Source organism: Triticum urartu, chromosome 3A, assembly GCF_056163025.1.
Source record: "Triticum urartu cultivar PI428250 chromosome 3A, HENAU_Tu73, whole genome shotgun sequence".
Taxonomy (NCBI): Eukaryota; Viridiplantae; Streptophyta; class Magnoliopsida; order Poales; family Poaceae; genus Triticum; species Triticum urartu.
Window position 1 is genome coordinate 16346766 of NC_141875.1, and position 72089 is coordinate 16418854.

Below are 72089 nucleotides of genomic sequence, written 5' to 3' on the forward strand. Positions count from 1 at the left end.
GCCTACTCTCAGTAACCTTTCAGGACAGACAAACAAGGGATACCACGCATGCACGCATTGTTTGGATGATACCGACAGTATATATTTGGCTAATTGTAAGAAGAATGTGTACCTGGGACATCGTTGATTTCTTCCGAGCAGGCATGCCGTAAAAAAGAAAGGCAAGCATTTCAAAGGGGAGGCCGATCACCGGACGAAGCCTCGCCACCGTACTGGTGCTGATGTACATGATATGGTCAAGGATTTAAAGGTAGTCTTTGGAAAGGGTCCTGGCAGACAACCTGTTCCGAATGACGTTGACGGACGCGCACCTATGTGGAAGAAGAAATCTATATTTTGGGACATGTCCTATTGGAAATACCTAGAGGTCCGCTCCGCAATCGACGTGATGCACGTGACGAAGAATCTTTACGTGACCCTGCTTGGCTTCTTGGGCGTGTATGGGAAGACAAAAGATACACCTGAGGCACGGGAGGACCAGCAACATACGCACGGAAAAGACGGCATACATCAGAGTCATGCCAGCTACGCTCTTACCAAAGAAGAGAAGGAAATATTTTTTGAACGCCTGCTCAGTATTAAGGTACCGTCTGGCTTCTCGTTGAATATAAAGGGAATAATAAACATGGTAGAGAAAAAGTTTCAGAACCTAAAGTCTCATGACTGCCACGTGATTATGACACAACTGCTTCCGGTTGCATTGAGGGGCTTCTATCGGAAAACGTTCGATTAGCCATTGTGAAGCTATGTGCATTCCTCAATGCAATCTCTCAGAAGTTAATCGATCCAGAAATCATACCAAGGTTAGAGAATGATTTGGTGCAATGTCTTGTCAGTTTTGAGTTGGTGTTCCCACCATCCTTCTTCAACATCATGACGCACATCCTAGTTCACCTATGCGAAGAGATTAAGATTTTGGGTCATGTATTTCTACACAATATGTTCCCCTTTGAGAGGTTCATGGGAGTCTTAAAAAATTTGTTCATAACCGTGCTAGGACAGAAGGAAGCATCTCTAAGGGCCATGAAAATGAGGAGGTCATTGAGTTTTGTATTGACTTTATTTCTGACCTTAAGCCGATTGGTGTTCCTGAATCGCGGCATAAGGGCAGACTGGATGGAAAAGGCACACTAAGAGGGGATCAAATAATATGTATGGACAGACATTCTCTCACTGAAGCACACTACACAGTTCTACAGAATTCCGCCTTGGTGGCTCCGTATATGGACGAACACAAGAATTTTCTACGCTCCAAACACCCGGAGCGGTCTGATGACTGGATTACACGTGAACAAACCAGGAGTTTCACCGGCTGGTTGCAAACACAAACCATGCATGACGCCTCTATTGAAGATGACCTGTACTCGCTGTCCCAGTTACCATCTTTGAATATAATGACTTTCAAAGGGTACGAGATAAAATGGTAATACATTTTACACGATCGCCCAAGATAAGAAGAGCACCAACCAAAACAGTGGTGTCCGCTTTGATGCAGCAATCAAGACGGGAAAGGAAACATATTATGGTTATATACAGGACATATGGGAACTTGACTATGGACGTGGTTTGAAGGTCCCTTTGTTTCGGTGCAAATGGGTCAATATGACACGAGGCGTGGTAACGGAAGAGCCGCAGTATGAAATGACAATAGTGGATCTCAACAATCTTGCGTATGCAGACGAACCATTCGTCCTAGCCAATGATGTGGCACAGGTTTTCTATGTGAAGGACATGTCTACCAAGCCGAGAAAAAGAAAAGATAAGGAAGCGAATGCATCATACGATGAGCCAAAGCGGCACATAGTTCTTTCTGGGAAGAGAAACATCGTGGGAGTGGATGACAAGACAGACATGTCAGGAGATTATGAAAAGTTTGATGAAATTGCTCCATTCACAATAAATATTGACCCGAGCATCCCGTTAAATAATGAAGATTTTCCATGGTTACGGCGTAAAGGGACACACGCGAAGAAAAAGTTTCACACCCAAAGATCTGGGATGTGATAGGCTTCACTATCATCACTTTCTTCTGTGTTTCATACCCAGGAGGGAATCTCTGTAATAGTTAGGGTAGTTATGTGTTTTGGCATTTGAAACGCAAAGAAATTTTATGTGCAAACAATTTTTTCATGCATTTACTGATTTTTTCAGATAAATTGAAAAACACTTCAAATGAACTCTGAAAAGGTTGAAAGTTGACACGGTATCATAATTTCACCCACATAGCATGTGCAAAAAAGTAGAGAGGGTTACGGCAAAAACTGGATGCACTTCGTGTACAAAATGGACAATCTCTTTCGAACTATCAGGGTTTTGGACGAAAACTCATTTGTTACGAAGGCATTTCATTTTTTAAATAACCTAAGCATTACCAAATTGAATATAATGATAAAACACACTAATATTAAACATAATAAAAAAGAATCACTGAAAAATGTATTCACAACGAAACTCTAAATACAGCAAAAAATAACTAAAAATAAATAAAACAAAATTAATAATGCATAAACGAATAAAAAAGAAAAAAAAGCCCGCCTACTAGGCCACAGCGGCCTGCATACAACTAGAAACCCAACCTGTTGTTGGGCCAGGATGCAGGCCCGCAAGCCCAATAGGCCCCACATGACAGAGTAGCAGAGATAGGCCCAGAAGGCCTGTATTTGAGAGGAGCTCAGTGCAGTGCCCGCGCCGGGACTTATAAACTGGTCCTGGCGCTCTAGCGCGGTGGGACTAAACATATGTGCCCCTCGCCTGCCAGCGCACCCCCAATTAGTACCGAGTCGTGGCACCAACCAGTACTGAAGGGGGGGTCTTTAGTACCAATTGGAGCCACCACCCGGTACTAAATGCCTGCCCTTCCCGCCGCTTGGCCTGGCCAAAACAGATCTTTAGTACTCGTTAGTGGCTCCAACCGGTACTAAAGGTCCATCCTATATAAGAAAACACTTCGAAATTTTGCAGTTTCATCTCCCACTTCCTCTCTGCTTCATCATCGCCGCCCCGTCCCACGCCGTCGCCGCCGCCGTCGCGCCGTCCCAGTCGACTCTGCGCCACCCCGTCCTCGTCGCGCCGCCCCCGTCGCGCCGTCCGCGTCGTCGGCCCGTCCCCGTCCCCGCACCAGCCCGCGTCGCCGTCGCCTCGACCTCGCCCGCGTTGTGAGCCTCTGTCCCCCCTCTCCTCCCTCCAATCTAAGCCGTCGCGCGCGCCGCCGGCGCCGTCGATCGCCTTGGCTCGCCGTCGCGGGCGTCCCCGCACCGTCGCCATGCACACACACAACACATACAGAATTTTTGATCTGTTTTTAGTTATTAGTTATATATATGTATATAGAAATGTTAGTTTTTAGTTTTCTGTATTAATGTTAGAAATGTTAGTTTTTAGTTATTAGTTATATATAGAAATGTTAGTTTTTAGTTATTAGTTTTCTGTATTAATGTTAGAAATGTTAGTTATATATAGAAATGTTAGTTTTTTCTGTATTAATGTTATAGAAATGTTAGAAATGTTAAAGAATTTTTTTATAGAAATATTAGAAATGTTAGTTTTAGATATGGTCAATGTTTTTTTAGTTTATTATATTTTTAGTTATAAAATTTAGAATTTGCATATATGAAATCACAATCCATCATTTAAAAATGTTACTTTACTTTTGCGGCATATAGTATTTGTTGTCGACGATGCCCAGCCCGCATCCTCGCCGTCGACCCGTTCGCGACGACGTCCTGCTTCAGAGGACCCATGTCCGGGACTGGGCTCCGCCGGGCTGGCACTGGGAGGTGCTACCTTCAGGGGCGCGACGCTTGGTGAGGAACCCGGCCCCGGGACCCGTCGTCAACCCTGATCTCCTTTGGTGGCGTTCGCGTGGGCCACTTTTGGTGCGGAGGGAGCCGGCCCCGCCGGAGGTGGTACGTCGCCGTGTCAGGGAGGAGGACGAGCACGTCCATCGCTACATGGCTACCATGGACGTCAGGTTCTCCAATACCTGGCAGGTTCTTTGGGGAGATCACCCGAGCTATGATCCAGTGATGGTTCCTTCACTTTGGTTGTCCACCGCCCGCGCCTCAGGAACCGCGAGTAGCCTAGATTACTCTCTAGTATTCGATCTTTATTAGCTAGCTAGCTAGCTATTGATGTATTTGATATATAATATTCGAGATTATATATATTATTCGAGAAGATGTATTCGATATTATATCTATTATTCGAGATGATGTATTCGAGATTATATTCGATGATGCTTATTATGTACTATGATTGATTCAATTTTTCCTTATTAATTGATTGCATCCATGCATTGTAATTTGAATACTAAATTGTTTTATATTTATTTTGGATTAGTTAAATAAAAGCTATGGCGGACAATACCGGCAGAGAAGGAGAACAGGCCTTGTTCAATATCATACGCCATCCTCGCGGGCCAGATGATGATCAGAATGAAGAAGATTATGACGGCTCCGAATATCTAAACAGCATCGGGGAGGGTGATATGATATTAGATCGCGACGACCGAATTGATGAAGTCATGAACTATGATTATGAACATGATGAAGAAAATGTTGATCTTGAAACAACAAAGACCGGCGAGGTATATTTATATAAGCAGGCATCTGGTGATCATCACATGTTTTAAATGACTTGAAGATATCTTAACGAATCGATCTTTCTTCTTTCAGCCATCCGGATCGAGCAAATCTTCAGGCAGCAGGACAGTACGAGGCCCGAACAAAAAGTTGAAGGAGGGCGCAAAGTACAATATCGAGGCCGTCAAACCTAATGTCGAACCATTAGCGCCTAAGAAGATTGCGGACAAGTTCATTCGTCAGTGCGGAGTTCTTGTGAAGGACCAACTTCCGATCTCCCTTCAAGAATGGAGAGAGCCAGCAAAGCCACATCCAGATCTTACTTTTGTCGATGATAGACAAAAAGTTCTGCTTTGGGAAACTCTCATGGAACATTTCACCCTACCAGATCATTTCACAGATGAAGATGTGGAGAAAGTCAAGGACGCTGCTCTTAGAAAGATGGTGGTTGCATTCAACAACCACAAGAAACGTGTATGGGACAAGTACTTCAAGGGAGGAAGGAAGACTCCAGTATTCAAGGGAACACTAGAGAAGCAAAGTGCTCATTGGGACGATTTCGTGAAATTCAAGGAATCGGAATTATCTAAGGAACGGTCGAGAATAAACAAGGCCAATGCCGCAAAAAAGGATAAGTTCCATAAGCTGGGGCCAGGTGGCTACGCGGTGGCAATGCCTAAGTGGGATAAGTCTGAGAAAGAGATGGATGATGCAGGTGTCACTCCAGTTACATTGAGCTGGGCCCCCAGGTGCAGGACTTGGTTCTATGCTCATGGGGGGCGTTGGACCCGAAGACATGCTTAGTTTCGAAGAAGGCATGTCTGAACGGAGCCGAAGATACGATACTTGTTGCAATAGAAGAGGCTCGATCGGAGGTGTTCGAGCCCAACAGAGAGAACGATGAGCTTACGCATGCCCTGGGAAATCCTGAACACCCAGGAAGAACACGAGCCAAGGGCGTTATTCCGTGGTATGAGGGTTTTCGGACTGGAACACCAACTACAGAAGCCGTGCGAGAAAGAAGATTGCGGAGGAGAAGAAGAGGAAGATGGAGGAGGGAGCAGAGGAAGCAGGACTATGAACGCCTTCAAGGCCTAGAATCAGCGCACGCGGACTTGGCAGTCAAATTCCAGCGGCAGCAGGAGCAGATCGACTCACTTAGCCAGCAAAGGGGGTCTCAGCAGCGGCAACAGCTAGCGGATGATCCAGCATTGGATAGCACCGTCCCATCCATGCCGAGAAGCAGCGTGGGTTCCGCCCCGGGCGACGCAATGCTGGATAGATACCCTGTGGATGACATCATGGAGAACACTAACTGCGAGCTACATGATAACCCACAACTATAGGGGATCGCAACAGCTTTCGAGGGCAGAGTATTCAACCCAAATTTATTGATTCGACACAAGGGGAGCCAAAGAATATTCTCAAGTATTAGCAGTTGAGTTGTCAATTCAACCACACCTGGAAACTTAGAATTTGCAGCAAAGTGTTTAGTAGCAAAGTAATATGTGTTGGGGAACGTAGCATAAATTCAAAATTTTCCTACGTGTCACCAAGATCTATCTATGGAGTCATCTAGCAACGAGGGAGGAGTGGATCTACATACCCTTGTATATCGCGCGCGGAAGCGTTCAAGAGAACGGGGTTGATGGAGTCGTACTCGTCGTGATCCAAATCACCGATGATCCTAGCGCCGAACGGACGGCACCTCCGCGTTCAACACACGTACGGAGCAGCGATGTCTCCTCCTTCTTGATCCAGCAAGGGGGAGGAGAGGTTGATGGAGATCCAGCAGCACGACGGCGTGGTGGCGGAAGTAGCGGGATTCCAACAGGGCTTCGCCAAGCGCTGCGGGAGGAGGGAGATGTGTCATGGGAGGGAGAGGGAGGCGCCAGGGCTTAGGTATGGTTGCCCTCCCTTCTCCCCACTATATATAGGGCCAAGGGAGAGGGGGGGGCGCAGCCTTGGCCCTTCCTCCAAGGAAGGGTGCGGCCAGGGAGGAGTCCATCCTCCCCAAGGCACCTCGGAGGTGCCTTCCCCTTTTAGGACTCTTCCTTTCCTTATCTCTCTTGGCGCATGGGCCTCTTGGGGCTGGTGCCCTTGGCCCATACAGGCCAAGGCGCACCCCCTACAGCCCATGTGGCCCCCCGGGGCAGGTGGCCCCACCCGGTGGACCCCCGGGACCCTTCCGGTGGTCCCAGTACAATACCGGTGACCCCGAAACTTGTCCCGATAGCCGAAATAGCACTTCATATATATAATTCTTTACCTCCGGACCATTCTGGAACTCCTCGTGACGTCCGGGATCTCATCCGGGACTCCGAACAACTTTTGGGTTACCGCATACTAATATCTCTATAACCCTAGCGTCACCGAACCTTAAGTGTGTAGACCCTACGGGTTCGGGAGACATGCAGACATGACCGAGATGACTCTCCGGTCAATAACCAACAGCGGGATCTGGATACCCATGTTGGCTCCCACATGTTCCACGATGATCTCATCGGATGAACCACGATGTCAAGGACTTAATCAATCCCGTATACAATTCCCTTTGTCTAGCGGTACGATACTTGCCCGAGATTCGATCGTCGGTATCCTGATACCTTGTTCAATCTCGTTACCGGCAAGTCTCTTTACTCATTCCGTAACACATCATCCCGTGATCAACTCCTTGATCACATTGTGCACATTATGATGATGTCCTACCGAGTGGGCCCAGAGATACCTCTCCGTTTACACGGAGTGACAAATCCCAGTCTCGATTCGTGCCAACCCAACAGACACTTTCGGAGATACCTGTAATGTACCTTTATAGCCACCCAGTTACGTTGTGACGTTTGGCACACCCAAAGCATTCCTACGGTATCCGGGAGTTGCACAATCTCATGGTCTAAGGAAATGATACTTGACATTAGAAAAGCTTTAGCATACGAACTACATGATCTTGTGCTAGGCTTAGGATTGGGTCTTGTCCATCACATCATTCTCCTAATGATGTGATCCCATTATCAATGACATCCAATGTCCATGGTCAGGAAACCGTAACCATCTATTGATCAACGAGCTAGTCAACTAGAGGCTTACTAGGGACATGGTGTTGTCTATGTATCCACACATGTATCTGAGTTTCCTATCAATACAATTCTAGCATGGATAATAAACGATTATCACGAACAAGGAAATATAATAATAATCAATTTATTATTGCCTCTAGGGCATATTTCCAACAGTCTCCCACTTGCACTAGAGTCAATAATCCAGTTCACATCGATATGTGATTAACACTCAAGGTCACATCCCCATGTGACTAACATCCAAAGAGTTTACTAGAGTCAATAATCTAGTTCACATTACCATGTGATTAACACTCGATGAGTTCTGGGTTTGATCATGTTATGCTTGTGAGAGATGTTATAGTCAACGGGTCTGAATCTTTCAGATCCGTATGTACTTCGCAAATTTCTTATGTCATCTTGTAGATGCAACTACTATGCTACATTTGGAGCTATTCCAAATAACTGTTCTACTATACGAATCCAGTTTACTACTCAGAATAATCTGGATTAGTGTCAAAGTTTGCATCGGCGTAACCCTTTACGACGAACTCTTTTACCACCTCCATAATCGAGAAAATTCCTTAGTCCACTAGTTACTAAGGATAACTTTGACCGCTGTCTTGTGATCCATTCTTGGATCACTCTTGTACCCCTTGACTGACTCATGGCAAGGCACACTTCAGGTGCGGTACACAGCATAGCATACTTTAGAGCCTACGACTAAAGCATAGGGGACGACCTTCGTCCTTTCTCTCTCTTCTGCCGTGGTCGAGCTTTAAGTCTTAACTTCATACCTTACAACTCAGGCAAGAACTCCTTCTTTGGCTGATCCATCTTGAACACCTTCAAGATCATGTCAAGGTATGTGCTCATTTGAAAGTACCATTAAGCGTTTTGATCTATCCTTATAGATCTTGATGCTCAATGTTCAAGTAGCTTAATCCAGGCTTTCCATTGAAAAACACTTTTCAAATAACTCTGCATGCTTTCCAGAAATTCTACATCATTTCCGATCAACAATATGTCAACAACATATACTCATCAGAAATTCTATAGTGCTCCCACTCACTTCTTTGGAAATACAAGTTTCTCATAAACTTTGTATAAACCCAAAAAATCTTTGATCATCATCAAAGCATACATTCCAACTCCGAGATGCTCACTCCAGTCCTTAGAAGGATTGCAGGAGCTTTGCATACTTATTAGCATCTTTTAGGATTGACAAAACCTTCCAGTTGTATCACATACAACCTTTCTTCAAGAAAATCGTCGAGGAAACAATGTTTTGACATCCTATCTGCAAGATTTCATAAATAATGCAGTAATCGCTAACATAATTCCAACAGACTCTTAGCATTGCTACGAGTGAGAAAGTCTCATCGCAGTCAACTCCTTGAACTTGTCGGAAAACATCTTAACGACAAGTCGAGCTTTCTTAATGGTGATACTTACCATCATTGTCCGTCTTCCTTTTAAAATCCATATGTACCTAACAGCCTTACGACCATCAAGTAGTTCTTCCAAAGTCTACACTTTGTTTTCATACATGGATCCTCTCTCGGATTATATGGCCTCGAGCCATTTTGGAATCCAGGCCCACCACCGCTTCTCCATAACTCATAGGTTCATTGTTGTCTAGCAACATGACTTCCAAGACAAGATCACGTACCACTCTGAAGTAGTATGCATCCTTGTCATCCCACGAGGTTTGGTAGTGACTTGATCTGAAGTTTCATGATCACTATCATAAGCTTCCACTTCAATTGTTGTAGGTGCCACAGGAACAACTTCCTGTGCCCTGCCACACACTAGTTGAAGAGATGGTTTAATAACCTCATCAAGTCTCCACCATCCTCCCACTCAATTCTTTCGAGAGAAACTTTTCCTCGAGAAAGGACCCGATTCTAGAAACAATCCCTTATTGCTTTCAAATCTGAGACAGGAGGTATACCCAACTGTTTTGGGTATTCTATGAAGATGCATTTATCCGCTTTGGGTTTGAGCTTATCAGCCTAAAACTTTTTCACATAAGCGTCGCAGCCCCAAACTTTTAAGAAACGACAGCTTAGGTTTCTCTAAACCATAGTTCATACGGTGTCGTCTCAACGGAATTACGTGGTGCCCTATTTAAAGTGAATGTGGTTGTCTCTAATGCCTAACCCATAAACTATTGTGGTAATTCGATAAGAGACATCATGGTATGCATCATATCCAATAGGGTGTAGTTATGATGTTCGGACACACCATCACGCTACCGTGTTCCAGGCTGTATTAGTTGTGAAACAATTTCCACAATGTCTTAATTATGTGCCAAACTCGTAATTCAGATATTCATCTCTATGATCATATCATAGATCTTTTATCCTCTTGTCACGACGATCTTTCAACTTCACCCTGAAATTACTTGAACCTTTCAATAATTCAGACTCGTGATTCATCAAGTAAATATACTCAACATCTACTCAAATCATCTGTGAAGTAAGAACATAACGATATCCACTACACGCCTCAGCACTCATTGGACTGCACACATCAAAATGTATTACTTCCAACAAGTTGCTTTCTAGTTTCATTTTACTGAAAATGAGGCTTTCAGTCATCTTGCCCATGTGGTATGATTTGCATGTCTCAAGTGATTCAAAATCAAGTGATTCAAAATGGTCCATTTGCATGGAGTTTCTTCATGCATATACACCAATAGACATGGTTCGCATGTCTCAAACTTTTCAATACCGGTGGTCCCAGTACAATACCGGTGGTCCCAGTACAATACCGGTGATCCCGAAACTTGTCCCGATAGCCGAAATAGCACTTCCTATATATAATTCCTTACCTCCGGACCATTCCGGAACTCCTCGTGACGTCCGGGATCTCATCCGGGCTCCGAACAACTTTCGGGTTACCGCATACTAATATCTCTATAACCCTAGCGTCACCGAACCTTAAGTGTGTAGACCCTACGGGTTTGGGAGACATGCAGACATGATCGAGATGACTCTCCGGTCAATAACCAACAGCGGGATCTGGATACCCATGTTGGCTCCCACATGTTCCATGATGATCTCATCGGATGAACCACGATGTCAAGGACTTAATCAATCCCGTATACAATTCCCTTTGTCTAGCGGTACGATACTTGCCCGAGATTCGATCGTCGGTATCCTGATACCTTGTTCAATCTCGTTACCGGCAAGTCTCTTTACTCATTCCGTAACACATCATCCCGTGATCAACTCCTTGATCACATTGTGCACATTATGATGATGTCCTACCGAGTGGGCCCAGAGATACCTCTCCGTTTACACGGAGTGACAAATCCCAGTCTCGATTCGTGCCAACCCAACAGACACTTTCGGAGATACCTGTAATGTACCTTTATAGCCACCCAGTTACGTTGTGACGTTTGGCACACCCAAAGCATTCCTACGGTATCCGGGAGTTGCACAATCTCATGGTCTAAGGAAATGATACTTGACATTAGAAAAGCTTTAGCATACGAACTACATGATCTTGTGCTAGGCTTAGGATTGGGTCTTGTCCATCACATCATTATCCTAATAATGTGATCCCGTTATCGATGACATCCAATGTCCATGGTCAGGAAACCGTAACCATCTATTGATCAACGAGCTAGTCAACTAGAGGCTTACTAGGGACATGGTGTTGTCTATGTATCCACACATGTATCTGAGTTTCCTATCAATACAATTCTAGCATGGATAATAAACGATTATCACGAACAAGGAAATATAATAATAATCAATTTATTATTGCCTCTAGGGCATATTTCCAACAATATGATAGTGGTGGTAATGGTAACAAAAGAGTAATGAAAGCAAAGTAATATTTTTGGTATTTTGTAGTGATTGTAACAATAGCAACGGGAAAGTAAATAAGAGTAAACCAGTATATGGAAAGCTCGTAGGCATCAGATCAGTGATGGATAATAATTTTGGATGCGGTTCATCATGTAACAGTCATGACATAGGGTGACACATAACTAGCTCCAATTCATCAATGTAATGTAGGCATGTATTTCGAATATAGTCATACGTGCTTATGGAAAAGAACTTGCATGACATCTTTTGTCCTACCCTCCCGTGGCAGCGGGGTCCTAATGGAAACTAAGGGATATTAAGGCCTCCTTTTAATAGAGAACCGGAACAAAGCATTAGCACATAATGAATACATGAACTCCTCAAACTATGGTCATCACCGGGAGTGGTCCCGATTATTGTCACTTCAGGGTTACCGGATCATAACACATAATAGGTGACTATAGACTTGCAAGATAGGATCAAGAACTCACATATATTCATGAAAACATAATAGGTTCAGATCTGAAATCATGGCACTCGGGCCCTAGTGACAAGCATTAAGCATAGCAAAGTCATAGCAACATCAATCTCAGAACATAGTGGATACTAGGGATCAAACCCTAACAAAACTAACTCGATTACATGATAAATCTCATCCAACCCATCACCGGCCAGCAAGCCTATGATGGAATTACTCACGCACGGCGGTGAGCATCATGAAATTGGTGATGGAGGATGGTTGATGATGACGACGGCGACGAATCCCCTTCTTCGGAGCCCCGAACGGACTCTAGATCAGCCCTCCCGAGAGGTTTTAGGGCTTGGCGGCGGCTCCGTATCGTAAAACATGATGATTTCTTCTCCTCTATTTTTTTCTCCCTGAAAGCAAATATATAGAGTTGGAGTTGGAGTCGGAAGGTCTCCAGGGGGCCCACGAGGTAGGGGGGCACGCCCTAGGGGGCGCGCCCCCCACCCTCGTGGACAGCGCCTTACCCCCCTGGTCCTCATCTTTGGCGAGGATTTTTTATTATTTATTGTAAGATATTTCGTGGAGTTTTAGGTCATTCCGAGAACTTTTGTTTTCTGGACATAAAATAACATCATGGCAATTCTGCTGAAAACAGCGTCAGTCCGGGTTAGTTCCATTCAAATCATACAGGTTAGAGTCCAAAAGAAGGGCAAAAGTGTTTGGAAAAGTAGATACGATGGAGACGTATCAACTCCCCCAAGCTTAAACCCCTTGCTTGTCCTCAAGCAATTCAGTTGACAAACTGAAAGAAATAAAGAAAAACTTTTACAAACTCTGTTTGCTCTTGTTGTTGTAAATATGTCAAGCCAGCATTCAAGTTTTCAGCAAAGATTATAACTAACCACATTTGCAATAATTCTCAGGTCTCATGATTACCCATATCAATAGCATAATCAACTGGCAAGCCATAATAATAAATCTCGGATGACAACACTTTCTCAAAACAATCATAATATGATATAACAAGATGGTATCTCGCTAGCCCTTTCTGAGACCGCAAAACATAAATGCAGAGCACCTTTAAAGATCAAGGACTAACTAGACATTGTAATTCATGGTAAAAGAGATCCAATCATAGTCACACCCAATATAAATTAACAGTGATGAATGCAAATGACAGCTGCGCTCTCCAGCTAGTGCTTTTAATAAGAGGGTGATGACTCAACATAAAAGTAAATGGATAGGCCCTTCACAGAGGGAAGCAGGGATTTGTAGAGGTGCCAGAGCTCGGTTTTGAAATAGAGATAATTAATATTTTGAGCGCTATACTTTCATTGTCAACATAGCAACTAAGAGATGGCGATATCTTCCATGCTACACACATTATAGGTGGTTGCCAAACAGAATGGTAAAGTTTATACTCCCCCTCCACCAACAAGCATCAATCCATGGCTTGCTCGAAACAACGAGTGTCTCCAACATACATCAAGTCCCAGGGGGAGTTTTTTTTGCAATTAATTTTAATTTAGTTTGCATAAAGCATGGGACTGGGCATCCCGGTGACCAGCCATTTTCTCGTGAGTGAGGAGCGGAGTCCACTCCTCTTGAGAATAACCCGCCTAACATGGAAGATAAGTGCAGCCTTGGTTGATACATGAGCTATTCGAGCATACAAAACAGAATGTTTATTTGAAGGTTTAGAGTTTGGCACATACAAATTTACTTGGAACGGCAGGTAGATACTGCATATAGGAAGGTATAGTGGACTCATCTGGAATAACTTTGGGGGTTTAAGGGATTGGATGCACAAGCAGTATTCCTGCTTAGTACAGGTGAAGGCTAGCAAAAGACTGGGAAGCGACCAACTAGAGAGCGACAACAGCCATGTACATGCATTAAAATTAATAAACATTGGATGCAAGCATGAGTAGGATATAATCCACCATGAACATAAATATCGTGAAGGCTATGTTGATTTGTTTCAACTACATGCGTGAACATGTGCCAAAGCAAGTCACTTAAATCATTCAAAGGAGGATACCACCCCATCATACCACATCATAACCATCTCAATAGCATGTTGGCACACAAGGTAAACCATTATAACTCATAGCTAATCATGCATGGCACAAGCAACTATGATCTCTAATTGTCATTGCAAACATGTTTATTCATAACAAGCTGAATCAAGAACGATGAACTCACCATATTTACAAAAACAAAAGATGTCGAGTTCATACCAGCTTTTCTCATCCTAGTCAGACCATCATATATCATCATAATTGCCTTTCACTTGCACGACCGAACGATGTGAATAATAATAAGAGTGCACGTGCATTGGACTAAGCTGGAATCTGCGAGCATTCAATAAACAGGAGAAGGCAAAGCAATATGGGCTATTGGTTAAATCAACAATAAAACATATAAGAGTCACTTCAACAATTTAATCATGGTCTTCTCCTACTGACCTCCAAAGAAAAGAAAATAAATAAAACTATTTACACAGAAAAGCTCCCAACAAGCAAAAGAAGAACGGGAAATATTTTTGGGTTTTCTTTTTAATTATTACTACAGCAAGAAAAGTAAACTACTACTAATTTTTTTGGTTTTTCTTAAGGTTTAACAAACACACAAGAAGAAAGCAGGAAAAAGAAAATAAACTAGCACGGATATTACAGTGAAAGAGTATGAGCACCGACATCTAGCAATGAGTGTGTGTGAACATAAATGTAATGTCGGTGAGAAATACGTACTCCCCCAAGCTTAGGCTTTTGGCCTAAGTTGGTTTATTGCCAGGGATAGCCTGGCGGATACCCATAGGTGTAGCTGGGGTCGTACTGAGATGTGGATGAGGAAGGCTCCGATTGCCACTAGCTGACAATCATCTCCGGATCCCACTGGTAATTAGACTGTCGTGAAGAATCAAATTGTGGTTCCGGCTCTAGCTCCTCGGCTGGTGCAGGGTTCCGGTAGGCGTGAATGGCCGCCAACGGAACAAGGTATGTGCCTACAGTCAAATCAAACAAAGAAGGAGCAGGCAAGGTAATAGTCTCAGGATGATGTTTATTAAAGAACAATTGATATTTAAGCTCTCCTTCCCTATTCTTAACAATAAAATCATGTGCCACCATACTTTTATAATCTAAATAAACACGAGGTAGCACCTTTTCTTCCTTCTCATAATGCCTAATAGGTATGTTAAAATGTGCAGCTAGGCGTGTAGCATAGATGCCTCCAAAGATGGGACCCTTAGTACGGTTAATACTTAACCGTCTAGCAATAATGTCGTCCATACTAAAAGAGTTATCACCGTATAAGCCGTGGTGCAAAATGATAATATCAGGGATACTCAGGTTTCCACAGTTTCCGCGACCAATTAAGCAACGACTAGCAAATAATGCAAAATAATATAAAACAGGAAAGTGTATGCTAGTGATTCGTGCATCAGAAACCTTCCTTGTTTCCCCTATAGTGATAGTGTCAATAAATTCCTCCACATCATTACGATGTGGTTCTTTTGTATTGCCCTCAAAAGGGACTAAACAAACCCGACAGAAATCATTGAATGACATCTCCTTATGCTCATCATATAAATGAAACTCCACCGTAGGTGGCGAGTTCCTAGAATGGAAATGAAAATTTTGCACAAAGGTATTTGTGAGTAAGAGATACTGATCGCATTGGTCGTGGGGGAAAGCAGTGAGGCCTGTATTTTGAGCCAGTTCATGAAAATCTTCATAAATACCGGCTGCTCTCAAGAAATCCTTGGAAGGCCATTCACACGCCCGAACCTCCGCGGTGCGCGGCAAATTATACTTAGGCTTCGGTGCCTTTTCCTTCGAGTTTTGGCTCGATGAGCCCCTCAATAGTCTCATCATCATTTTCTGAAAAATTCTGAAATTTTTAGTAACTTCAAAATAAAAGTGAACCAAACTCAATAAAAATTGATAGCAACTACTCCTACAAGTGCCTAGAGCATATATCATGCATCAAAACTACTTTTGACCATATAAATTTAACATGCAAGCTCAAGAACAGGGTCACCTAAGCAGAAAATATTTGCAATAAATAAAGCATTAGAACAAAAACTAATTGGACCAATGGAGGAGTCACATACCAAGGAACAATCTCCCCAAGCAGTTTTGTGAGAGGTGCTTTGAGCAAGGAGATCGAAAATTATAGCAAAGAGGACTGGAACTCGTGCTTGAGTTGGTTTTTCGTGTTTGTTGGAGGAAGAAGAAGAGGATGGGTGCAGGAATAAGTGGAGTAGGGCCACCGTGGGCCCATGAGGCAGGGGGGCGCCCAAGGGGGGTAGGGCGCGCCCTCCACCCTCGTGGCCAGGTGGCAGCTCCCCCTGCGGTAATTTTTGCATCATAAATCCTTAAATATTCCCAAAAAAATCATATTAAATTGGCATGTCATTCTGAGGACTTTTATTTTCGGGATATTTTTATATTGCATGGATAAGCAGATAACAGACAGAAAAATATTTGTTTTTATTTTATTTAATATAAATAATAGAAAGTAAAAGTGGGGTACAGAAGGTTGTGCCTTCTAGTTTCTCCATCTCATGATCATCAAAAGGAATCCACTAACAGGGTTGATCAAGTCTTGTTAACAAACTCATTCCGATTAACATGAAACCGGAGAAATTTCGAATAACACTAGGTTACCTCAACAGGGATATGCACATACCCAATAATAAGTATATTATATTTCTTCTTGACAGTAGGAAGAGGAAATTCAAAACCTCCAAATATAATCGACGGAATTTTTTCAATAGAGTTGATACTGTGAACTTGAGGTTGTTTCCTCGGAAAGTGTACCGTATGCTCATTACCATTAACATGAAAAGTGACATTGCCCTTGTTGCAATCAATAACAGCCCCTGCAGTATTAAGAAAAGGTCTTCCAAGAATAATAGACATACTATCGTCCTCGGAAATATCAAGAATAACAAAGTCCGTTAAAATAGTAACGTTTGCAACCACAACAGGCACATCCTCACAAATACCGACAGGTATAGCAGTTGATTTATCAGTCATTTGCAAAGATATTTCAGTAGGTGTCAATTTATTCAAATCAAGTCTACGATATAAAGAGAGAGGCATAACACTACACCGACTCCAAGATCACATAAAGCAGTTTTGACATAGTTTCTTTTAATGGAGCATGGTATAGTAGGTACTCCTGGATCTCCAAGTTTCTTTGGTATTCCACCCTTAAAAGTATAATTAGCAAGCATGGTGAAAATTTCAGCTTCCGGTATCTTTCTTTTATTTGTAATAATATTTTTCATGTACTTAGCATAAGGATTGGTTTTGAGCATATCAGTTAATCGCATACGCAAAAAGATAGGTCTAATCATTTCAGCAAAGTGCTCAAAATCTTCATCATCCTTTTTCTTGGATGGTTTGGGAGGAAAAGGCATGGGTTTCTGAACCCAAGGTTCTCTTTCTTTACCATGTTTCCTAGCAACAAAGTATTTCTTATCATAACGTTGATTCTTTGATTGTGGGTTATCAAGATCAACAACAGGTTCAAGTTCTATATCATTATCATTACTAGGTTGAGCATCATCATGGACATTATCATTAACATTATCACTAGGTTCATGTTCATTGCCAGATTGTGTTTCAGCATCAGACATAGAGATATCATTTGGATTATCAGGTGGTTCAGCAATAGGTTCACTAGAAGTTTGCACAGTTCTATCATTTTTCTTTTTCTTCTTTTTAGAAGAACTAGGTGCATCAATTTTCTTTCTCTGAGAATCTTGCTCAATTCTTTTAGGGTGGCCTTCAGGATACAAAGGTTCCTGAGTCATTCTACCAGTTCTAGTAGCCACTCTAACAACATAATCATTTTTCTTACTACTAGTTGAATGCCCGTGCGTTGCCACGGACACACGAAGTATGATGTGAAAAGATTACTCGACAAAGTCATAGCATGGACTTGGATATTTTAAATGAGTGCTTTTTATGGAATATATTTCGACAAAAGAACAATGTCAAAGGTAATTCAAAATCTATGAACATGGACAAACTTGTTTTTAAATGTAGATAGTAACTAAATCATCCGTGAAATTAGTACATCCCTTAAACACCATAGATACAAACAAACGTGACAAAACAGTCATCTACATAGCAGATACAAACCAAGTACGTGATAACTACACTTGCAAATTGAAACACACAATCATGCGTAATAGACATAACCAATGTCTACTATCTGTACTACATGTGGCGAGCTTTCTTTGTATACATCCTGTGTCGGGGCTCCTTTGTAGACAACTCGCTCGCTAGGAAAGCCCGCCTTCACTGAATAAATTGCTGAACAAACTTCATGTCAATCAACCCATCTATTATTTTCTAGCGAATATCTGCAAAAATATATATTATAAATGTTGCATTTAATAATATTTAAACTTTGTCTACATATATTAATAACAATCATAAGTAATTGATTTGTAGTTGATAATAAGTCATAACTACTCACCATTAAGTGCGCGTGCTGCAGTATGATCCGGGTTGAATGCAAGGGTGGTGTAATTTGAAGTTTTCAGATTTCCTATTGCCAAATTAAAAAAATATTTAGGTCGACATAAAAATACACTTTCTTAGAATATGCAATACATATATTGGTATAGATGTGTCAATTACCGTATTTGCAATCCTGACAAAGCATAGTGGCAAGGACAATAGATTTACCGCCTTCAGTTGTTGACCACCTATATGAGTTCTGAATCAAGTTGCCATCCCAAATCCCAACAACTATAAGTTTGCCCCTACAATTTGGAATATTTGAAAATGGTAACCATGTCAAGGATTTTTTGAATTAATTTCGATTACTTGGTATAAAAGAGTTGAAACTATTATATACCAAACTACACATACCACATATCCATGAAGGTGACCTCTCTATATATTTCAGCACCTGGGTATCCCCCAATGCGTTCATGTCCATCATAATGAACGACTATGTCAACTATGTCTGTATCAATTATCATTAGTCAATTCTATATATCAAGATTATCTCTGTGTTAGTAAGTATTATATGCCTGAATGCATACCTACGAAAGTGTTTTTTGGACACCTCCGAACTTCCTGGAATTCATATATACAACTATGATTTAAATAGAGGTATATTTTTTTTCCAAGGAGCAGTATCATAATTCATATGCAACATGCAAAATAAAATGTTAAAAAGCCTACATCTAAGATTTTTGATAGCCCTGACAACTGTCTAAATACCTCGGTTCTATTCCATTGACCCAAAATAAATGTCTCAATTTTATACTCCCTCCATCCGAAAATACTTGTCTTCAAAATGAATAAAAAGAGATGCATCTAGAACTAAAATACATCTAGATAAATCCTTTTTTATTCATTTTGATGACAAGTATTTTCGAACAGAGAAAATACTAACTTTAATACAAAATTGTACTAAGATTGGACATATATTTTGGGACGATGTGAGTATATGCTACTCCAATATATATAAAATATAGAGCCTTGCGACAAAAAACTATTCTACATCGGTGACTCTCAGTCTCATTTTCTCCTCACGGCTCACCCCTTTACCCTTCAGCTAGCCACCCAGCTCCCCTCATCCCCTGTGCAGCCGCCGGCGCATCACGGCGCGCATCCGCACACCATGTGGTGCGAGGCACCCATCCCAGCCCAACTTCCCACCCCTCGCCTCCGCACCATCCCTACCGATGGCTGCGCCGTTGCGAGCCTCCCACACCTGCCCCCATCACTCCCTGCTGTCCGGCGAGATCTGGGGGGCAGCGCTCTCGCGGACGCGCGCGCAGTCTGGGCGGCGGCATCCACCGCGCGGCGCCCCTGCCCCGCGTCCCCCACCCCCCGCCGCTCCGCTGTGACGGTGCCACCGGTCGGAATCTTCTGGTGGCAACACTCGGCGACAGGGGCACGCCGTGCAGCGCGAGGAGACCCTGCAGCAAGCCGTGCTCACCCGGATGGGCGGAGATCGAGCAGGAGTGGATTCCGTGGTGCACGACGACGCCGACGGCTTCTCTTCGCCATCGAGCTCTGCTCCCCTCCCTCTGCGTCAGAATCAAGGTGCCCACGGATCTTCTTACCTTGTCACTGTCGGCTCCCCCCTCTCCCTCCACGTTCTGCATTGGTAGCTGTGTTGGATGTACACAGTTTGAAGGCTTGCTAGATGAGTAGTAATATGTATACGGTTAGGATTAAGTTGTTTATTTTGTGAGATGAGGATACAACTTTTTCTCGGGGTTGTTTGGATTCAGAATTTTAGCCAATTATGTTTCCATAAACTCGTTTGAAGGTCTAACAACCTGAAATTAGTTAGTGTAAAAAAGTATAGTGTTTTTAGGGGCAGAACAAGTAAAACTTTTTTTTGAATATTCTCAAGATTTGAAGACAATTAGACACACTGAACTGGTTCCTAGTTCCTACATCAGGACTACTACCAAATGACGAACTAAAATGCCATGGTAGCATCAGCCTTATTATTCTTACTCTATGGGATTTTTCACCAGTGCATGCAACTACACCAGACCCTGGCAACTGCAGCATTCGCACTTGACCAAAGAAGCTCCGCTTTTTTCACGCGGAGAACAAACCATATGGCTCGCCCAACCATTGTGCAAGTTCATCTGAACATGATCATGCCGCTCGCAAAGTGGAATACAAGCACACGATGACGTTTACTCCAATGGTCACTGCAAAGATGATGGCGAGAATGGCCATTGAAGCAGCTCTACGATCCATGGTCACCACGGCTACACCCTTTGCTGCTGCCTTCTTGCTGCCGCCATCTTGTCCAAGCTTCATCCCTGTCTCATTCCACCCCGTGTTCGCTGGTCTCTTCTTCTCTGCTGGTTTAAACAGAGCTGGCAGTGAAAGACATGCGGGTGAGTTGATGGGCGCGACCCGCTCTTGTGCCGGCGGTTTCTGCTTCGACACATTCTCCACTGTTGCTGTTTCAGTCATGGTATCCACTTTCAGTTGCTCTGAGATCTGTGACTGATGCGCTGTCATCTGTGTTGATGAGGTCTATTGATCACTGCCATGGCCGTGCCCGATATGTTCTTCATGGGTGATCTCCGGGCTATTGGTGGGAAGAGAGCTTTCATCGGAATTCTTCACACCTTTGGTGGCATTTGGTGTGACCTCATTCTCGACGCAGCTCTTCACTGAATTTTGGTCAGGATTCTTCACATCTTCACTGTCCAGATCATTAATGATCTCAGCACTTTCCTGGCTTGCGTTTGGATCCAAATTATCTGTAGGTTTGCCATCCAATTCATCAGCAACAATTTCATCCACCTGCTCCTGAATCTCTTGAAGCTCCTCTGCTTCCTTACCATCCAACCCATCAGCTTCAACCTCTCTAACCTCCCTGCCCAGATTCTCATCAGATTGATCAGGTGGAGGGGAAGGAGTGGAGAGAAAGATGTCTGTCCCCACGTGGTGCGAAAAAGACTATACAGGATTCTGTATTATGTCGCGTTAAAACAATCTGGAATATAAAGGATTCTGGAGGTGAGCTTAAATGAAAGTATTTCCTTCTATCACTATTCCTGTCACGAGGCATGTTTGTTCCCATGATGTAATGTTTCGTTTTCATTTACGATTCTTCTAGAATCCAGTAAAAGTAAACATGGTCTGAGGTTACCTAATCTTATACTGCAATTTCAGAATTTCCTAGATTTGCTTTGACAGTTTCAACACATGTTCTTCACACTAAAATAAACCTGCAGTATTTTTGCATTACCAAAATGAACTTTAGATGTGGGAGGGTCTCCAATATATATGAACTTAACTGTGGGAACAGAACAGGTGGCATAACTGATATGACATAACTTTGGGGAACAAGTGCTATATAGTTGACACATTTGAGATGCCAGAACTTGTTCAATGTAGTTGGAGTAAAAGTTAAAGATGCAATCTGAGTACTAACATTATGAAGTGTCGTTCAACAATTTCAGGCTTGTCCATGGTCGATTTGGACTGGTCAGGTTGGTGTTGCCTTATTCTGTGCTACGTTATATTGTTATGACGAGATTTCACATTCAATTTGTTATGCTCAATTGCTCAATCTGTTTATGAGGGTCCGGTTCATTGCAACATCAGCGTGCCTTCCTGATCTCTTCTTCCTTCTAGCAATGATGGTTGTGATTCAGCAGAAATTCCATACCTTCATGGTCAACTGCTGCATCTGGAATACGTATGTGAAGCATACCTTAGTATTTTAATTTAACTCCTCACCTGAAGTTATTCTCCTTAGTTCTGCATTTGTGTTGAGCTAATATGGATATGGTACATTTTTTTTGCTATATGGATATGGTACAACTTTGGCTAAGCAATGCAACTTTCATTGGGTTTTTAGTACTTGTACTTAATGTGCGGATAGAGACTCCGAAATTGTCATTTTAGTGTACCTATTTGCACATGTATTTCCATATTTGAATGTTCTCAACCATGCTGCTAAAATGTTTGTGAATATGCTTACAAGTCTACTCTGACATGGAGAGAAAATGTCAAGCCAGTAAAATGCTTGCAGCATTTGGCTGATGCTTCTCGACAAAAACCGTGTGTTGCAACTCCGTGAGCATTTTGCTGATCCTAAATTGGTGTTATTAAACTTCAGAGATGAAGGAAAATGTCTGATTTCAGGCTTATTCTCGTTGTACAAAATTGCAGTCAAACACAACCCCTTCCAATACGTGAGATAGCTGGATATGTGGGAAGGGAAGCAAAATATATGAGAAAGGTGGATGGTCGGTGTTGGCATTTATGAAGAAAAATCTTATCATTATCTTGAACATGGTTTTCCTAGATTTGTTTTTGACAGTTTCACATGTTCTTCTTACTAAAATAAACCTGCAGTCTTTTTGCATCACAAAAATGATATGACATAACTGTGGGTCTCCAATATATATATGAACTTAACTGTGGTAGATTTTGTAACTTTGGGATGCCAGAACTTGTTCAATGTAGTTGGAGTAAAAGTTAAAGATGCAATCTGAGTACTAACATTATGAAGTTACTTTGCTTGCTGAAACAGGTCAGGATGGCAAACCTAGGGAGTTCGGGCACCATGAAACATAACAAAGGTGGATATCCGTCCTTTGCCGTCGGAGAGGAAGAAGACGGTAGGCGGGCTCAGAAGATGACGCAGCAATAGCCGTCGAGCGGAGGTTGTGTTTGGACGCCCTGTTTGTGGTTCGGCATGCGAGGTTGCGAGATCAGCAGAGGCTGTAGCTCCCACAGCTCGCGTGCGAACGATGTGGCCGGCGTGCGTTCGCGTGTGGATGGAGCTCGTACGCCAGGAAGAACTGGCGTCTTGATGGAGCTCGTACGCCAGGAAGAACTGGCGTTCGCTAGCGGGTCGAAGAAGTTTGATTTTTGGTCGATGGACCACGTCCTCGTTCGTGGGTTGCGGAACTGTTTTTTTATTGACTGGGCGCGATCGTGGGGTTCCACGGACTTCTCGTACGTGGGCTGATTTTTTTTGTGGGCGCTGAGTTGGTGATTTTTCGTACGTAGGCTGAGTTGGTGGGCTGCTGCGTGCGTGTGGGAGAGTGGGGATCGAGGGAGGGGGTCGAACGAGGTCGAACCATCACGACGTTCGATCCCCCATTAATAGTAGAGATTCATCTCATCGAGCAATTCTTTTTGAGCTTTAAGTACTTGTTCAACTTGGGTGGTAACCATAGAAGCATGTTTGCTAACAAGTTTAAGTTCACCTTTAATATTAGCCATATAATCACCCAAGTGTTTAATCATATAAGCATCTTGTTTTAATTGTTTACCAAAATAAGCATTGAAGTCTTTTTGCTTAAAAATAAAATTATCAAACTCATCCAAGCACTGACTATGAATTTTAGTAGGAGAGATTTCAGCTTTGTCATATCTATAGAGAGAATTTACCTTTACTACCTGTGTCGGGTTATCGGGATCAGGAGGTTCTTCAATAAATAAAAGATTAAGATCATATGTTTCTTCAATAAACGGTAAATTAAGACCATGTATTTCTTCAATAGGAGATAAATTCTTAACATCTTCAGCTCTAATACCTTTTTCTTTCATAGATTTCTTTGCCTCTTTTGCATATCTTCGGGACTGAGAAATAGAACACCTTTCTTCTTCGGAGTTGGTTTAGGAATAGGATCATTAATTGGAGCACGAACTGGCTCAGGAGGTGCCCAATTATTTTCATTTGTCAACATATTATTCAATAAGATTTCAGCTTCATCCGGTGTTCTTTCCCTGAAAAGAGAACCAACACAACTATCCAGGTAATCTCTGGAAGCATCGGTTAGTCCATTATAAAAGATATCAAGTATTTCATTTTTCTTAAGAGGATGATCAGGCAAAGCATTAAGTAACTTGAGAAGCCTCCCCCAAGCTTGTGGGAGACTCTCTTCTTTAATTTGCACAAATTTGTATATTTTCTTTAAAGCAGCTTGTTTCTTATGAGCAGGGAAATATTTAGCAGAGAAGTAATAAATCATATCCTGGGGACTACACACACAATCAGGATCAAGAGAATTAAACCATATCTTAGCATCACCCTTTAATGAGAACGGAAATATTTTGAGGATATAAAAGTAGCGAGATCTCTCATCATTAGTGAACAGGGTGGCTATATCATTTAATTTAGTAAGATGTGCCACAACAGTTTCAGATTCATAGCCATGAAAAAGATCAGATTCAACCAAAATAATTATATCAGGATCAATAGAGAATTCATAATCCTTATCAGTAACACAGATATGTGAAGTAGCAAAAGCAGGGTCAGGTTTCATCCTAGCATTTAGAGATTGCTTACTCCATTTAGCTAATAACATTTTGAGTTCATATCTATCTTTGCAAGCTAAAATAGTTAAAGAAGCTTCTTAATCAAAAACATAACCCTCAGGAATAACAAGTGATTCTTCATCATCAGTATTGTCAGATTCCATATTTTCAATATCTCTAGCCCTAGCAAGTTGTTTGTCAAGAAATTCACCAAGTGGCACAGTAGTATCAAGCATAGAAGTAGTTTCATCATAAGTATCATGCATAGCAGAAGTAGTATCATCAATAACATGCGACATATCAGAACGAATAGCAGAAGCAGGTTTAGGTGTCGCAAGCTTACTCATAACAGAAGGTGAATCAAGTGCAGAGCTAGATGGCAGTTCCTTACCTCCCCTCGTAGTTGAGGGATAAATTGTTGTATTAGCGTCTTTCAAGTTCTTCATAGTGTCCAGTAGATATAAATCCCAAGTGACTCAAAGAATAGAGCTATGCTCCCCGGCAACGGCGCCAGAAATTAGTCTTGATAACCAACAAGTATGGGGGATCTCAACAGCTTTCGAGGGTAGAGTATTCAACCCAAATTTATTGATTCGACACAAGGGGAGCCAAAGAATATTCTCAAGTATTAGTAGCTGAGTTGTCAATTCAACCACACCTGGAAACTTAGTATCTGCGGCAAAGTGTTTAGTAGCAAAGTAATATGATAGTGGTGGTAACAGTAACAAAAGAATAATGAAAGCAAAGTAATATTTTTGGTATTTTGTAGTGATTGTAACAATAGCAACGGGAAAGTAAATAAGCGTAAACCAGTATATGGAAAGCTCGTAGGCATCGGATCAGTGATGGATAATTATGTCCGATGCGGTTCATCATGTAACAGTCATAACATAGGGTGACACAGAACTAGCTCCAATTCATCAATGTAATGTAGGCATGTATTCTGAATATAGTCGTACGTGTTTATGGAAAAGAACTTGCATGACATCTTTTTTTCTACCTCCCGTGGCAGCGGGGTCCTAATGGAAACTAAGGGATATTAAGGCCTTCTTTTAATGGAGAACCGGAACAAAGCATTAGCACATAATGAATACATGAACTCCTCAAACTATGGTCATCACCGGGAGTGGTCCCGATTATTGTCACTTCGGGGTTGTCGAATCATAACACATAATAGGTGACTATAGACTTGGAAGATAGGATCAAGAACTCACATATATTCATGAAAACATAATAGGTTCAGATCTGAAATCATGACACTCGGGCCCTAGTGACAAGCATTAAGCATAGCAAAGTCATAGCAACATCAATCTCAGAACATAGTGGATACTAGGGATCAAACCCTAACAAAACTAACTCGATTACATGATAAATCTCATCCAACCCATCACCGTCCAGCAAGCCTACGGTGGAATTACTCATGCACGGCAGTGAGAATCATGAAAATTGGTGATGGAGGATGGTTGATGATGACGACGGTGACGAATCCTCCTCTGTGGAGCCCCGAACAGACTCCAGATCAGCCCTCCCGAGAGGTTTTAGGGCTTGGCGGTGGCTCCGTATCGTAAAACGTGATGATTTCTTCTTCTCTATTTTTGTCTCCCCAAAAGCAAATATATAGAGTTGGAGTTGGAGCTTAAGGTCTCCAGGGGGCCCACGAGGTAGGGGCGCGCCCTAGGGGGGGCGCCCCCACCCTCGTGGACAGTGCCTTACCCCCCCTGGTCTTCATCTTTGGCGAGGATTTTTTATTATTTATTGTAAGATATTCCGTGGAGTTTCAGGTCATTCCGAGAACTTTTGTTTTCTGCACATAAAACAACATCATGACAATTCTGCTGAAAACAGCGTCAGTCCGGGTTAGTTCCATTCAAATCATACAAGTTAGAGTCCAAAACAAGGGCAAAAGTGTTTGGAAAAGTAGATACGACGGAGACGTATCACTACACTTCAAAATGAAGAACATATCCATGAAGGTGGCGAACGCCGTTGCTTTTACAAATCCCCTCGAGGCAACCTTCCATTGCAACCCGATTCCAGCGGGCTATGCTCGTGTCTTGGTTGATGAGGTGGTGGACCAATATTCGGGGCTAGAGCTTGACATTCCTGGAGGTGACGAGGAGCACACACTGGGAGAGGCCAAACATCTATCATCCTATGGAGAAAGGATTGCATCATCTTTCGAAGGCCACCGACACCGCGTCAGCCGACTCCTCGTCGAAGTCCGCCACCGAGTCAGCAGACTCCCGCTCCTCCAAGTCCGCCAACGCGTCAGGACACTCCTCCTCCTCCAAGTCTGGCAAAGCGTCAGGCCACTCCTCCTCCAAGTCCGACACAACGTCAGACAACTCCTCCTCCAAGTCCGGCACAACTTCATGCAACTCCTCCTCCAAGTCCGACACAGCTTCTGGCCACTCCTCCTCCAACTCAGCCACGTCAGCCGTCTCCGCCGCCTCAGTAATCACGGAAGAGAGCCACCGCAGCTATGGTGCCTAGCGGTACAAGTCGAGGTAGTACGGGAGGTACAGGCGGAGGTAAGCGATTTCAATACGGTCCAAGCCTCGCGCCTCTTCCATAGAGGCCTTACGACAAGTCCGAGGAGGAAAACGCAGCCATAGTGAAGGCCCATGTGGAAGCCCATTTTGCACCCAAACCGCCACCGCCGCCAACGGAGAAAGTGCCTGAGGAAAAGATTGACCACTTCATTCGTATGGCTAGAGCACCGGCTCCCAAGCATGTTGACACAGACTATGAGCGCCACCTCAGGAAGTTAAATTGAGCACGTCTACAGAATGAGGCGAGCTCGAGCTCGAGCAAATTAGCTGGCAAAAAATGCGGTAAAACCGTTCTCCAGCTGGGAGAACAGGTGGCGCAATCAATCCCCCCGGTTGTTGTGCCAACAACACATGAGAGTACGCGCGCCTAATATTATTGTGGGCAAACCGTTAATGTTCCCCAGCTGGGCGATGTGGTAACAACCGAGCAGCATATAACTCAGACTGAAATGCTCAAGATCACTGTTGGACAACTCCTCGAAATCGAGGCCATGTCTCCGCTTAGAGAGGAGGAAATAAAACGAAAATATGTCCGAGGCCAACCCTTGGTCGAGCCAGACGAGGTCAAGAAGCTCCCAACGAGAATGTATGAATTGCATCAATGGTATATGAACATTACCAAGATTTTCAATCGAGAGTCCCTCATGGTGAATGTCAAGAAGGATCATTACTTTCATGAGAAAGTTGTGTCCGTTGAATATTCAGAACTATTTCAGTTATACAATCAAGACACACTCAACAAATCTATCGTCAGTTGCTATTGTCTGTAAGTGATTTCTTTCTGTAATTTAAGTCTCAAGCTAGATGTAGTGATCATTTTGATCAACCATTACCTGTAATTATCCCCACTATATTCTTTTCTGTGGTATTATGCAGGATGAAGATGTATGAAATGAAAAAAGGTGCACGCTATGGCATTGGGTTCATTGACGCAAATACCATTAATGAATACACATGGAAATTAGATACATATTATCGAGCAAGTGTAGAGGAAAGCATGTTAGAGTTCTTCAAGCACCTCAAATACAATGAAGATATACTACTTCCTTACAATTTCCTGTGAGTCACACCGTCTTGTACTACAAATTATGTTTTTGCTTACTAGCTAGCTATATGTTTTTGCTTACATATATATGCCCGCTTAATTAAGACATGCAAATGTGTGTGCATGCAATTTTCACTGGATCTTGTTAATCATTAAAGTTGATGAAGGAACAGTTGAAGTACTAGACTCACTACTTAAGAAATAAAGTGACTACACCATCGTGAAGGGGATAGTCGACAGGTAATTTCAATCATTATTAACTATATCTCGGTCTATTTAATTAGTTTGTCATTTCTTGATAACAACTATTTAATAACCCCTTTATTCATTTTCTTTGTCAGCGGGTAGGGTTTGGGCAAAGTTCATCAACATCACTCCAGGCCAATGGAAACAAAAACTGAAATGGTATCGACCCAAGGTAAGTAATTAAGTAGTACTAGCTAGCTAGATGCCATCTCTTTAATTATCATGCTTGATTAATTATTATCTGATCAAATTCCATTCTGGTAAAGGCCCTGAAGCAGACGTCGGGGAATGATCTGTGTGGATACTACGTTTGCGAGAACATTCGCATGATGGCGTCCGAAAGGAGCAGATCTCAAAGACAGGACTGGATACGTTTGTGAGAACACTATTCACAATTTTTACACCATTATCGATATCTAGTCACACAACTAATACACATGCATATTGATCTCCTTCTTAACAGCTCAGAGAGGTGCGGGAGAAGCTCCTACCAACAGAGCGCATACAAGCAATTCAAGGGGAAATAGCGGGATTTTTGCTCGACCAGGTCATAGATACGAACGGAGAATACTATTACCCGCTACCGCCCCATGAACCACTTCCAATTGTCATCGTGCTCCGAAGGCACCAATTAGGCTAATGCCACTGGCTCCGAAGGCACCAATTAGAAGAAATTGTATATAGCTAGCTAATTGTATATATATACATGTGTATATGTGTGAATTAATGGTGGTTGTGAAACATTCGATGATATATATATATATATATATATATATATATATATATATATATATATATATATATACATAACGTGTACAATATGCAGTATTGTAAAATACCAGCAAACGAAAAAGAATTAAATGTAAACACAAAATTAAATAAAAAAGAAATCATAAACCCAAACCCCCCAATCTTTTAATACCGGTTGGTGTCATCAACCGGTACTAAAGGGCTCCCTGCCCCTGGAGCTGGCTCGTGCCACGTGGTTGCCCTTTATCACCGGTTCGTGCGGAACCGGTACTAAAGGGGGGACCTTTAATCCCCACACTTTAGTGCCGGTTACCGAACCGGCACTAAAGGGCCTTACAAACCGGTGCTATAGCCCGGTTCTGCACTAGTGCTCCTAAGCAAACTATTCTAATAACGATAAGATAATTGGGCTAAGCTCCTAATAACAATAAGATAACTTGGGCCACAACCCACTGGGCTAAGCCCCTGATATGCCGGTCATAACAGGCTTAAATAAAGTCACACCATCAGTCCATCACATTACTGTACTGGAAATTAACTGAAGAGACACCCTGCCAAGCAGGCAACTATATATGTTCAGCCCCGAATTAAGGTTCCAGGTACAGGTGGTGAACTTGTAAACAAGAGCAGCATCTAGTACAAACTTACGTGCATATTACATCCAAGTGAAGGAGAGAAAAAAGCAAGGAAGCAAATGACAAATGGAATTTAAATGAGAGGCACTCGAGATACTACAAAACTATGCTACCAACATAATGACTGGTTTACAAGTTTTTACTAGCTTTTTTAGCCTCAGAGGGTCGCTAGGTACACGATTAATCCCCAACTGGCAACTGCGAAGCCGACCGAGCAATTACCGGTCAGCAATTTCTTCATTGCCAGGCTGTGGCAGCGGGAAAATGGACTGTGTAGTACATGTGTGCTCATGACGATACACGACTTGAAAGAGCAGCGGGTCAGCGTCAGTGCGCTGCATATGCTTGATCACTGGGCATTTATGCGATCTATAGTGTGCACAGCGGTAGTAATCTCTGTAAAAGTTCCAAGACAACGAAAACATGGGGTCAGCCTCCAGTGGCTAACCTTCGGAAAAAATGTGAGTTCCAGAAAAGGCCTTTGCTAACCTTCGGAAGTTGCTGTCATGGATAGTTTTCTGGCCGAACTTCCTCCAGTTGAAGCCGTCAGAGGACAATGAGAGGAGTCCAAAGAACATTGAATTGTCAACACACGTAATGTCAGCTGTAGGACGACTTGAGCGCATATCAATGGCCTCCCTTAACGCTGACACTGCAGCTCTTGTAGTGGATCCCTCGGCACCATATCCCCCAACAATTACAAGGATTTCCTTGAGGCCTAATAGGTACTCGATACCCATAGGTGCACCACCGTAGAGAAAATTGAGTCTTACCTCAAGCTTTTCGAGACTGGGCATAGCCCCTGCCTCAAAAGTCAGCTGTGATATCCTGATGCAGGACAGCCTGAAATGCTTGAGAATAGGGAATCCAATTCCGCAGATGACTACTTTCTCTTTAGCTTCACAAGTTCCTTCGACGTGCAATTTGAGGTGGTTAAGAGATTGCAACTGTGCAAGAATTACAATATCATCTTCCAACACCTCAACTCTAAGATCAAGGTCTGTGAGGTTATGGAGCTCGCCAATCCACTTAGGAACCATTGGAAACATGCACAACATGTGAAGCCTCCGGAGAAGGCAAAGAGAAACATGTGAGCTTAACGCATATATACTGTTGATATTAGAATCCGTGTGCAGATATCTGAGGTTGCAAAGTTTTTCAAGGGAACATCTCAAAACATCCAAGCGTTGTGTTGTTTTCCTGTCATGCAATTCATCCATGTAGTAACATATTCGAAGATTCCTCAAATTGGTCAGTTCTCCAAGGCCTCTGATGTTGTCTATAGAATTCAAGCCCACATCAAACTCTTGCAGCGTACATACAGATTTCATGTTGCCAATCCCATCGGGCAAATTTATCCCACTAGGGATGATCAGGTGCTGCAATCGGCGCAAATGAATAACATCTTGCGGAACTTCAAGAGGACATGCTCCTAACTCCAAGGTCTCCAATTGCTCTAGCCCCCGAATTTTCCTTGGTAACACTATTTCACCATCTGCTTTTATTTTTAGATACCTCAGATGAAACAAATGAGATATTCCAGTGAGGTCAGGTATCTCCGACCCATGGTTTCCACTTGTAAATTCAAGAGTTAAAACTCGAAGATGGTTGAACTTCAAGAGAGGAGGTGCATATGCAGAGGTACCGAATCTCGCCAGTGCTCTTACTTGTGAGAGTTGGGCGGTCTCCAATATGGTGCCATCTATTATACCATCCAGATAGAGGGAGAGCCTGCGGACCTTGCCAGACAAACCTATCATGGCTTGGATGTCATGTGTCGCAATTATAAAATTTTCATCTCTGCACTTGTGTACAATAAGGTCGAGGATCATATCATGCACTTTGCAAGATAACACTTCATTGTTATGATCTGTATCAACTGGTTGAATGATGCCCCTGTTAACAAGCTCGTTAAAATAGCCCTCTGCAATAGCCTCTGGATATTGCCCATGTACTTTACTTACAAAACCTTGGGCTATCCATTGCCTGACCAAATCATTTTTCCAGATTATATAGTCCTCTGGATACATACCCAAATATAGCATGCATGTCTTCAAATAATGAGGAAGATTTATGTAACTAAGGCTCAGTATTTGCCTCATTCCTTCCAATGTTGGATTCACCTCGAAATTGGGGCCCAATGAATTCTTTATATGCACCCAATTCTCCTTCAATGTGTTTTGCTCACTAGCCAAAAGGCTAGATATAGTCACAATTGCAAGAGGCAAGCCAGCACATCTTTTTAAAATCTGAGCTGAAACTTCTTCCAAATACAGAGGGCAGGCTTCCTCTGAACCAAATACTCTGTTGAAAAATAGCTTTCTTGAGTCTTCGTTGCTTAGTGACTTCATCTTATAAACATAGTCATGCTGATTGCAGCAGCAAGCTCTAGCCACAGTATTAATTCGGGTAGTTGTTATTATCATGCTGCCGTCCAAATTTTTTGGAAGAGCACATCTAATAACATTCCATGTAGTTTCATCCCAAATGTCATCAATTACAATCAAGTACCTGCAAAATTATCTCATAAAAACTACAATAAGTACTAGGCAATAGTAAACTATGGGCAAAATGTAAAATATACATGAAAGCATACTCAGTCTCTGCAACTGCATGTCAGACAGCAAAAACATCAAAAAAGAACCTTTATCAGTGGAACATTGAAAATGCAAATGTACTTGTCCATGTAATGGAGTAATAGTGGTAAAAGTTGAATCTTCTGTCGCATTTCTGGAAACCAAGTTCATTTGAAGAAGTGTATCTTCAGAATAGATGAGAAATAAATTGTTGCATTCTAGCTTTTCAAACTAATGTTTAACTAGTTTCTCTAGTGACCCATGAGCATAACAGTTACAAGATCAAACAATACAAAGTTTTCGCAATACGCAAAGCTTGCGTATCATGGGTTACAGTCAATGCAAACAATACAAGATCAAACAATACAAATAACTTTGGGTTACGGTCAATTCCGAACAGGCGTACCTCTTATCCATAAGGAATTGTCTGAGTGCACTGATCAGTTCATCCTCTGCCCATATTTCCATGTTGGTTCCCTCCAGCGCTACATAGCCAACTTGAGAGAGCATTCTTCTCAGAATCATTCGTATGTTTGGTTTCTGGGACACGGAAACGAAAGCCTGGCACTCGTACTGCCACTTTAGCCTGTGGTAAATCTGGTTCGCAAGTGTAGTCTTACCAAGCCCTCCAAATCCCACTATAGAGAGGACCTTCCTCTGTTGTGCAGAAACACCCTCTTCACCCACCATCAGGTGTATTAATTCATCCCTCAGGCCATCGATACCCACAAGGCCCGATGTGTCCGCATAGAGTGCCAGCATGCGAATGTCTATGGTTGTATTGTTTGGCTTTGAGACAGCATCATCAATCTTGTCCGGCGATGTTATATCTGGAAGAAGGTGGGCTAGGGTTTGTGCCCTCAGACATGTCGCCGACTGACTTCTAGATCAATGGGTGGCGTCAGAAATGGGGTGTGTGGCTGTAATCTAAGAGGGTGAGGCAAGAAGCTGTGCTGGGTGTGTTGGACACGTGATGCCCACCATTAATGGTCAAGGGCAGGTTTCCGATGGTTTTTTCTACACGCGGGGCTATCACGCGTGACAACCCATTTTCCGACACGCCAGGATTCGTGCCTGGGCTAGGCCTGAAGGCTGGGCACACGAGGCCAACACTGCATGTTTATCTTATTTTTTGACTTTTGAATTTATATGTATGGACTATATCTAGCCTAATAGGTTAAAATTAGCCCTAGAAACAACATAGAAGGCAAAATGCTCGCACAACTTTAAAAAATGTTCATATTATTAAACAAAATTTTTCTTACATTTAAACGAATGTTCACGCATTTCAAAAATATGTTCATGACATTTTCAAAAACATCTATACAATGTAAACAAATGTTTGTGTAATTCTTAAAAAATGTTCATGCATTTAATCTAAATGTTCATGGCATCTTATATAATTTTTTATCAACTATGGTAAATTGTTCAAAACATTAAAAAGGTCGTGATATTTTTTTAATGGTCATGCCTTTCAAAAATATATTCATTTCATTTACAAAATTTTCATAAGCATATAAAAAACGCTTTCTTGTTTTAGAAAAAGGTTTCATGACATTTTAGAAAGAAGTTCAAACATCCGTTTAAAAATGTTCATTGTGTATGAAAAAAAGGTTCAGTCTGTATTTTGAAAATTATTCCTATTCAACATTTACACTTTTTTTAACCTATATACAACAATTTTCAACCATATCTTGAAAAGGTTGACTTATTTAATAAAAAAGAAGAAGAACGAAGAGAAACCCCGAAAGAAAGCAGATAACAAGCAACAAAGAAAACACATAGAATATCCTTAAAAACACATAGATTTATTTAAAAAATAAATTAAACAGATAAATAAAATGCATAAAAACAAAACACACACACAAAAGATTCGAAAACCTGTCTGCAGTACCTTCTGAAAACCGCTCTAATGTGCCGCCCGAGCTCGCACAAAGCGCCACCCATTTATCCTCTGGCCCGACCCACACCTACTCTGTCCTCCCTTCTAGGACGGGCGTGGCTATGGCCTAGCTTAAAGTGAGACCTAGTGCAGTCGGTAGCGATATCGAGCGTAGTTTTAGATAACTTGTTTCAATTTATCATTTGATCATTCATTCTGTTTCCCGTATTTTTATTTGTATGTATTTTTGGAAATATTCCAAATACATATATTTTAATGTTCATGCATTGTATTTTTTGGGTAATTTTAAAAAATGTAGATAGTATTAAGAAACAGCTAGTGACATTTCTTTTTAAACTTGGACAACTTGTTTTCAAGAACATGTATTTGAAAAAAAAACTCAATCATGTTTTTGAAAAATATTAATTGTGTGCAAAAAAAGTTCATGATGTATACGAAAAATATACATAGTGTATGAAAAAAGTAGACATAAAAACATGTATTTGAAAATATTGGCCTCGTATCCTATAATCTGTGGGACATGTTCAAAAAATGTACAATTCACATGGAAAATAGGCATCAAATATATATATTTGCAAAAATGTTAGTCATGTATTTCGAAAATTTTAGTTTACATTTAAAAGTGTTGATTGTGTATTTAAAATGGTTTCCAATGTGTACAAAAATTGTTTCAGATGTATATAAAAATGTATATTATATGTAAAATCAATAGACATCAAAATGTCAATTTGATAAGAAAATGTTAATCATGTATTTATAAAATGTCAAATGTGTGAAATTCAAATATTTTAGGTCTGTAACAAAATTAAAACATGTATTTAAAAAATAGTGTGAACAAAGAAAAAAAGAAAAAAAAGAAAACCAATGAAAAACAAGAAAAATAATAAAATTTAATGAATACATTATAGAAAACACGTTGAAAAGGGAAGAGTAGAAAAATATCATTGAAACCAAAGAGAACCAATGAAAAGTACAAAGAGAAACATATGAAAAAAAAAGAAAACCGTAACAAAGAGAACATACAACAAATGAAAGAAAATAGAAGTATCAGTGGAAACAAAAAAGACACATAGAAATAAAAAAACGTATGGGAAAACAATAAAAAGGAAAGAGACATAAAAGTGATAAAAGAAAACAGATCATGTCAATAGATAGAAGGAAGAAAAAGAAACATAACTGTATAGCCAGCAAGCGAGCTTCTTTTCTTCTGGCCCAGAAACCCATCTACATAGAAAACCTTATGGCGAGAGGTAATTTAAGACAGTAAACCTGAACCTAAATCCATCCCTCTCATGACCAGGCAGCTTCTGACCGGCAGTTGCTTCATTTGGCCGATCCGAGCACCCTAGGAGGTAGGAGCTCTCTTGCACATTAACGTTTCTGGTTATCAAATTTGTTGCCTAATCGTTTCTGGTTATCATTTGTTTCCTGGGCTGGATGCCCTAGGGGGGCGCTATTCCCGAAACTAAATTGGAGCCTTCTCGTTCCCCCGTCCAAATTAACGTACGATCCCACATAGACGGTAATGTATATGAGATATGTCGATCATGTGATTTTGTGAAATATGGCAGACTTACTTGGTTCTGTGATTTGTATATATGTTTTGAAAGTGATTTTGGCAAAATGTGAAATATGATTTGTGAATTTCATATGTGAAACAGATTAATTCTAATATGTGAAAGTTTTTGTTTTTAAATGTAATTCCGCTAAATTGGAATGTAATTTTTGATTTATTGTTTCACATTATATGAGTTGTGAAATGCATGTTCTGGAATTGAAAGCGAGTGAAATTAGTTTACAAAAATGGGTGGTCAGTTTACTAAAATTATTGAAATCTATTTTCGTAGGTACCGAAATCATTTTATTGAAAGAGAGCGAAATTAGCCTTTTGAAATTACTGAAATTTGTTTTCTGGAATCTGGAAGAATTGAAACAACATTTCCGGTCCGATTCCGGACGGGGACTCGGAAGGAAATTCCGGTCCGATTCCGAACGGGGACTCGGAAGGAAATTGCCGTGGACCGTCTTCGACTCTGCTCCGGTTGACAGGCCTTTATATACCTTCCCGGGTCTCCTTCCTTCCGACGGTGTAGCCTCCCCACCAGCATCCAGATCCAGGAATCGCTGTTGCCGCCCAAGAAGAGGCCGACAAGCACCACCACCAGCGCCTCCTCATCCTCATCTCTTCTGCTGGTTTCTCCTCCAATGAGGAAGAGACGGATGGATTGCTACGTCGTCGTCGACGCCGGCGCGGCGAGCTGCTCTCGCATGGCGGCGTCCACTCTGCAGCAGGCCGGACAGGCGGGGGCGTGCGGCGCCATGATGATGATGATGGGATCGAAGCGCGCCAGGAAGGCCAGCTCCAGATACAGCGCGGACGTGTGGACGCAGTGATCCAGCAGACTTCATTCAGTAGCTGCTTGATTACTTGATGGCTTCGAGCTAGCGGACAGACTACAAGGCTGCAGCCTCACCGTCACGTAGTAGTTTCTGGAGCTGAATATTGTCTGCTCTGTTTCTACGGTTAATGTCGGTAGTCCGCGATCTCCACAGAACTGAATATTGCTTGGTATCTTGGACTGTATTTCTCGTGAGAGTCCTGAGGCCCAACTTGTGTAATCAATTTGTGACTATAATAACTAGCAATCCGCACCCCAATACGTGCGGCTTTCTACATGTATAAATTTGTCTGAAATGAAGTGAAAAATGTTCAGATTGCTGTACTGGAAATTGACTGAATATGTTCAGACCCGAATGAAGCTTTCAGGTATAGGTGGTGAACTTCTAAACTACATATTACTACCTCTGTATCATAATATAAGACCGTTTTTACACTATATATTCTCTCAACTCACAACTAAGTCAAAGTAGATGCCTACTGATTGCTAAGTCATGACTCCGCCGAGATTTAAAGATTCTTACGTAACACGTAAAATATATGTACAAGTAGTATTGGACTTTCATGTTGTCACGTTAGATGCAACTCTTGGTTTGTACAATATATAAAGAAAAGAAAATTGGTGCCATATTTAGGTGCAACTTGCCCCGGAGTAGAAAAAAAGAAGACGTGCACAGGAAGGATTCCTCAATGTGCACGTACATGGAAAACTAACAAATCGGACAGACTTTAGGGACAACATGTGTCACCACGTCCTCTCTTGCACAAGAAAGCCAACACACCAACCGGACTATATGTGCCTCTTTTTCTTCTTCTTTGCTTTCTTGAGTGAACTACGGTGGGGAGTACCGAAGGCAAAACTAATATATGTTCGAAATATGTTGCAAAATTTACATATTTGGAATTATAATTTTTTTTTCACTGATGTATGAAAAAATCACATATTTGGAATTATATTTTTTTCAGTGATGTATGAATATTTCGTATGATGGTCATTATCGACTTCTATTATATAATTAAAAAACAAAGACAAATAAGCCATGACATTAATCCAGATATATTAAATTATATTCATCATTGATTTTACATATTAACGGTTGAGATGTAAAAGATGTAGCATTACATAAAAATATATTACAACAGCTGCTTGATTACTTGATGGCTTCGAGCTGGCGGGCAGATTACAAGGCTGCGTGCCTTCGTCTTAGTAGTTTCTGGAACCGAATATTGTCTGCTTTGTTTCTGCAGTTAATGTTGCTGGTCTGCACTCCAATCTTCACACAACTGAATATTGTCTGGCATGTTCACTGTAACTCTCTGAGACCCGACTTGATGTATAGTACTCCCTCCGTCTAGGTGAATAAGTCATATTAGGTTGTGCACCGCAACCAAGGTGGATAGGAAAACGAGAGAACTTAATGTTTATTTGCTAATTAATATCATTGCATGCAACGAACTGACCACTGCATGTCATGTTTGGTAGTCTCAGGTCATTAAAAACATACACGCCTCATATCTCTTATTGGTTGATTATTTTATTTATGTCAAAAAACAAGAAACAACATGAGAGTTAATGCACCACGCCTATGTGTTTTGGGACTATTTGATTTTCGTAAGGTGAATTACACACCTAGACGGAGGAGTATTTCTTTTTCTGAAATTTAATACTTGGACTGCTGTCGCAACTCCAATCTTCTACAGTCAATTTGATGTTGCGTAGTCAAACATATAAAATTTGTATTATTTTTTTGCAAGATTTCTTTATTATATATTATTTTTATAACGAAAAGCAGGGGAGTCAATTGACTACCAACCTTGCGCAAACAAGAAACAACGTGAGAGTTAATGCACTACGCCTATGTGTTTTGGGACTATTTGATTTTCGTAAGGTGAATTACACACCTAGACAAAGGGAGTATTTATTTTTCTGAAATTTAATACTTGGACTGCTGTCGCAACTCCAATCTTTTGCAGTCAATTTGATGTTGCGTAGTCAAACATATACAATTTGTATTATTTTTTTGCAAGATTTCTTTATTATATGTTATTTTTATAACGAAAAGCAGGGGAGTCAATTGACCACCAACCTTGTGCATGGCTTCGCTAATGCTCCCAATGCATCGACTCTTCAACACATCATCCTGCGTGGTGAAATGTGTTTAGATATAGTCACATCAATGTATTGTCTTGTAGGTATTTGTATATAAGCGACGTAGCATGTAAGTACTTCCTCCGTTGTTATTTACTTGCACATTAGTTTTGACCTAAGTCAAACTTTATAGAAAATAATGCAAACTTTCACAATAACAAATATATATGATGCATGTGAAAATATATTCAATGATGATTCTATTGGTATTGATTTGATATTGTGGATGTTATTTTTTCATATAAACTTAAGGAAAGTTTACAAAGTTTGACTTAATATAAACATAATATGTAGAGTAAATAAAAATAGGGCGGCTATCGTGTTTGCGTCTTAATGTTGGCTAGTTGTGCAGAAAAGTGAAGGCGAAGAAAATAAAGGGAAACGCCACACTGGATCAAAAAATTAATTTTACAATGCAAGGAAACAAGCTGAGATATGATATGAGCAACCACAACAAAAAACCATCGATATTTCCTAAAATCTCCCCGGTGCAAACTATTTTTTCTAGAAAATCATAAATTGGCATATATTGCACATTTCATCACCATCAATCTATAGAGTTAATTGCATATATAAGTACCACAATTAGGGCAGTCATAGCGGATTGATACCACTTTTCTTAGTTTTTGCATGTCAGTACCAACTCTCAGGTGCGCGGTTACAAAACGATCTAAACACCGTATAAGCATGTATTGACGCTGAAACTGACCTGCGGTACCCTGCTGTCAGGGTCCGGCTTGGCATGTTCTATCACAAAAACACCCCTTGCTTTATATGTAATCACACAAATGCCCTTGTTTGCATGTCAGTACCAACTCTCGGGGGCGCGGTTACAAAACGATCTAAACTCCATATAAGCACGTATTGACAAGGAAACTATCTGGCGGGGCCCTCCTGTCAGGGGCCAACGTGGCATGTTCTTACACACAAAAAAACCTTGCTTTATATGTAATCATGCAAATACCCTTGTTTGCTTTATATGTCATTTCATATGCTCCTCTTGCTGTGAATGTAAGGTTCAACTGGACTACAAGTGCCCAGATGCTCTATGAAGACTTCCTTCAAGTGCAGCTTTGGAATGAAACATGTTGTCCAGTCAGTCACAGTTGCCTTCTCCAGTGACAAGTACGGATGTGCTGAGAAGGTCGCCTACTACAAAAAAAAAGGACACAAGAGGGCATGCCCGAGTGCCCCATGCTTCTGCCCGGAGTCTGATTGTGGTTTTGCCGGACCAACAAAGGTGCTCCTGGATCATTTCACAACCAACCACAAGTGTCGGTCTACAGCCCACATGTTCTCCGTTGCATCTACATCTTTTATTGAAGATGCTCTTAAGGCCAGGGCGTACTATATATGGGGCAGAAGTCAACACAAACGATCATTTTTTCCTACTCTTTTATGAACGCTTGCTCACACAATTAAGTTGCGTGTTTGCTATTTGTAAGCCGCTTGAAATTCCATTCGACGGTGGTCGATTTTCACATACTCCCTCCTTCCATCTATATAAGGCCTAACCTCAAATTTTATTTTTCCATCTATACAAGGCCAAATGAGCTAACCAATACATCTCCTACTTAATTCCCCCTCGCAAATCACGTGGTCGTCCTTGTGAAAAATGCAATGGCGGCAGCATTGATTTGCATGCATGCACAGAGCAGTTATTAGGAGTGCTTCACATCGCCTCCTCCCTTTTTCTCCACAAAGCTGTTTCTTTTGGCCAATGCATGCAGGACTGGAGGAGTTATTGTTGGCTGCATGCAGAAAAAGGAGAAGAGGAAGTTGCGTGTGACGGTGTGAGGGATTAATGAAGTACTATTCCCAATATTTGCTCCTCTTTTTATGCAACAGCCTTGCTATGAGAGATTCAAAACTTAGGCCCTGTATAGATGGAAGGAGGGAGTAGAAGAAGAACAAGAGGAGAACTCAACCTTCAAATTTATTTTATTTTTTGCGGATGAAAAATGATCAACCAACTTAACGTATAGTTGCTCCCCATTAAATTGCACGTTAACTTAAAGTCTGGTTTCCTCGGAATGGGAACAGACAAAAGCGAAACCTTCCCCGGCCGCCTCCTCGGTACCGTGGGTCTTAACTAAACATGGTGTGGAAGACGAAGCGAAAAGCCTCACCGTGCGTGCATCTACCACTAGCTAGCACGTCGCTCCCTCAGTATATATTGGTCCTAGCTAGCTAGCTTCCCGGTCATCAATTCTCCAATTCACCATCGCCAGTTCGTGGAGTGAGGAGACGTCCTTTTCGTCTCCTCCAGAGGAAGATGGACAAGACCGGTAGCAAAGTGACCGTCAAAGTGGAGGAGACCAACCTGGAGGGTCACGGCGGCGGCGGCAACTCTGCGGCGCCGGGAGGAGGATCGACGGCCGTGCTGCTGCTCCAGCAGGGTGCGTTGTTGCCGGCGGACCGCTTTGCAGTTGTTCTGCCGGAGATATCCCGTGGCGTCCCCGCGACCATCACCGTCAGCGTCGGCGAGCAGCGCAGTGAGGGGAAACCCGCCGACGATAAACGCGACAAGGTCAAGGCAAAGGTAATGCCCTGCCCGCAGCCTAGCTAAGATTTATCAATGTTTTAAATAGCGGGCTATGGCATTTAGCGGCGATCCTTAAAAATAGCTATAGCGATAAATTATACATTAAATCATTTAGCGGTAACACCCTCAAACAGCTATAATGAAGCTATAGCCGGCTATTTAAAACTATGAGATTTATATACGTTGTCTGGCTATCTCTCTATCTGAAGGCGAATCATCGCCCGTGATGCTCTCTATCTGAAGCCGTCTCTTGTGTTGTGCTCTCACTCTCAGGGGCGGGTTCTCAAGATGTGCCCTTGCGGCGGCCCCCGTGGCGACGTGTGGAAGATGGACGTGCGCGGCGGCGACCGCATCGTCAAGGTGATCCTGTGGCATGCAGGCGCAGTCGACGCTATCTCGGTTTCGTACGAGCGGGACGGTCGGATTGAGCAGACCGAGCACTGGGGGAAACCTGACGGTAGACAGCGCTCAGAGGTGATACTCCTAGTTAAGACCTACTCCATCCATCACATTATTCCTTTCCTTGACACATCTTTTCTCAAGGGGATGCCATGCCACTCCAATTGAATCATAAATCACGCCTAGGCAAATTAGCACTCCATGTATCTGTTATTTTGTTTTCGGCATGTGCAGATATGTCTGGAGCCGGATGAATACCTCACCGGTATGAAAGGGCATGTGGGCGAGTTTGGTGGCTGTTTCCTCGTCGGAGCGCTTACTTTAGTTAGCAACCGGCGCTCCTTCGGACCATATGGGACACGGAAAGGCCCGCCGTTCGAGCTGCCAGCGGCGGGTGGCAGGATAGTTGGCTTCCACGGGCGCTCCGGAGGCCTCATTGACGCACTTGGCATTTACGTCGAAACGGACAACTAAAGTCTTCTATATCTGTGGTGATTGATCCTACCATGTGAACAAATTTAGACGTCCGCACTATTGTTAATTTGGACAACCTATCTTCATTGTGCATGCATGTTTGTTAGCCTTGTGCTTCTTCTGTTGATGATTTCGTCGTCAAATTTACTTCTCGCAAGTAGCCTAACAACAGGGATGAATAAGATTGGCAGTCTGCTGTTTACCGCTATATTCTGGCCGACAACCATCCAAGTACAAACCAGATTAAACTTATGCTCCAACAATGTTTGGTCTCTTCCGCAATATAATCGCAATTTATACAACGCCATTGTGAATGTATGTGATACTCCTACCGCTCATGCCAGCAAAATGATATTTTTTTTCCTCATTGATCTAACTAGAGTTCTAGCCTTGTAGGAGCTCCGGTCCTCCTACAAGGAAACACTTCAGCTTTTCCTTGATCACCACACTAGAGCTGTAGCCTTGGAGGGGCTCTTGTTCTCTTTTATGGCAGCTCTTCACCACATATAAATACACTTTTGTGTTTTGAGCTGTCTAAATTTTAATATTCTTTCATATACTCTTTAGTGACAGTTGCAGCATTTGGCTTTTCTTCTTCCCGTTTGCCAGTTTAAAAATACCGCACAGAAGCAAATTAGGAGATCCCATTGTCAGTTACCCTTTAGGCTACCACCACGGCCCATTCAGCCATCTTCCTTGACTCAGTTCACCGATCGCGTCACTTTTTTCTTTTCATTTTCCTTGACATGCATAATCTCTCCCTGATGTTTGCTGAACACAACACCGTCCGATTCTGTTTTCATGCGACCAAATGAACTGGTAAATACTACGGTTCGGAAGTTTGAATATGATGTATATATATAGGTTTGTTCATTTTTATTTGCATATATTATTCCATGATTACCGCCGGTCGTAGCAAAATACGTCACCAGATGCAGTAAAAAACACCCCCAATTGTGGATCCCAGCAAAAAAATGTCCCTGATTCCAGCAACTATTGCCACTAGTGCCAGCAAAACAAATCATATGTATTCATGTGAATACCAAAGATTTGGCCCAAAAAAATTATTATATGTATTATTGGGTGACCCACAAGCCTACAGCCCACACAGCGAGTCCAACACGGCTGACCACCTCGGCACCTCGTTTCGCTGATTCGTTTGACCTCGACCTCAATCCATTCCCCAGTCACCACTCGGTCGTTCGTTCCCCAACCTAACCTAGCGCCTTCTGCAGCGGCGGCGGCGAGCAGCGGCAAGCGGACCCGCCAGCGGCCGACGTCTGACGAGCGTCCGGGTTCTATTCTCCTTGTCCATGTCTTCTCTCTCTAGTTCTCTTGATCTCTTCCCCTAAGAAAGTAAGAAGGCCAGCCCCCAGCCAGTTCGGCTGTTCCTATGGCAGTTCCTATAGCATACAAAACTACAGATTAAAACGAGTACTAGTACTAGTTCGCTAGTGTTTAGTATTCGGACAAATAGCAAATCTGCAATTGTTCTTAAGGCCAGCCAGTTCCTAATTTAGTATCTGGGCACTAGTTTGCTAGACTGCAGTTTTGCTATTTTAATGCAGTTTGCTGGAGCGACCAACAGAGCAGGTTGCTTGCTTCTTCCTAGTACACATTACTGCTAGTACATCTAGTTTGGTGGAGCGACCAGGTTGCTAGATTGAAATTTTGATATTTTAATTTTTAACCTACCAATTTTCAGAGTGTATATTTTGGTCGATTGCTAATCTATCTTTTTCTGATCTTGTATCATAGATGAAGAAGAAGGGTGTTAGCGTTGTTGCATTGTGGGAAAGAGCTTCAAAGGCAAATAAAAGAACTTCCACATCTACACCAAATCCTCCTGATGTTGAAGTTGAGAGCAGTAGCATTCCTCCTGATGTTGAGAGCAATCTGCAACTGGCACTAGTGCAAGCACATGAACCAGTTGATAGTCACACAGAACCTGAGAGTGGCTCCCCAGCCCCAATTATAGAAGATGATGAAGCAAATGATGAAGTTCAATTTGAAGTAGATTTGAAAGCACTTGAGCCAGATCCCAGGAAACGGATCCCCGTCTCTAGGTACAATGTCAATGACCAGGATAAAGTTAGAAGGAGATACATCAAGTTGGGGGCACCAAAGAAACATAATTTCGAGTACAGAGACATAGGTGGATTACAACGTCGCTTTTGTCCTTCTTGGTTTAAGGATTACAAGTGGCTTGAGTATATGTGGATAAAAAGACTGCTTTCTGCTTTGTTTGCTATTTGTTCAAGGATAAAACAAAAAGCCCCGGTGGAGATTCATTTGTTAAGGGTGGGTTTAGAAACTGGAACATGGAAGCAAGATTGACAAGGCATGTTGGTGATGTAAGTAGTGCTCACGCTGAAGCTCAAGTGAAGTATGATATGTTCACTACACCACAAACATCAATTCGGGAGTCTGTTGCTTCCAACGCCTCACTTGATGCAAGAAATATTTGGATACACATATGAGTTGTGTAGATCTTTGCAAAAGAAAGACGAAGATATTATTCATGCTATTGAGCTTGTTGGTGACACAAAGTATTACATGGAGGCTTTGAGGAGCGATGCTGGATGGGATGATTTTCTCACAAAGGTCACATCTTTTTGTACAAAGCATAAGATCAAAGTTGTTGATATGGAGGTCCTTACTTTCCCGTTTGCCAGCCTAGAAGGGGTTTATGTAATGGTGTGATCAGTTACCACCGCTTCAAGGTTGATATGTTTGTGGATGTCATTGATAGGCAAATCAGTAAGCTGAATGGCAGATTTGATGAGGTAAACACGGAGCTACTTTCTTGCATGGCAGCATTCTGTCCACTTCATCTATTTGCTGCTTATGACCAAGATAAGTTGGTTAGACTTGCTACAAAGTTTTATGCTTCTGATTTTACAAGTGATGAACCGGCAAGACTTCCATGGCAACTAAACATGTATGTTATTAATGTGCGTAGAGATGAAAGGTTTCAAAACCTGAAAAATCCGTGTCAGCTTTCAGTTATGCTTGTTGAGACAAACAAGCATGAACAATATCATATTGTTTACAAGCTTCTTAAGTTGGTATTGATTCTGCCAGTAGCTACTGCTAATGTTGAAAGGGTGTTCTCTTCAACGAGCCATGTGAAGAATAAGTTAAGGAACAAAATGGGTGATGAATATTTGAACAATGGTTACATTTGTTGAGAGAGAATTTTTCAATCAAGTGAAGGATGAAGATGTCATCAATCTCTTCCAAAAAGGCGCCCGCAAAATTATATTGTAAGAAGGATATCATCACTTTATCAATCAAAAGGTACTTATGTATTCATGTCGTTATGGTCTTATACATTGAAATATTGCTATTGCCGTTATGCTAGTGTTGTTTTGTTCATATACTACATTTAGAGCAAAAAAAATATTTGGATGAATACCCAGCCTTCATTTCCTGGCGCCGCCACTAACGCCTGTAGCATCGGTGCCGCGTGGTGCAAAATAGGTGGCAAACCCAACCCCCCCCCCCCCCCCCCCCCCCTTGTTGGGTCCAGCGCCTGTTGTAGTCGGTAGCAGCGCCGGTGCTTGCCGCGGACAACACCGGGACTGGAAGGTTCAAGCATGCTTGGGGCGCAACCCATTACAAAGTAAGCTTTGGACGATGCTCTTGTTCGCCAAGGGAAAAAGCTCATCGCAGCACGGGCATCCGGTGGCACTATGGGGGAAGGTGCGCCACGCCGATGGCCTTGCTGTTGATCAGGGACAAGATGCGTGTGGCAACAATGGCATGCCCCCTCTTGTGGGGGAGGAGGGGTGGAGGCAAAGAGGAGAGAGTGGGAATGGTGCTTGCGGGAGGTGGAAGACGCGTAAGGGGATAAGGTAAAAGAAGACGTGGGTGTGGTGGGGTGGGCCTTAACTGCGCACATGGATGTGTGGGAGGTGCCAGCAAATAGTGCGACCTCCGCTCCTCAAGACTTAGCCGGTCACCCAGCGTAAATTGTTTATTTATGTTTTATTGCTCTCTAGGAATGCATGGACACCTCAATGTTTGATGCTTGCTTGCCACTTTTGTGCACTTTTCATAATCTGCTATTATGTTTCTCTTTCTGAAGGATAATCTTTATAAAATGGATTTTCTTTTAGATATAACGCTCTCTGTAATAATAATAATATTATAATGCTCACAAGGTATATCCATTATGGTCCCATGCATGGCCAAGGAGATTGAGTTCCACACATGGACCTACTAAATATGTAAGGTTAATCGACTCAACTACTATATTGTAAACATGAAAATTCTCGGGTCCCGTTGCAACACAAGGTACGCACCTATTCAAATTAGAAAAAGTAAAGGCAACTGAATCTTGAACATGCACAATATTCATCATAATGTCATCTTGAAATCAATCCGAAGTTCTAAATAGCAAAGAACACGGTAAGAGGTAGCTGAACCAAATGACACGCTTGGACGAATCTTATATTACACGATGTTCATCTATCTTCGAATGTATTTATTTTGCTTGTGATCATGTGCCCTCCACGAATGAGAGCCTCAAGGTTAGGTCGAACACCTCGCTGGCTCTGTCACTCGGTTGCGGCATTGTGACGTCTTCTTGCGCCCGTAGTAGACCCATGAAGTCAATCTCCACCGGACGGGGACCTCCACAGCGGTATTCCTCCCAGAAGGCAAGGTTGGGTGCAAGCACAAGCAGCCACGACCCCAAAAGAGTAGAGTCAGGCACAGAGGAGGCTGGTTGGGGCAGGCTTACCGGCGTGTTCCGGTGGCGATTGTTGCGGCAGCTTTGCGAGGACATGTGGCCACCAAGGGCTTGGTGTGTGACCCACCTCCTACGGCAAAAAGGGCATGTGTAGCCCTCATGCGATGGCCGCGACAACTGTTGTTGCCATGGGTTTGGTGCGCCACCATTGGAGGCCATCTCCTGCGAGAAGGGTTTTGGCATGCGCATATCTAGCCTGGATTTATATATGTGTGGCCAACAACGGTCAAAAGCAATGACAGTGTGAAATCTGTACGATTGAGAATTCGGGCCTGGCCGGCTCACATCGATGAGAATGGTAAGTAATTGATCGGGAGTGAAATGTATACGGTTAAAGAAAGAAACAAGCGATATGCATGGGTCCCAACTTGTATATATCAAAGAACATATTATGAAAATAAGAATTTAAATAATCAACTATAATAAGAAAGAAACAAGAGTCTTGTTGTGCATGTGCATCCAAGGCACGTGACAAAAAGTTTTGCTAATGGCTTGATGATGAGTACTAGTAGGACGACTCGCTTGTCTTGTGCACGTGCAAATCACGCCTTACCTAATCGAAGCCAATCCTTGTTCATACTCTCATAAAGAACCCATGGCGACTGTATAAAAGTCATGTGATGTAAAATACCTAGAGCCCATTAAGAATTTTCCTTGAATACAATATTCACGTCAAAAAAATTAAATACGATGTTCTCATTTGGTGGTGACAAAGTCAGTTAACCAGATATTCACATTAGAAAATTACACACAAATGATTTGTACTCTAGTAGATATCACTAGAGTACAAGGCTACAAGCGACTCTTCCATGTCGGCCGTTCGGGAGACACGGGAGGCGCTTCCGTCGCCGGCGCCTAGCTCTCCTCCCCATCCCTCTTCGTCCCGCCGCCGTCGGTTGATGTCACTGGAGCAAGGCCCCGTGCACGGTGCAGCTGCGGGCCATCTCGCGCCTCCTCATCCCTCGACGCAGCTACCCTGCGTGGATTTGGCTCCTGACCATCACCGCTCGTACACCTCTCAATCCTGTTAGACTCCACGGCTCCTCCAGTTGCAAGTTGGGTGGCCCAGGCTCCTTTTGCTTGGTTGTGGCGGCTATCACCAATGTGATTGTTATGCCCAGATCCAGACATGTCGTTGCACGACTGCGGGCTTCCAGTGGTGATGTGGATGTGAGGCCGCAGTGCGACTGTGTGGTTGAGGCATGACGGCGGGCGACCTCGAGGTGGGCAGAGTGCTCCGGCCGGGAGGCGTAGCGCGATCTAGTGGTTGTGCGCTCCTAATCTAGCGGCTACTGTGCTATGCGTGGGTGCACGTCAGCGAGGATGATCTACCTTTCATGCTCAAGCTTCAGCCATGTTGGCCATTGGGCCGACGGGCCTGGACAAAGCTATCACCAACGAGGTGCTAGTCGACGGTTGTCTCCTCCACCATCGCTGTTGGTCCTTGTGATGACCACTCCAGCCTGAGGCGGCAGACTCGCAAGGGATTGCGGTAGCCATCAAACTGTAGTGATGGTTCCTCTTTCTAGATTCGGTGGTTGCAAGGAGATGCAAAATATGGACGATGACTTGACACAGAGGAGTGGTTGTGTAGAGGCGACGGTCGCACATCGCATATCCTTTGTGTAGGCCGTCGTTTGAGAGAGAGGATAGGGGCCGAGTGCTTTGAGAGGTTGGGGTTTTATAGCTGAGCTCGTAGTCATGGTGATCGGCTGCTTCATGACATTGAAGACGACGGAGGCCTCCCTGGCTGCAATGGCGGCCACTGGTGTGCTTGGTAGGTAATTCTAGGTCCACTGTGGAGATGGTGGCGGAGATCAATCCTGACGTGTGCCCGTGGCAGCGCTCACGGCGTCGACCGGGGCGACGAGGGACAGAGTGGGCCGTGAGTGGAGTGATTGGGGGTGGCTTGGAAGACGTCTATGTGTGCACATCCGCGAGATGGTGCAGGAGCAATGCCACGTCTTGAGCACTGGCACTCGTTCCACCCATCCTGGCTAAAGATTTTTTTTTAGACAACCTCGTGAAGTTTTTATTAATTCGTCACAATGTTTACAGGGACGGATGGAAGATCTCCCGGGTGTCCCAACCACACATGGCGACCTACCCCGAGAGATAAAGCATACTTCGCTACGTTGTGAGTTTCGACATTCGAGCTCCTAAATTCATGACTAAACTTACAAAAAGCAAAATCTAAAGAGTGATGTATAATCTCATGTATGATAGCGCTATAAACTGATGAGTTCTCCCTCTTCAGGTCCTAGCTAAAGATAATGTGGTAGTTCGTGTCTGTCTTATAATCAGCGGTGCTTATGCCCTGCTCAAAGGCGTAGTCCAACAAGGCCTTCTTTGCTCTCGTTCGGCGCTTAAACCTTTTAAGTAATAAAGCGTCCCTTTTCGAAAAAATATCCCAAAAATCTGATGTTCGGTATTTATCTTTTCTGTCCATGATATAGGTTATGCATTCATTGCTCTCATCCTCTGTTGAATGATTGGCTATGTTCTTTCAACGTGTTAATTACTTTTACATTTGGTTCTTATACTGCTACTACATGTTGTGTAGGCCATTCTTTTTCCCTCTGTCTCGTTTTAACAAAACTGACACAATAGCCCGCGCTATGCTTCCAGTTTTTGGATTGTGCTTGGTTGAATGATTGGTCATCTAAAGTTGTTCCAACGTGTTAAGTATTTTCAACACTATTTAGCTTTATTTTTTGAGGAAACAACACTTTATTGATTACGAAACATCAACAGAGATAGTTTGCATGATAGACTCCGGAACTGAATGAAAGACAATAGGGATGTGCTGATTTATTCAGAGAACACCCGACATAACCAAAAGTCACCAAAGTAAAATGATCCAGGCTGAATTTGATATCAGCTACCACTGCACCCACCTCCGACTTGTAGATCGACGAGGAGTTCATCCGTTGCACGAGAGAAAGGCAGTCTGTCGCAAAGATCGCCGAGTGGAATCCCTGATCAGAAGCGAGGGAGACAACATGTCTCAATGCCCATACCTCCGCTAATTCAGGAGTCGCAACACCGAAGAGAGGCTGGCTGCAAGCAACCAGGCATGCTCCAATGTGGTCTCGGATTACAACTCCAACTCCCACTTTGCAAGCATCAGAAAAGATAGCAGCGTCAACATTGATAAAGATGTTAGAAATTTAGGGTTTGTGGTCTACCCCCTATTCCCCGCGCTTATCCGTTGTGCCGCTCACAATTCGTATATCTGAGGCTAGGGGGTAGGGACCTTCTTATACTGCCTTTCCAAAGAGTCCACCTCTTATACAGATATAAGATTCCTATTTTTTTCACTAGTTTCCGGGATAGAGTCCAGATCAAATTATCAACCACGACCATATTTGTATGTTAACGGATTCTACCCGTTATGTCCACGGAGCACACGCTTGTGAGCAACGTGCCATATTAGAGTGTAAATTAATTACTCTAATTATGTAGATTAACATTAGGGTTGTAATCTAATTATACGATCTACCTCCTTCCAATCATCAGTGTACCAGAGTAATCTTTCCAATATAAATACTATATTGTATTCCATTGATAATCAACCAACTTCCTTAAGCATATACTCCCTTCGTCTGAAAATATTTGTCATCAAAATGGATAAAAATGAATGTATTTAGAACTAATATACATCTAAAAACATCTCTTTTTATTCATTTTGATGACAAGTATTTTCGGACGGAGGGAGTACTTCTTAAGTACGTTCCAACAAGTAACAATTCCATGCTAAACATGCAAATCAATTCCATGTATAAGTACATGTACAATTCCATAATAAGGTATTCCGAATATTAACGATTTCAAAAAAAATGAATATAGTTGCAGGACACATAATTCCAACATCTCCCACTTGTCCAAAACGATTATTCAAATATTCGTAAACCCATAGCCTTAACATGCTTACCAAATACCTTATGACTAATAGGCTTAGTCAAGGGGCCAGCAACCAGGTTAACACTACATTGAAAATCCAAAGAAATATATAGTGATACCTTCCCTTAGTATGTTTTCTTGCTATGACACTTAAGATCACTAGAGACCTTAGTTTCCGCCTAATTATTCCAGCATAGTCGTCCTCGGTGCCTCGAGTATTATTTTCTCGAGTGTAATTAATTCCACCTTTATAGGCACCTTGAGTATTTTGTTTCCTCAAATGAAATTCTGCATCAATAATTTTCAGTCACATATATCAATAATATGAATAATTCCACATTGAGTCAAAATATATGACAACCAATAATATGAATAATTCCACATTGAGTCAAAATATATGACAATTGTGTTGAATAAATTTTCAAAACCACATAGATATCAAATCCAGTCAGTAAATGTAGTTCCATCGGTAACCATGTTTTGAAAGGAATTCCTGACTTCGGTCAATGAACCTGCACCATATTAGTACTAAAAATAATAATTGAATACGCATATCTGGATTTATTTCTCATCTCGTAGACATAGTAATAACTTCCTCAATGTGTTTACCTTTAATATAAATTTCAGAACAAGTGACAGGTTGTGATGCACTTTTCACAATCTTATATGATGTGTGAGATTCCCTTAGCTGCTTGTCTTTCCTTCCACCGCTTGAGTGCAGCATAAATTCTGGTAGCTAAGGTATGATAATATAACGAAGATACATATGAATTCCAGTACCATTCATTATTCCATTTTCCCTTAGGAGTTCAATATAAATCCTCACTGAGTATGATTCCCTTTATCAAAGGTATTTTAATATATTTGAAGTTTTCCATAGAGAAACACTTCAAAAAAATTCTATGTATTTCCACTTGTAAAACAAAGGATATTTCAAATGTTCCTTTCATATGAAAGTTAAAAGATGACCAAGCTTTCACTTCCATCAATGCGACTTTATCATTGCAAACAGCAAAACAATGTTAACATATACAATAACAATGCAAAATACTTTACACTTACATTTGTAGATGACCGCCTTGCTTCATTTAGAAAACCATCAACCTGCTATTCCATTGATGTGAAGCTTGCTATAAGACCATACATGAATATATTCAATTAGCAAACCATGTCTTTAGTTCCTCTTCCCTATATCCCAGGAGAGAGAGTTTCCACAAAATATATTTTCCTTTGTGCAAAGAACTTAATAGCAAGTGTGACATTATAATATTCCAATGAGATAAATTTCCTCACAAAAAAAAAAACGCTTACAAACGATGCGCGTGCGGTTGTTTGGTATGATAATAAGTTCCCAAACTATATAATTCCTCATTGAGTTTATTCCTTCCCGCATTTCTTCCACCCATAGTTGACAATGATGAAAAAATTTAAGCCTACTTAGGATTCTTCCTCTACTATTTAGAGTGACTTCCCCCAAAAATCACATAACAATTATCCAACGATCACATTCCAAGTTAATTCCTCCCGCTTATCCTAAGCATGTCATGTTGGGAGTGTCACTTGTAGTTTTCTTTGGGTCAAGATTATATTCCAGTATGATTGTCAATAATTCCACCCTTGATTATAAAAATGATTGTGTTCCTACTTTCCACCAGTGTTCCTTTTCCAGATAAAGGAGGAAACACCCTTTGATCCACTAGAATAACCATGAAAAATTCATGGTGTGCGCTTTGTAATAATTGAGAATTTCATGCCAAAATAGAAGATTTCCTTCCAGTTAAGTGGTTGTACTAGATGTAGAATGATTCAACAAACGAGATTATGCAATGCTTCTCTCCAAAGAAAGAAGGGAGTATAAAATACAATCAATTCCTCCATTATATTGTGGAGTTTACGGTATATTACAAACATGAATAGTTCCATGATCTTTACATACAAACGATATATTCCTGAAGTGTACTTCCCCACCAATCAGTTGTTAAAACTATGATATTATTTAATCAACTGACTTTCCACTTCAGTATAACATGTGACCAGCACAATAAAACATTCCGACTTGTACAATAAAATATAAGCATAACCATATAAAACAGTAATCATCGAAGAGTGAGATGAAATAAATAATCTGACCTCTAATGGGGATGTCCAAAGAAATACCATAAGTAATATACGATCTAGCATTAGGGCTGTAGGGAAGAGGAACATTAGGGCTGTAATCTAATTATACGATCTAGCTCCTTCCAATCATCAGTGTACCTGGATAGTCTTTCTAATACAAATAGTATATTGTATTCCACTGATAATCAACCAGCTTCCTTAAGCATATACTACTTAAGTACATTCTAGCAAGTAACAATTCTATGCTAAACATGCCAATCAATTCCATGTATAAGTACATATACAATTCCATAATAAGGTATTCCGAATATTAATAATTCCAAGCAATTTGAATATAGTTGCAGGACACATAATTCCAACAAAAGACACATCCAGGCGGTGGCAAGGACCATCGATCGCCGGAGGGTGCCGACTGACGCCATTGTCGGGATCGCCAGAGACAGTCGTGAGCAAAACGCCAAAGGACGATATTCATCTTGCTCGGAGCTTTGATGGCCCAAATGGCCTTCCAGTGTTTCTGTTCAGTTTTTCCATTCAGACGACAAGCCACGCCCGGTACACTTTTGTGTTCAGTAAAGAAATCGGCAGAGAGAGAACCAAATTGTAGGCCAAGCAGACAGTGTATTCTCCAAACCGAGTGCGTGGCCATGATAGATAATCAATCCCTTTCCCTGTGACTATTGATCTGAGTAGTGATGTGAAGAAAGCTCTAAGGGCATCTCCAGCCGTTGGCCCCCCAGGGGGCGCCTAAAATCGCTGCCTGGGGTGAGCTGGCGCAAAAATTGGACCTGGAGCGAGTTGGTCCCCAGCCGCCGGCCCAAGGGCCGTTCCTAGGCACGTTTTAAAATAAAAGAAGTTCGGCGAAGTTCGGCTTAAACACGATAAATTTCGGCCAAACACGATAAATTTCGGCACATTTCGGCGAAGTTTGCGGATTTTCATTACATAGCACATATATATAAACTAATCTAAAGAAAAAACTGGCTGAAGTCGCCGCCGTCGCCGCCATCGTCGTCGTCAGCCTTCTCCTCCTTGACGCGGGTGCCCCTGCTGGACCCCTGCCCGGCGTCGCCATGACGGACTGGTGGCGGCGCATCGTCGTCGCTGTCGTAGATGACGACGACTCCGCCTTCGTTGCGGCCGCGTCGACGCTCCGCGAAGCGAAGTAGGCCGGCGCACTGGCGCTCATTCGCCTTCTTCAGGCGCTCCTTCTCCATCGCTATGGAGTCCCTGTGCGCCCATTCCAGGGCCGCGTCGTCGTTGTCGAGCTCCGTCGTCACCGGCGCGGCCGGCTCCTTCTTCACCGGCGCGAGCCCCGGCTCCGTCTTTGGCTTGACGAAGCGCGGAGGAGGAGCCGATGAGTAGGCGCGCCGGCCGCCCTCGTTGATGACGATGCCGGCGCTGCGAGTGCGCCGGCCGAGCTGCGACTCCGCCGCGGGCTCGGCCTTGACGCCGAGCAGGGCCGGAGTACCGGAGGAGTGCGATGAAGATCGGGAGGAGGAAGAAGAGGAGGAGGACCCGAACCTCCTTGGCGCCCATGGCCCGGCGCGTCGGTGCTGCGCCAGGGCGGCCACCCTCGCCGGGTACGCCAACGGCGGGTTGTTGCCGCCCTCGAGGTACGTCAGCACGCCCTTGAGTGTGTGGCCGGGGACGCCCCACCACAGGTTGCGCCCCTCGCTGTTCTGCCGGCCGCCGATCACCGGCGCGCCGTTGGTGGACGCCAAGCGCTGCTGCTGGCGGCGCTCGAAATACGCCGCCCAAGCCGTGTGGTTGTCGGTGGCGTACTGGGGGAGGGAGAGTTGGGCGTCGGTGAGGGAGGCGCGCACGACCTCGACTTCCTCGGCGAAGTATTTCGGCTTCTCCACGGCGTCGGGCAACGGGGGAATGGGCACTTCCCCGGCGCTGAGTCTCCACCCTGTCGGCCCGGTGCGCATGTCCGGCGGCGCCGGGATGTTCGCCTGGAACAGGAGTCAGGACTCCTGTTCGCGGAGCGAACGGCGGTCGAAGCCGTTGGCCGCCGCCTCGTCTCCGGGGAAGCGTTCTGCCATGGCGACGGGCTCGGGAGAGGTAGAAAGGTAGAGGGAGGGGCTGAGCGGCAGCGAGGGGCGGGGCTGGTGTGGGCACAGGCAGTGAGGCCACCGGCTATATAGCCGCGCCGCGCCCGTGTGTACGCGTGCGAGGGAGGGGAGGCGTCGGCGCGCCGCCCGTGAGGAATCAATGTTAAGGCTGACCGGCGGCAGCCTTGGCATTGATTCCCCGCGGGAGCCGAGGCCGTTGGGGGAAGACGAGGCGCCGTGTCGCTGACGCGGCTGGCCTGCGGCTTTTTCGCGCCAAAACTGCTCGCCCCGGCGCCCCCGGGTGCCCCCCAGCGCGCTGGATTCGGCCTGAGTCCGCCGGCGCTGTTTTCGGTCCAGACCGGCGAAAATCGGGCTCCTGGGGACGCGACTGGGCCGTTTTTCCGACACCGGCGCGAAAAAATCGTCTGAGAAGGTCTTTCTGAGGGCGTGGCTGGAGATGCCCTAACAGTCTCCTCGTTTCATGCACGGCGTCTATCTACCATCAGACTCTTCACCGTGGCATTTGCTGGAATTGGGAGCAAAGTATGAATTGCATATGGATCACGACGGATCTATCGATTGTGCGGCGCTTTTCAGTTGAGGCTCAGCACCACTGCTACAGTGTGCAGTGCACCGCCGGCTCCGTTCGCGTTCGTTGCTTGGATTAGTGGACCTCCCGGCCCGGGCGCTGCACTGGCGCGCGATGTGTGCAGTGTGTAGGGGGGCATCGTGTGTGTGTGCGCGCGCGCACTGCACTACGTACAGTATGACGAGGCGCCGCTGCGCTGCGCATGCATCTACCTTTGGAGCGAGTTACCTTGGTCCACCGGACGCTCGACCCACCACACAGGGGCACAATTAACATGGGGCATGAAAATTTGTCAAAATGAAAAGCCTGGGGATGCAAGTGTCGCCCATTCAATCACTGAAACACAAACGGGAGAAGCGAGGAGCGAGTGTACCAGATGATTGCAATGATAATTCTGGACTGGTTTCCGTAAAAAGAAAAAGGGGGAAAACGACGACAACCGTAAAAAGAAGACATGAAAACAAGAACAAAAATGTAAACTGATGAAAACATAAAATAAAACACATTGAAAAGGAAAAATAGAAAAAATACCATTGAAATCTAAGAAAACCAGTGAAAATAATAAAGAGAACCACACAAAAAACCGTAATAAAGGGAAAAAATACAAGAAATGAAATAAAACAAAAATATCAGTGGAAGCCAAAGAAAACAATAGTTAAAACACACACAAAAGAAAAAACCCGTTAAAACCGTAAAGAAAACAATAAACAGAAAGGAACATAAAACCAGTAAAAACAGATCATTTGAACCAATAGATACAAGGAAGAATAAAAAATCATAATTCTATAGCCAGCGAGCAAGCTTCTTTTGTTCTGGCCCAGAAAACCCGTCTAAAAGGAACCTTCAAATCAAGGGATCGGACGACCATGGGTGTTTTGGATGGATATGATTTATCCATGTTGATTTTTTTTCAAAACTTTCTGAATATAAGCGGGTTGATAAACGAGTATTCATGAGGGAAGGTGCTCAAGTTGTAAACCTAAGCATAATTTGTTTTTTTTACAAAACTTTCATCTCAAACTCCATCATTAAATGAGTGCTACAGTTATATCTATTGCGTTACCAATGATGTTGAGATCATAAACATATAATGAGATGATGCCAAATCCTTTTGAGGATTTCTTTATAAAAACGCATGGGCTATCATTATTATTCGAGTGTCCTTTATTGGGAAGGAACTCACTAAGTCGATTATACCACATTTTACGCAACAGCTTCAAGCCAGAATGAATTTTGTAATTAATACATGTTGTGATTTTATTTGAATTTGGAATTTTAAGTCCATCAAGGACTTTCATATAAATATCCGCATCGAGTAAATAGTACAGATAAGCGTTCACCACGTCCATTAACTGCATTGATAAATTCATTTGTACTGCCAAAGATATTATGTATTGAAATGTAATTCCAATAATTACAAGAGAATATGTATCGTAGTAGTTGATATCGAGTCTCTGCGTAAACCTTTGAGCTAGTAGTCTTGCTTTATATCTCATCACCTCATTCTTTTCATTTCTTTTCCGAACGAAAACCCATTTAGCCCCCACATGAAAGATTTTATAGGAGTAGGTAATACGTTACAAAATACATCTCTTTTGTTAAGTGGGTGTAGTTCTGGACGCGACGCAAAGTATGTCAAGAGGCGCAAACCGGCCTCCTCCTTATCCTCCTCCTTCAAGAAAGAAAGTTAGGGTTCGTGCCTCTCGCTGGCACCTGCGCAGGTCCGCCTCGTCTCCGGTGGCCCTAGGGCCATGGAGGCGCGGTGGGCAAGGGCCGGCGGGAGGGCTCCGTTTTTAGTTGTTTTTTTCAATCTTGTTAGGGTTTGTGTCCTGCTCAGAAAGGCGAGATGGCGGCAGCTCCCTGAAGATGGAATAAAGGTATCCCCACCTGGTCCCTGTTCTGGCGGTGCGTCTAGCATCGTTGGTGGGCGTGTGGAGGTGTGTCTCCGGCGGATCTATCTTTGGTGGATTTGCTCGGATCTCGTCGTTGTTCGTCTATGTTCGTGTGTCTTCGGTTTGGATCCTTCCAATCTACGTTATTCTTCATCGGCGGCGGTTGCTGTTCTGGGGTACTGGTCATATGGGGCCTTAACACGACGACTTCCCGACTGTCTACTACAACAAGTTGTGCCTGACTCCGGCGATGGAGGGGCGATGACGGCGGCGCGCCTTCGGCTCGCTTTGGCGCTTGTAGTCGTCGCTAGGTGGTCTACGGATCTGGATGTAATTTTTATTTTTGATGTTCGTTGTGTTGGAAATATGCCCTAGAGGAAATAATAAAAGCATTATTATTATATTTCTTTGTTCATGATAATTGTCTTTATTCATGCTATAACTGTATTATCCGGAAATCGTAATACACGTGTGAATACATAGACCATAATATGTCCCTAGTAAGCCTCTAGTTGACTAGCTCGTTGATCAACAGATAGTCATGGTTTCCTGGCTATGGACATTGGATATCATTGATAACGGGATCACATCATTAGGAGAATGATGTGATGGACAAGACCCAATCCTAAGCATAGCACAAAGATCGTGTAGTTCGTTTGCTAGAGCTTTTCCAATGTCAAGTATCTTTTCCTTTGACCATGAGATCGTGTAACTCCCGGATACCGTAGGAGTGCTTTGGGTGTACCAAACGTCACAACGTAACTGGGTGATTATAAAGGTGCACTACAGGTATCTCCGAAAGTGTCTGTTGGGTTGACACGGATCGAGACTGGGATTTGTCACTCCATATGACGGAGAGGTATCACTGGGCCCACTCGGTAATGCATCATCATAATGAGCTCAAAGTGACCAAGTGTCTGGTCACGGGATCATGCATTACGGTACGAGTAAAGTGACTTGCCGGTAACGAGATTGAACAAGGTATTGGGATACCGACGATCGAATCTCGGGCAAGTAACATACCGATTGACAAAGGGAATTGCATACGGGGTTGCTTAAATCCTCGACATCGTGGTTCATCCGATGAGATCATCGTGGAGTATGTGGGAGCCGACATGGGTATCCAGATCCCGCTGTTGGTTATTGACCAGAGAGTCGTCTCGGTCATGTCTACATATCTCCCGAACCCGTAGGGTCTACACACTTAAGGTTCGGTGACGCTAGGGTTGTAGGGATATGTATATGCAGTAACCCGAATGTTGTTCGGAGTCCCGGATGAGATCCCGGACGTCACGAGGAGTTCCGGAATGGTCCGGAGGTAAAGATTTATATATGGGAAGTCCTGTTTCGGGCATCGGGACAAGTTTCGGGGTTATCGGTATTGTACCGGGACCACCGGAAGGGTCCCGGGGGTCCACCGGGTGGGGCCACATGGGCTGTAGGGGGTGTGCCTTGGCCTACATGGGCCAAGGGAACCAGCCCCAAAGAGGCCCATGCGCCTAGGGTTACAAGGGGAAAGAGTCCTAGGAGGGGAAGGCACCTCCTAGGTGCCTTGGGGGGGAGGGAAACCCCCCTTGGCCGCCGCCCCACCCTAGGAGATGGGATCTCCTAGGGCCGGCGCCCCCCCCCTTGGCCCTCCTATATATAGTGAGGGAAGGAGGGCTTTTCTCCCACGCCTTTGGTTGCCTCCTTCTCCCTCTCCAACACCTCCTCCTCCTCCATAGCGCTTGGCGAAGCCCTGACGGAGTACTGCAGCTCCATCATCACCACGCCGTCATGCTGCTGCTGGTGCCATCTCCCTCAACCTCTCCTCTCCCCTTGCTGGATCAAGAAGGAGGAGACGTGGCTGTTCCGTACGTGTGTTGAACGCGGAGGCATCGTCCGTTCGGTGCTAAGATCTTCGGTGATTTGGATCACGTCGTGTTCGACTACCTCATCCCCGTTCTTTGAACGCTTCCGCTCGCGATCTACAAGGTACGTAGATGCATCTAATCACTCGTTGCTAGATGAACTCATAGATATATCTTGGTGAAACCGTAGGAAATTTTTTGTTTTCTGCAACGTTCCCCAACAGTGGCATCATGAGCTAGGTCTATGCGTAGTTCTTCTTGCGCGAGTAGAACACAATTTGTTGTGGGCGTAGATGTTGTCAACTTACTTGCCGCTACTAGTCTTATCTTGCTTCAACGGTATTGTGGGATGAAGCGGCCCGGACCAACCTTACACGTATGCTTACGTGAGACCGGTTCCACCGACTAACATGCACTAGATGCATAAGGTGGCTGGCGGGTGTCTGTCTCTCCTATTTTAGTTGGAGAGGATTCGATGAAAAGGGTCCTTATGAAGGGTAAATAGAAGTTGACAAATCACGTTGTGGCTTTTACGTAGGTCAGAAAACGTTCTTGCTAGAACCTTAATTCATCCACGTAAAACTTGCGACAACAATTAGAGGACGTCTAACTTGTTTTTGCAGCAAGTGCTTTGTGATATGATATGGCCAAAGTTGTGATGAATGATGAATGATCTATATATATGATGTATGAGTTGTTCATGCTATTGTAATAGGAATCACGACTTGCATGTCGATGAGTATGACAACCGGCAGGAGCCATAGGAGTTGTCTTTATTTTTTGTATGACCTGTGTGTCATTGAGAAACGCCATGTAAATTACTTTACTTTATTGCTAAACGCGTTAGCCATAGTAGTGGAAGTAATAGTTGGCGAGCAACTTCATGGAGACACGATGATGGAGATCATGGTGTCAAGCCGGTGACAAGATGATCATGGAGCCCCAAGATAGAGATCAAAGGAGCTATGTGATATTGGCCATATCATGTCACGTTTATTATTTGATTGCATGCGATGTTTATCATGTTTTGCATCTTGTTTACTTAGAACGACGGTAGTAAATAAGATGATCCCTCATAACAATTTCAAGAAGTGTTCTCCCCTAACTGTGCACCGTTGCTAAAGTTCGTCGTTTCGAAGCACGCCGTGATGATCGGGTGTGATAGATCCTTACGTTCACATACACGGGTGTAAGACAGTTTTACACATGCAAAACACTTAGGGTTAACTTGACGAGCCTAGCATGTACATACATGGCCTCGGAACACAGAAGACCGAAAGGTCGAGCATGAGTCGTATAGAAGATACGATCAACATGAAGATGTTCACCGACGTTGACTAGTCCGTCTCACGTGATGATCGGACACGGTCTAGTTAACTCGGATCATGTAATACTTAGATGACTAGAGGGATGTCTAATCTAAGTGGGAGTTCATAAATAATTTGATTAGATGAACTTAATTATCATGAACTTAGTCTAAAATCTTTGCAATATGTCTTGTAGATCAAATGGCCAACATTGTATTCAATTTCAACGCGTTCCTAGAGAAAACCAAGCTGAAAGACGATGACAGCAACTATACGGACTGGGTCCGGAACCTGAGGATCATCCTCATAGCTGCCAAGAAAGATTATGTCATACAAGCACCGTTAGGTGATCCACCCGTCCCACAGAACCAAGACGCTATGAACGCTTGGCAGACACGTACTGATGACTACTCCCTCGTTCAGTGCGGCATGCTTTACAGCTTAGAGCCGGGGCTCCAAAAGCGTTTTGAGAGACATGGAGCATATGAGATGTTCGAAGAGCTGAAAATGGTTTTTCAAGCTCATGCCTGGATCGAGAGATATGAAGTCTCCGATAAGTTCTTCAGCTGTAAGATGGAGGAAAATAGTTCTGTCAGTGAGCACATACTCACTATGTCTGGGTTACATAACCGCTTGACTCAGCTGGGAGTTAATCTCCCGGATGACGCGGTCATTGACAGAATCCTCCAGTCGCTTCCACCAAGCTACAAGAGCTTTGTGATGAACTTCAATATGCAGGGGATGGAAAAGACCATTCCTGAAGTATTTGCAATGCTGAAATCAGCAGAGGTAGAAGTCAAGAAGGAACATCAAGTGTTGATGGTCAATAAAACCACTAAGTTCAAGAAGGGCAAGGGTAAAAAGAACTTTGAGAAGGACGGCAAGGAAGTTGCCGCGCCCGGCAAGCAAGCTGCTGGGAAGAAGAAGTCAAAGTATGGACCCAAGCCTGAGACGGAGTGCTTTTATTGCAAAGGGAAGGGTCACTGGAAGCGGAACTGCCCCAAATACTTAGCGGACAAGAAGGCCGGCAAAACAAAAGGTATATGTGATATACATGTAATTGATGTGTACCTTACCAGTACTCGTAGTAACTCCTGGGTATTTGATACTGGTGCCGTTGCTCATATTTGTAACTCACAGCAGGAGCTGCAGAATAAACAGAGACTGGCGAAGGACGAGGTGACGATGCGCGTCGGGAATGGTTCCAAGGTCGATGTGATCGCCGTCAGCACGCTACCTCTACATTTACCTACGGGATTAGTTATAAACCTCAATAATTGTTATTTAGTGCCAAGTTTGAGCATGAACATTGTATCAGGATCTCGTTTAATACGAGATGGCTACTCATTTAAATCTGAGAATAATGGTTGTGAAGGAAATATGCCCTAGAGGCAATAATAAAGTTATTATTTATTTCCTTATAATCATGATAAATGTTTATTATTCATGCTAGAATTGTATTAACCGGAAACATAATACATGTGTGAATACATAGACAAACAAAGTGTCACTAGTATGCCTCTACTTGACTAGCTCGTTAATCAAAGATGGTTATGTTTCCTGACCATGAACAATGAGTTGTTATTTGATTAACGAGGTCACATCATTAGTTGAATGATCTGATTGACATGACCCATTCCATTAGCTTAGCACCCGATCGTTTAGTATGTTGCTATTGCTTTCTTCATGACTTATACATGTTCCTATGACTATGAGATTATGCAACTCCCGTTTGCCGGAGGAACACTTTGGGTGCTACCAAACGTCACAACGTAACTGGGTGATTATAAAGGAGCATTACAGGTGTCTCCAAAGGTAGATGTTGGGTTGGCGTATTTCCAGATTAGGATTTGTCACTCCGATTGTCGGAGAGGTATCTCTGGGCCCTCTCGGTAATACACATCACATAAGCCTTGCAAGCATTACAACTAATATGTTAGTTGTGAGATGATGTATTACGGAACGAGTAAAGAGACTTCCCGGTAACGAGATTGAACTAGGTATTGGATACCGACGATCGAATCTCGGGCAAGTAACATACCGATGACAAAGGGAACAACGTATGTTGTTATGCGGTCTGACCGATAAAGATCTTCGTAGAATATGTAGGAGCCAATATGGGCATCCAGGTCCCGCTATTGGTTATTGACCGGAGACGAGTCTCGGTCATGTCTACATTGTTCTCGAACCCGTAGGGTCCGCACGCTTAAGGTTACGATGACAGTTTCATTATGAGTTTATGCATTTTGATGTACCGAAGGTTGTTCGGAGTCCCGGATGTGATCACGGACATGACGAGGAGTCTCGAAATGGTCGAGACGTAAAGATTGATATATTGGAAGCCTATGTTTGGACATTGGAAGTGTTCCGGATGAAATCGGGATTTTACCGGGTTACCGGGAGGTTACCGGAACCCCCCGGGAGCCATATGGGCCTTCATGGGCCTTAGTGGAAAGGAGAAAGGGGCAGCCCAAGGTGGCTGCGCCACTTCCCCCTCCCCTAGTCCTATTAGGACTAGGAGAAGGTGGCCGGCCCCCCTCTCTCTCTTTCCCCCCTTGGGGAATCCTAGTTGGAATAGGATTTGGGGGGGGGAGTCCTACTCCCGGAAGGAGTAGGACTCCTCCTGCGCCCTCTCCCTTGGCCGGCGCCCCCCTCCCCCCTTGGCTCCTTTATATACTGAGGTAGAGGCACCCTAGAACACACAAGTTGATCCACGTGATCTATTCATTAGCCGTGTGCGGTGCCCCCTGCCACCATATACCTCGATAATACTGTAGCGGAGTTTAGGCGAAGCCCTGCTGCTGTAGTACATCAAGATCGTCACCACGCCGTCGTGCTGACGGAACTCTTCCCCGACACTTTGCTGGATCGGAGTCCGGGGATCGTCATCGAGCTGAACGTGTGCTCGAACTCGGAGGTGCCGTAGTTTCGGTGCTTGATCGGTTGGATCGTGAAGACGTACGACTACTTCCTCTACGTCGTGTCATTGCTTCCGCAGTCGGTCTGCGTTGGGTACGTAGACAACACTCTCCCCCTCGTTGCTATGCATCACATGATCTTGCGTGTGCGTAGGAAATTTTTTGAAATTACTACGAAACCCAACAGTGGTATCCGAGCCAGGTTATTTATGTTGATATTATATGCACGAGTAGAATACAAGTGAGTTGTAGACGATATAAGTCATACTGCCTACCAGCATGTCATACTTTGGTTCAGCGGTATTGTTGGACGAGACGACCCGGACCAACCTTACGCGTACGCTTACGCGAGACCGGTTCCCTCGACGTGCTTTGCACATAGATGGCTTGCGGGCGACTGTCTCTCCAACTTTAGTTGAACAGAGTGTGGCTATGCCCGGTCCTTGCGAAGGTTAAAACGGAGTCTATTTGACAAACTATCGTTGTGGTTTTGATGCGTAGGTGAGATTGGTTCTTACTTAAGCCCATAGCAGCCATGTAAAACATGCAACAACAAAGTAGAGGACGTCTAACTTGTTTTTGCAGGGCATGTTGTGATGTGATATGGTCAAGGCATGATGCTGAATTTTATTGTATGAGATGATCATGTTTTGTAACCGAGTTATCGGCAACTGGCAGGAGCCATATGGTTGTCGCTTTATTGTATGCAATGCAATCGCGATGTAATGCTTTACTTTATTACTAAACGGTAGTGATAGTCGTGGAAGCATAAGATTGGCGAGACGACAACGATGCTACGATGGAGATCAAGGTGTCGCGCCGGTGACGATGGTGATCATGACGATGCTTCGGAGATGGAGATCACAAGCACAAGATGATGATGGCCATATCATATCACTTATATTGATTGCATGTGATGTTTATCTTTTTATGCATCTTATCTTGCTTTGATTGTCGGTAGCATTATAAGATGATCTCTCACTAAAATATCAAGAAGTGTTCTCCCTGAGTATGCACCGTTGCCAAAGTTCGTCGTGCCCAGACACCATGTGATGATCGGGTGTGATAAGCTCTACGTCCATCTACAACGGGTGCAAGCCAGTTTTGCACACGCAGAATACTCAGGTTAAACTTGACGAGCCTAGCATATGCAGATATGGCCTCGGAACACGGAGACCGAAAGGTCGAGCGTGAATCATATAGTAGATATGATCAACATAAACGATGTTCACCATTGAAAACTACTCCATCTCACGTGATGATCGGTTATGGTTTAGTTGATTTGGATCACGTAATCACTTAGAAGATTAGAGGGATGTCTATCTAAGTGGGAGTTCTTAAGTAATATGATTAAATTGAACTTAAATTTATCATGAACTTAGTCCCTGATAGTATCTTGCTTGTTTATGTTGATTGTAGATAGATGGCTCGTGCTGTTGTTCCGTTGAATTTTAATACGTTCCTTGAGAAAGCAAAGTTGAAAGATGATGGTAGCAATTATACGGACTGGGTCCGTAACTTGAGGATTATCCTCATTGCTGCACAGAAGAATTACGTCCTGGAAGCACCGCTGGGTGCCAGGCCTGCTGCTGGAGCAACACCAGATGTTATGAACGTCTGGCAGAGCAAAGCTGATGACTACTCGATAGTTCAGTGTGCCATGCTTTACGGCTTAGAATCGGGACTTCAACGACGTTTTGAACGTCATGGAGCATATGAGATGTTCCAGGAGTTGAAGTTAATATTTCAAGCAAATGCCCGGATTGAGAGTTATGAAGTCTCCAATAAGTTCTGTCAGTGAGCATATACTCAAAATGTCTGGATATAATAATCACTTGATTCAATTGGGAGTTAATCTTCCGGATGATTGCGTCATTGACAGAATTCTCCAATCACTGCCACCAAGCTACAAGAGCTTCGTGATGAACTATAATATGCAAGGGATGAACAAGACTATTCCCGAGCTCTTCGCAATGCTGAAAGCTGCGGAGGTAGAAATCAAAAAGGAGCATCAAGTGTTGATGGTTAACAAAACCACTAGTTTCAAGAAAAAGGGCAAAGGGAAGAAGAAGGGGAACTTCAAGAAGAACGGCAAGCAAGTTGCTGCTCAAGAGAAGAAACCCAAGTCTGGACCTAAGCCTGAAACTGAGTGCTTCTACTGCAAGCAGACTGGTCACTGGAAGCGGAACTGCCCCAAGTATTTGGCGGATAAGAAGGATGGCAAGGTGAACAAAGGTATATGTGATATACATGTTATTGATGTGTACCTTACTAGAGCTCGCAGTAGCACCTGGGTATTTGATACTGGTTCTGTTGCTAATATTTGCAACTCGAAACAGGGACTACGGAATAAGCGGGCACTGGCAAAGGACGAGGTGACGATGCGCGTGGGAAACGGTTCCAAAGTCGATGTGATCGCGGTCGGCACGCTACCTCTACATCTACCTTCGGGATTAATATTAGACCTAAATAATTGTTATTTGGTGCTAGCGTTGAGCATGAACATTATATCTGGATCTTGTTTAATGCGAGACGGTTATTCATTTAAATCAGAGAATAATGGTTGTTCTATTTATATGAGTAATATCTTTTATGGTCATGCACCCTTGAAGAGTGGTCTATTCTTATTGAATCTCGATAGTAGTAATACACATATTCATAATGTTGAAGCCAAAAGATGCAGAGTTGATAATGAAAGTGCAACTTATTTGTGGCACTGTCGTTTAGGTCATATCAGTATAAAGCGCATGAAGAAACTCCATACTGATGGGCTTTTGGAACCACTTGATTATGAATCACTTGGTACTTGCGAACCGTGCCTCATGGGCAAGATGACTAAAACACCGTTCTCCGGTACTATGGAGAGAGCAACAGATTTGTTGGAAATCATACATACCGATGTATGTGGTCCGATGAATATTGAGGCTCGTGGCGGATATCGTCATTTTCTCACCTTCACAGATGATTTAAGCAGATATGGGTATATCTACTTAATGAAACATAAATCTGAAACATTTGAAAAGTTCAAAGAATTTCAGAGTGAAGTTGAAAATCATCGTAACAAGAAAATAAAGTTTCTACGATCTGATCGTGGAGGAGAATATTTGAGTTACGAGTTTGGTGTACATTTGAAAAACTGTGGAATAGTTTCGCAACTCACGCCACCCGGAACACCACAGCGTAATGGTGTGTCCGAACGTCGTAATCGTACTTTACTAGATATGGTGCGATCTATGATGTCTCTTACTGATTTACCGCTATCGTTTTGGGGTTATGCTTTAGAGACGGCCGCATTCACGTTAAATAGGGCACCATCAAAATCCGTTGAGACGACGCCTTATGAACTGTGGTTTGGCAAGAAACCAAAGTTGTCGTTTCTTAAAGTTTGGGGCTGCGATGCTTATGTGAAAAAGCTTCAACCTGATAAGCTCGAACCCAAATCGGAGAAATGTGTCTTCATAGGATACCCAAAGGAAAATGTTGGGTACACCTTCTATCACAGATCCGAAGGCAAGACATTCGTTGCTAAGAATGGATCCTTTCTAGAGAAGGAGTTTCCCTCGAAAGAAGTGAGTGGGAGGAAAGTAGAACTTGATGAGGTAACTGTACCTGCTCCCTTACTGGAAAGTAGTACATCACAGAAAACTGTTTCAGTGACACCTACACCAGTTAGTGAGGAAGCCAATGATAATGATCATGAAACTTCAGATCAAGATACTACTGAACCTCGTAGATCAACCAGAGTAAGATCCGCACCAGAGTGGTACGGTAATCCTGTTCTGGAAGTCATGCTACTAGATCATGATGAACCTACGAACTATGAAGAAGCGATGGTGAGCCCAGATTCCGCAAAGTGGCTTGAAGCCATGAAATCTGAGATGGGATCCATGTATGAAAACAAAGTATGGACTTTGGTTGACTTGCCCGATGATCGGCAAGCAATTGAAAATAAATGGATCTTTAAGAAGAAGACAGACGCTGATGGTAATGTTACTGTCTACAAAGCTCGACTTGTCGCAAAAGGTTTTCGGCAAGTTCAAGGGATTGACTACGATGAGACCTTCTCACCCGTAGCGATGCTTAAGTCCGTCCGAATCATGTTAGCGATTGCCGCATTTTATAATTATGAAATTTGGCAGATGGATGTCAAAACTGCATTCCTGAATGGATTTCTGGAAGAAGAGTTGTATATGATGCAACCGGAAGGTTTTGTCGATCCAAAGGGAGCTAACAAAGTGTGCAAGCTCCAGCGATCCATTTATGGACTGGTGCAAGCCTCTCGGAGTTGGAATAAACGTTTTGATAGTGTGATCAAAGCATTTGGTTTTATACAGACTTTCGGAGAAGCCTGTATTTACAAGAAAGTGAGTGGGAGCTCTGTAGCATTTCTGATATTATATGTGGATGACATATTGCTAATTGGAAATGATATAGAATTTCTGGATAGCATAAAGGGATACTTGAATAAAAGTTTTTCAATGGAAGACCTCGGTGAAGCTGCTTACATATTAGGCATTAAGATCTATAGAGATAGATCAAGACGCTTAATTGGACTTTCACAAAAGCACATACCTTGAAATTTTTTTGAAGAAGTTCAAAATGGATCAAGCAAAGAAAGGGTTCTTGCCTGTGTTACAAGGTGTGAAGTTGAGTAAGACTCAATGCCCGACCACTTCAGAAGGTAGAGAGAATATGAAAGATGTTCCCTATGCATCAGCCATAGGATCTATCATGTATGCAATGCTGTGTACCAGACCTGATGTGTGCCTTGCTATAAGTTTAGCAGGGAGGTAGCAAAGTAATCCAGGAGTGGATCACTGGACAGCGGTCAAGAACATCCTGAAATACCTGAAAAGTGTTGGGTTTCGTAGTAATTTCAAAAAATTTCCTACGCACACGCAAGATAATGTGATGCATAGCAACGAGGGGGAGAGTGTTGTCTACGTACCCAACGCAGACCGACTGCGGAAGCGATCACACGACGTAGAGGAAGTAGTCGTACGTCTTCACGATCCAACCGATCAAGCACCGAAACTACGGCACCTCCGAGTTCGAGCACACGTTCAGCTTGATGACGATCCCCGGACTCCGATCCAGCAAAGTGTCGGGGAAGAGTTCTTTCAGCACGACGGCGTGGTGACGATCTTGATGAACTACAGCAGCAGGGCTTCGCCTAAACTCCGCTACAGTATTATCGAGGTATATGGTGGCAGGGGGCACCGCACACGGCTAAGGAATAGATCACGTGGATCAACTTGTGTGTCTAAAGGTGTCCCCTGCCTCCGTATATAAAGGAGTAGAGGGGGGAAGGCTGGCCGTCCAAGGAGGGAGGCGCAGGAGGAGTCCTACTCCTTCCGGGAGTAGGACTCCCCTCCAATCCTATTCCAACTAGGATTCCCCGAGGGGGAAAGAGGGAGAGGGGTGGCCGGCCACCTCTCCTAGTCCTATTAGGACTAGGGGAAGGGGGGAGGCGCGCAGCCCTTGTGGGCAGCCCTTTCACCTTTCCACTAAGGCCCATGAAGGCCCATATGGCTCCCGGGGGGTTCCGGTAACCTCCCGGTAACCCGGTAAAATCCCGATTTCACCCGGAACACTTCCGATGTCCAAACATAGGCTTCCAATATATCAATCTTTACGTCTCGGCCATTTCGAGACTCCTCGTCATGTCCGTGATCACATCCGGGACTCCGAACAACCTTCGGTACATCAAAATGCATAAACTCATAATGGAACTGTCATCGTAACCTTAAGCGTGCGGACCCTACGGGTTCGAGAACAATGTAGACATGACCGAGACATGTCTCCGGTCAATAACCAATAGCGGGACCTGGATGCCCATATTGGCTCCTACATATTCTACGAAGATCTTAATCGGTCAGACCGCATAACAACATACGTTGTTCCCTTTGTCATCGATATGTTACTTGCCCGAGATTAGATCGTCGGTATCCAATACCTAGTTCAATCTCGTTATCGGCAAGTCTCTTTACTCGTTCCGTAATACATCATCTCACAACTAACATATTAGTTGTAATGCTTGCAAGGCTTATGTGATGTGTATTACCGAGAGGGCCCAGAGATACCTCTCCGACAATCGGAGTGACAAATCCTAATCTCGAAATACGCCAACCCAACATCTACCTTTGGAGACACCTGTAATGCTCCTTCATAATCACCCAGTTACGTTGTGGCGTTTGGTAGCACCCAAAGTGTTCCTCCGGTAAATGGGAGTTGCATAATCTCATAGTCATAGGAACATGTATAAGTCATGAAGAAAGCAATAGCAACATACTAAACGATCGGGTGCTAAGCTAATGGAATGGGTCATGTCAATCAGATCATTCAACTAATGATGTGACCTCGTTAATCAAATAACAACTCATTGTTCATGGTTAGGAAACATAACCATCTTTGATTAACGAGCTAGTCAAGTAGAGGCATACTAGTGACACTTTGTTTGTCTATGTATTCACACATGTATTATGTTTCCGGTTAATACAATTCTAGCATGAATAATAAACATTTATCATGATTATACGGAAATAAATAATAACTTTATTATTGCCTCTAGGGCATATTTCCTTCAGTCTCCCACTTGCACTAGAGTCAATAATCTAGATTACACTGTAATGATTCTAACACCCATGGAGCTTTGGTGCTGATCATGTTTTGCTCGTGGAAGAGGCTTAGTCAACGGGTCTGCAACATTCAGATCCGTATGTATCTTGCAAATCTCTATGTCTCCCACCTGGACTAGATCCCGGATGGAGTTGAAGCGTCTCTTGATGTGTTTGGTCCTTTTGTGAAATCTGGATTCCTTTGCCAAGGCAATTGCACCAGTATTGTCACAAAAGATTTTCGTTGGACCCGATGCATTAGGTATGACACCTAGATCGGATATGAACTCCTTCATCCAGACTCCTTCGTTCGCTGCTTCCGAAGCAGCTATGTACTCCGCTTCACATGTAGATCCCGCTACGACGCTTTGTTTAGAACTGCACCAACTGACAGCTCCACCGTTTAATGTAAACACGTATCCGGTTTGCGATTTAGAATCGTCCGGATCAGTGTCAAAGCTTGCATCAACGTAACCTTTTACGGTGAGCTCTTTGTCACCTCCATATACGAGAAACATATCCTTAGTCCTTTTCAGGTATTTCAGGATGTTCTTGACCGCTGTCCAGTGATCCATTCCTGGATTACTTTGGTACCTCCCTGCTAAACTTATAGCAAGGCACACATCAGGTCTGGTACACAGCATTGCATACATGATAGATCCTATGGCTGATGCATAGGGAACATCTTTCATATTCTCTCTACCTTCTGCGGTGGTCGGGCATTGAGTCTTACTCAACTTCACACCTTGTAACACAGGCAAGAACCCTTTCTTTGCTTGATCCATTTTGAACTTCTTCAAAATTTTGTCAAGGTATGTGCTTTGTGAAAGTCCAATTAAGCGTCTTGATCTATCTCTATAGATCTTAATGCCTAATATGTAAGCAGCTTCACCGAGGTCTTTCATCGAAAAACTTTTATTCAAGTATCCTTTTATGCTATCCAGAAATTCTATATCGTTTCCAATCAGCAATATGTCATCCACATATAATATCAGAAATGCTACAGAGCTCCCACTCACTTTCTTGTAAATATAGGCTTCTTCGAAAGTCTGTATAAAACCAAATGCTTTGATCACACTATCAAAACGTTTATTCCAACTCCGCGAGGCTTGCACCAGTCCATAAATGGATCGCTGGAGCTTGCACACTTTGTTAGCTCCCTTTGGATCGACAAAACCTTCCGGTTGCATCATATACAACTCTTCTTCTAGAAATCCATTCAGGAATGCAGTTTTGACATCCATCTGCCAAATTTCATAATCATAAAATGCGGCAATCGCTAACATGATTCGGACGGACTTAAGCATCGCTACGGGTGAGAAGGTCTCATCGTAGTCAATCCCTTGAACTTGCCGAAAACCTTTTGCGACAAGTCGAGCTTTGTAGACAGTAACATTACCATCAGCATCAGTCTTCTTCTTAAAGATCCATTTATTTTCAATTGCTTGCCGATCATCGGGCAAGTCAACCAAAGTCCATACTTTGTTTTCATACATGGATCCCATCTCAGATTTCATGGCTTCAAGCCACTTTGCGGAATCTGGGCTCACCATCGCTTCTTCATAGTTCGTAGGTTCATCATGATCTAGTATCATGACTTCCAGAACAGGATTACCGTACCACTCTGGTGTGGATCTTACTCTGGTTGATCTACGAGGTTCAGTAGTATCTTGATCTGAAGTTTCATGAT

General features: G+C 43.3%; 3 protein-coding genes, 1 long non-coding RNA gene and 2 pseudogenes across 4 annotated transcripts; 3 read left to right on the forward strand and 3 right to left on the reverse strand.

Moving 5' to 3' along the window:
• Positions 1 to 19509: 19509 nt before the first annotated feature.
• On the forward strand, positions 19510 to 23596 carry LOC147977881 (uncharacterized). Its single transcript, XR_015617975.1, has 3 exons — positions 19510 to 20010; positions 21906 to 22144; positions 22985 to 23596. It is a non-coding gene; the product is annotated as an uncharacterized LOC147977881 (long non-coding RNA).
• LOC147977882 (uncharacterized) lies at positions 20005 to 21763 on the reverse strand (annotated as a pseudogene).
• A 6278-nt stretch (positions 23597 to 29874) lies between the features above and the next one.
• On the reverse strand, positions 29875 to 33333 carry LOC125542392 (disease resistance protein RGA5-like). Its single transcript, XM_087545990.1, has 3 exons — positions 32931 to 33333; positions 30438 to 32459; positions 29875 to 30344 (listed from the first exon to the last, which is right to left on the reverse strand). The coding sequence occupies exons 1-3, from the start codon at positions 33284 to 33286 to the stop codon at positions 30167 to 30169; spliced, it is 2556 nt and encodes an 851-aa protein (XP_087402116.1). The 5' UTR covers positions 33287 to 33333; the 3' UTR covers positions 29875 to 30166.
• Positions 33334 to 41093: 7760 nt separating this feature from the next.
• LOC147977883 (jacalin-related lectin 19-like) lies at positions 41094 to 42522 on the forward strand. Its single transcript, XM_087545993.1, has 3 exons — positions 41094 to 41516; positions 41793 to 41993; positions 42153 to 42522. Exons 1-3 carry the CDS (start codon positions 41250 to 41252, stop codon positions 42390 to 42392), a joined length of 708 nt encoding a protein of 235 aa, XP_087402119.1. The 5' UTR covers positions 41094 to 41249; the 3' UTR covers positions 42393 to 42522.
• A 12343-nt stretch (positions 42523 to 54865) lies between these two features.
• Positions 54866 to 56091, reverse strand: LOC147977884 (uncharacterized; annotated as a pseudogene).
• Positions 56092 to 57362: 1271 nt separating this feature from the next.
• On the forward strand, positions 57363 to 58082 carry LOC147977885 (uncharacterized). Its single transcript, XM_087514581.1, has 2 exons — positions 57363 to 57380; positions 57537 to 58082. The coding sequence occupies exons 1-2, from the start codon at positions 57363 to 57365 to the stop codon at positions 58080 to 58082; spliced, it is 564 nt and encodes a 187-aa protein (XP_087370707.1).
• Positions 58083 to 72089: the final 14007 nt, after the last annotated feature.

Excerpts from the sequence above, each read along its gene's own strand:
- LOC125542392 (XM_087545990.1), bottom strand. The coding sequence starts at position 33,286 with ATGCTGGCACTCTATGCGGACACATCGGGCCTTGTGGGTATCGATGGC. Across the intron at positions 32,460-32,930 it reads CAATTCCTTATGGATAAGAG|GTACTTGATTGTAATTGATG; the intron begins GTACGCCTGTTC and ends ATAATTTTGCAG. Across the intron at positions 30,345-30,437 it reads CATGACAGCAACTTCCGAAG|AGATTACTACCGCTGTGCAC; the intron begins GTTAGCAAAGGC and ends GAACTTTTACAG.
- LOC147977883 (XM_087545993.1), top strand. The coding sequence starts at position 41,250 with ATGGACAAGACCGGTAGCAAAGTGACCGTCAAAGTGGAGGAGACCAAC. Across the intron at positions 41,517-41,792 it reads GCGACAAGGTCAAGGCAAAG|GGGCGGGTTCTCAAGATGTG; the intron begins GTAATGCCCTGC and ends TCTCACTCTCAG. Across the intron at positions 41,994-42,152 it reads ACGGTAGACAGCGCTCAGAG|ATATGTCTGGAGCCGGATGA; the intron begins GTGATACTCCTA and ends CGGCATGTGCAG.